General features: G+C 34.3%; 1 long non-coding RNA gene across 1 annotated transcript; it reads left to right on the forward strand.

Moving 5' to 3' along the window:
• The first annotated feature begins 3,858 nt into the window (after positions 1–3,858).
• Positions 3,859–30,573, forward strand: LOC127011745 (uncharacterized). The gene is made up of 3 exons (XR_007765024.1): positions 3,859–3,979; positions 18,907–19,389; positions 29,959–30,573. It is a non-coding gene; the product is annotated as an uncharacterized LOC127011745 (long non-coding RNA).
• The last annotated feature ends 41,516 nt before the right edge of the window (positions 30,574–72,089 follow it).

Consider the following 72,089-nt stretch of genomic DNA (forward strand, 5'->3'; position numbering starts at 1 on the left):
AATAAAATATAAAACTTGTGTCTTCCCCCATTAGTGGTAAGAGACCAAGTAAATAACAAATAACACAAGTTTTACTTGTTAAATAAAAAAGGCCAAACGGGCAAGTTTTCTTTTCTTCACATTTAATATCCATTTCATATACACATATATACATATATATATTATACATATATATTTTTTTATATAAATATTTTATAAATACATTTTTTAAATCATGTTGTTCAAAACAAATTTTAAAGTTCTTAGAGGCTCAGGCAAGTCTAACAAAAGAGGTTAGAGAGATTGAATCTGGTCAATTAACCAGTGACGCAATCCTTAAACTTGATAGCGTAAAAACAAAATTCACCGCAAACCACACCAATTTGTTAAAATGCGGAGTAGTCAATCATGATTACTTTAACGAAAAAATGATCGATAAAATTTGTAAAGTAATTGAACTCTTAAAAATAAATAGCAACATGAAAGCTTTGTCTGGAACCCAACTAGAAGCAAAGAAAACTGAAAAAGACCCATTAAAATTGGCAGAGTTGTTCGACAAAAATGTCGAACAATTAACGGATTATTTGGAGAAAACCCATCAGGAGCTCAGTCAGGCTAACCGGGAAATTTGCAGCCTTAGAGCTAAGAAAATTCAATTTTTATGGAATAGGACAAATAATAAATTAAAGGAGTTCTACAAAAACTAAGAGAATAACTTATCTTTCGACGAAAGCGTCGAAGATTTAGAATTTGACTTCAAAAACACTTTGAAAGAAAGGATGAAAGCTTCCGAAACAAAAACGGAAGGCAATAGTGGGGTTATGGTAAAGGAAATGGCTGATAACCTTCCTGTATTACCAAAAATTAAAGTTTCCACCTTTTCTGGAGAAGGAAAAGAGTGGGACTTATAATTGATCTGAGCACATCTCTAAAGTTTAATTACTTAAAAAGGCGAAGCAAGGAGTATGGTCGCTCACTTGCTAATAGGCTCTGCCGAAAATTATAATGCCGCTTGGGAACTATTAACCAAGCGGTATGAAAACAAGAGACAAATACTCTCGATCAGCTCAATCGGTTGATCTATTTGCCCATGCTAGACAACGATTCAGCAATACAAGTTAAACTGTTTATTGACTCAATAAATGATTCGATTCATTTAATAAAGACAAAAGCAAGTTTAAATGAAGATGTTGATGGGATTTCCGTGAATTTAATAAAGAAGCGTTACAGTTATATGAAACGCACATAAAGAATTACTAGACGACGTAATGGACTTCTTAGAACAACGTTATAGTTCTCTTGCCTCTTCAAATGGTGAGGAAAAGAGGCCTTTTAAAAAATGGTAAACACCTCTGTTAAAGAAGGCTGTCTACTTTGTTAAATTGTTGGCCATTTTATGACAAATTGCTATAAATTTAAGGGAATGAGTCCGGTGGAAAGAGGGGAATTTATAAAAAACAGCGCTTGTGCAATAAATGCTTTAAGCATTCTTCATTTAAAAAGTGTAACTCTGAATATTTATGTTCAGTTTGCAAAAAAACACATCATACAATGCTCCACGTCCCAACAGAAAAAAAGGAGAAAGTAAACACTTGTGTCACATAAGAACAAGCTTTTCTACCCACAGCCCTAATTAAAGTAAAGTCAAAAAATGGTGGCTATGAAAGACTTAGAGCATTAATTGATATTAAATATTAATATTAAATATTAAATTTAATAAGGAAAAACAGTATCACTGAAGTTAGTGGAGTGTCAGACACTTGTATCTCAAAGCATAAAGTGAATTTAAGTTTAAAAATTCGCGATTATAAAAAAGATTATCTTAACATTGAAGCCATAATTCTTCCAAAACTAATGAAAGCCTTGCCAAACCAAACATTAAATGTTGATAAATCTAAGTGAACAAAATATACGTTGGAGGACCCTCACTTTAATAAACCTATTAGGGAAGATCTTATTATAGGAGTGGATTTATATCCCCATATAGCTAATGACGGAGTACGGAATTTGGATGGATTGTATCCGGGTGCAACAAATCAAAAGGCGAAAAATTAATTGGTGCTACTACTGTGGAAGTAGAAAAACATTTCTTAGAGACCACTAAAATAGATAAAAATGGCACATATGTGGCTGAAATTCCATTTAATAATGAAAAAGAATTAGGATACTCCAAAGCGCAAGCCATAGCGCGATTTTTTAATTTGGAAAGAAAATTAAACAAAAATATAAAACTTAAAGAAAATTATATTAAATTTATGCATGAATATATTAACTTGGTCCACATGATAGAGTGAGGAATTAAAAGAATCTAAATTAACAACCGTTACATACGGAACAGCATCAGCACCCTATTTAGCCACGAGAGTGCTTGCTGAAATTGCAAATAGATGCGAAAATCTATCAATTAAGGAAATAATCAAAAATGATTTTTATATGGATGACCTAATGACAGGGGCTAATTCCATAATAGAAGCCAGAGTTCACGCTGAGCATATACTCGTAAACTTTGAATTAGAAAAGTTTGGTCTCAACTTAAGAAAATGGATTTGGAATGTTTCAGAAATTGTGTAAGCTTTGGAAAGCAAAGAAAGATTCGATAAAATGAATCAATTAAAACTTTGGGGCTTCAATGGGAACCAATTAAAAATGAATTTAAATTTAATTTCAATTCTGAACACGGCGCTAATATTAATAAACGAAAAGTTTTATCTACATTAGCAAAAGTTTATGACCCCCTAGGCTGGTTGTCTCCAGTAACCATAGTAGGAAAATTATTTATGCAAAAGCTATGGTTGACAGAGCAAAAATGGGATCAGAACTTGTCAGATCCAGATGCCAACGAATGGAAAGCCTTTAAAGAGAACTTAACATCTCTTGAAGGTATTAGAATCCCCAAGTGGGTTAAATCCCAGGAAGATATGCCAGTACAAATTCATGGATTCTCTGATGCGTCCGAAAAAGCATACGCAGCCGTAGTTTATGCAAAAGTGGGATCCACCTCTACGATTATAGCTAGCGAGAGCAAGGTTAATCCGAAGAAAAATAAAAAGGAATCCCTAAATTAGAGCTATGTTCTGCACATCTTCTATCATAACTAATAGATAGAGTTGGACAGCAATTGGAGCAAAGGCATATGGATGGAGTGATTCAACGATCACACTAGGATGGATTAACAATGGGAATAATGAAGACAAATTTATTCGACGGCGAACTGACGAAATAAGAACATTTAAGAATATTGATCGGAGACACGTTAGATGAGAAGACAATCCAGCAAAAATTGCTGGAATGTGCAATTTGATGGAACGGACCTCAATGGTTGGCCAAATCAGAAAATACTGGCCGAAAGAGGAACAAGTAGATAGTATAATTGTCAGTACCGCCTTATCAGGAAAATCAGGCCAGTTAATACAATCACTAACAAAAAAATAATCCTGTAAGCAAAAATTATAAAGAATTATTGCATATACCTTAAGATTTATTGAGGTAAAGTTTCCCACATATTTGACAGTGAGTGAATTAAAATTGGCAAGAATTTTAATAATAAAACAGCAACAGGAAAGTCCAATTAGTTCAGAAATAAATTGCTTAAGCCACCAACAGGATATAGGAACTAAAAGCAAAATATTAGGATTAAATCCATTTTTAGATAAAGGTGGATTAATCAGAGTTAAAGGTAGATTACAGAACTCCAGCGCAGAATTTTCTGTAAAACATCCCTTAATTTTAGATAAGTGAGATGTATCCTTATTAATCATCAGAAATGCACAAAGGGAAACATTGCACCACGGATTTAATCCCCCGGCAGAACCTCACTTCGGAGGTATTTGGGAAGCTGGAGGGAAATCTGTTAAATATCACCTAAAAAGAATAATTGGGGATAATAATCTGACTTATAAAGAGATGGCAACTCTCTTATGCCAAATTGAAGCGGTATTAAATTCAAGACCATTATATACAACTAATACTGACATTGACGATTGGGAAGTTTTGTCATCAGGTCACTTCCTGATAGGCAGGCACACATTAGGACCTATTGAGATCATTTCTGAGGAAAGAAAAATTGGAAAATTGGAGATAGATGGAAATTAATTCAGAAAATGAAAAGAGAATTTTGGGTTAAATGGAAGAATGATTATATAAACACCCTTTAACAAAGAAATAAATGGAAACTAGGAAAGCGAAACCTTAATAAAGGTCAAATTGTGTTACTAAAAGATGAAAATTGACATCCTGCTAGATGGCGCTTGGGAAAAGTAGAAGAAATATATAGTAAAAGTCAAACTACAAGATTTAAGATCTATTACACAAGTTTGCCCTCTAACTGGAATTGAGGTTGAAGAGAGAAAATCACCTTTCCCGGTCAAGCAGACTTAGGGTACTCGCAGGAGCCCTAGAATCCATAAGCTTGGATTAATGCCGATAATGTTAATGCCAATGTTATTTTGCCAGGTGTCTAGTGCAAGTTCACCTACGCAAGGACAACAAAAGTGGTCATTCAAGAAATTACACGAGACTAATTCCATTTACTTAGATCCAAGGGGAGACGTAGAAGTCATAGCCTCATCTTGGGATCTAATTGTATATTACAACATGATAAGAAAGGGAAAACTGTTGAATGGGAAAATTAAACTGGTGTGTGACAAGCTTCATGGGTTTGAAGATTAATGTAATACTTTTCTTAATAATACTCAACGAGAGATTACAGATTTGGAAGAGCACAATAAACTGTTTATGACTCTGGATAGGAAAATATATAGGCGAGCTCCATTCGAGTTTATGGGCTCTCTCTATATGTTATAGATAACCAGCAAAAAACTGCAGAATTGGTTAAAAAGCAAACCTTTGTAGTAGAATCAACAATAAATATCTTCAAAAGAACTACGGATGATATAAACTCAAATTTTCTAAGTATGAATACGCGAATAGAAAACATAACAGAAGTTTTGAAAGAAAGTTACTATGTCTATAAAGAGTCAATTAATTTATTTATGGTAACAAAACAATTATCATCTTTAATTGAAGATTGTGAAAAGATTCAAGCAGGTGTAATAAGCTTACTCATAAATATAAAGCAGTTAAAAAAGGAAATTTCCAGCATAAAGGATGCATTACTAGTACTATCATGTAAAAGAACAGGAACGGAGTTAAAGGAAATTAACACATTATTAACAGATAAAGGAATTTTTGTGGATAATACAAATATCAAAATTCCCTTTTTTGGCAGACACCCTTCCCATCTTTTTAGAGTAATTCCTATGCCAGTCAAAATTAACAATGAGGTAATTATGGCAAACTTAATTTATAAATATTTAGTAATGTCGGAAGCTACTTTAAATAGGTGTCAAAAATGGAAAGCTAATAACGTAATATGTAAAGGTAATTGGCCTTGGAGTAGCGCTGATGACAATACTTGCGAAATAACTTCCTTTAAGCCAAATAGTTTCTCTAATTGTATTTATAGAAAAACGACTTAGATCTATTCTTACTGGGTTGAGTTGCAAAAGAAAGGTAGTTGGCTATTTAGGGTTCCAGAAATAACTAAAGCTAGACTAATAATTTACCGCAAGAATTAATAGACCTGCCTGAGCAAGGAATTTTAACGATTGTGTCTGGTTGCACTATAAGAACAGGCGACAAAATATTAATAGCTCATCATAGTGTTCAGTCAGAAGCTTATGAGCCAATATCAGTTTCCTATGTAAGTAATATAAGTAAGATCCCAAGTATTGTTTAGAAGCCATTCATCACCGATTATTGACTATAATAAGCTAGACCAAAAAATAAATTAAAAGAAATAAGAGATAATCACTATGAATTAAAAGGACGAAATATTCATCTCATGTCAGATCGTGCGGCATTAATCGTAGGTTTAATAATTTTAGTGGTTTTATTGTTTATTGATATATGATAAGACGAATAAATGTATCAAGATGAACGAAAATGGCGAGTGCGATTGAAAGACGACGAGAAGACCAAAAAGACGAAACGACGAGATCAAGAAAGTTGAGTTGAAGGAAGGAAGCGAAAGACGACGCATCAAGACGGGAGCAAAGACGTTCGCGATTTATAAAACTTATCAAAAATCTCTAGACATTGTAATTTGAAGACGCTGTAACCAATTATCTAAACCTTAATTAAATATTATATTAAACTTTAACCAAAACCCCCATTAGCTAATGTTTTAAAAAAAATCAGTTTGAAATATCAATTCAGCAAATGTGGATTTCTTTCTCTTGGGATTGAACATCTTTACAACTGCTTCAACAACTTCCATGTTAAACAGAAATAAGTTGTTACAATATCCCCGAAGAACTTTGTATCATCCAATATCATTTCTAAATTAAAAATCGCTAATAACGCAAGAAATTAAACCTGATTTGTCTATTGAATTTAAAGAAGACGCCACAATGAATTGGAAAATGACAACATAATAAATCGTTCGATGCTATTATAGGGCAAAACATTCTTAAGCCATTAAATGCTGTTATTGATTTTTATCAGAATATAATTACAATTAATAATAACAAAATTCAATTTCATAATAGTTCACCATTCTCTGATGAGGTAAATCAAATTGAACCAATCAATATAGATGATAGAATACAGAAAATTCTTTTCAATGATTTAAATCAAGAGGAAAACAATGCTCTAACTCAAACTTTAAGTAGATTTAAAACAGCAATATTTTCCTTGGGTCAGTGTCTTAGCAATACAAACATTATCGAGCATCAGATAAAAGCAGTAGTGGATAAACCTGTACATTTTAAGATTTATAGATATCCTCAAATACATGAGCAAGAAATATATAGACAAATTGAAGAAATGCTACAACAAGGAATAATACGTAAAAGCAATACTCCATATAATCCCCCTTTATGGCTTGTACCCAAAAAACTGTTAACCAAAAAAACTGTTATAGTTCTTGATTATCGCAAATTTAATGAAAACACAGTAGATGATAAGTTTCCTATCCCATATATATAAGGTATATTGGATAAGTTAGGAAGAGCGCAATATTTTTCTTGTGTAGATCTCTCGAAAGGTTTTCACCAAATTCTTGTTAAGGAACAAGCTAGCAAAAAGACAGCGTTTTCTATCTATCACGGGCATTACGAGTTTAATCGGAAGCCATTCGGGATCAAAACGCTCCTGCCACGTTTCAACGTCTTATAAACAAAGTCTTAAAAGAAAAAGCAAATAGAATTTGTGTCGTCAATCTTGATGACGTTTTTATTTTTTCCACTAGTTTTTTAGAACATATTGGCCATATTCAAACAATATTTAAAAAACTTTCTGAAGCAAATCTTAAGATTCACATCAACAAATGCAAATTCTTTTCAAAAGAAACACAGTTTTTAGGTCAACTTATTACTGATGTTAGTAATACAGCTTTAGGTGCTGTTTTCCAAAAAGATAGTCATCCAATTTGCTGAATGACCATGAGAAAAACTATTCTTCTATACAAAACGAATTATTAGCTATTGTGTTGGCTGCAGCTTATTTCCGCCCATATCTCTATGGAGTCAAGTTCGACATTTTGTCCTACCACACACCACTTAAGTGGCTGCTAATTAAATATAACGGAAAAGAAAATAATGAAACTTTTATTTTTACTTTTTTGACTTTTTAAGTCAAATAAATAACGACTAAATTTGTGCACTAAATACAGCTGAATTTTGTAGCTCTTTAGAAAACAATGTTGATGATATTAGTACAATACATTAACAGGCTGAAGACTTTGTGGACACAACTATTTTAGGTAATACAGAAACAGTTTTTAATAGATTTAAAACACAAATCATGGTAACAGGAAACTACGGCATTCGAATATAAGAATAGAAATAAGGAAATTTATTTAATTTAAATGATCTCGATAATGGAATGGAAAAAATTTTAAAGATATATTATTATAAAAGGCAAAGTAGGAATATTCAGTGATTATAACGATCATCAATACAATAAATCTCAAAACAAAATCTTAAAAATTTTCGAAGGTCTATTGTTATTTGTAAAATGCTTTCAGACAATAGACATTGAAAACGAAGAAGATGTGTATAAAGAAATTAAACGATTCCATAATGATACTGATCATTCGGGTATATATAAAAATTACCAAAGTTTAAAAAAGAATATTTACTTTCCAAACCATCAACATTATTAAGTATATTAAGAATTGTGACATGGTGTAAATATGAAAGAAAACCAGTAAAAGAAAAATTTAACTATACAGAAACACTAAACGATATAAGAAAAATTGTTCAAATGTAAATGTTATTTTCTAACTTTTATTGACCGATTTTCAAAATTTGCTTTTGCCTTTTTTCTTGAGGATCGCAATAATCAAACTATAATCGAAAAAATGCGCTCGTACAAGTCCCAAAGAGAAAACTTTGAAAAATTAATAACTGATAACGAATTTAATAGTATAAATATAAAAGAATATTTAAGAAATGAGAATAAGTTCATTATGTGAAACCGAAAAGTCACACTGGCAATGCAGATGTTAAATGATTTCATAACACTGCAACCGAAAAGATGAGAATTATATAACTTGAAAACAAAGATCTATCAATGAAAGATACAATTAGTAAAGGTATGGATTATTATAATAACAGCTATCACTCAGCAATACAAAATACGCTAATGCATATTGAATATGGAAATTGTGACAAAAAAATTATACATAATAACATTCTAAAATATATGGAACATTACTGATGTGCTCTAAGACACAAAACTGAACCGAAATTTAGAAAATTGAATTTAAATAATGTACATAGCTCTTACATAAAAAGAAAGAAAAAATATTTGACTCCAAATGTAACATAATTTACTATAATTGAATTCCTAACACTTATATGTATACAAACGAATTGTAAAACTCAGGAGAGTCTTAATTTAAGCGATGGGGAAGTTATGTAGTCGAAGCTCTACCTCTCTGTCTTCGCCTACATTCAACTGTGAGAACCTATAATCTCGATCTAGACTTAAAAGCCCTAAAACTCTCTTGATTATAAAAAAATAAGTGAGATCTAAGTTAGACGTGGAACAAGCAACTACATAAAGTTAAATAAACAATTTTATTCCAACTAAAAAACTAAAAACGTTATTTATATCTAATTAAATGTTAACAGAGTTATGTTAACCAAACTCGCGTGGCACTTCATATAGACAGTTGTGTATATTTACCTTTTAGATATGTGGAATAATATTTTGCCAGAATTTTGTGGTTATATTGTCAAACCTTTGAAACATCTTAAAAATAAGAAAAATGAATAAAATGCACCGCAAGTCAAAAAATGATTAAAAATAGCACTATCGAGGTCTTTGAGAATCGCGGTCCATCGAGGATATTTAAATAGCGGTTGTGGAAACTTGCCTCCTATAAAAACAATTACAGATTTTAATCAATTTTTTTCAAATGCGTATAACCCTTCAGTTTTGACTTGTCAGACGGCAGAAAGCATTTTTTTTTTGCCTAAAACATTGTCCCGCTGTCGACGTTAGCAGATAAGCCAGCTCAGCGATGAAGAGTGCAAAAAAAGCAGTGGTCCAACAAAAAAAGGAGGATCTGCAGAGATTTTCCTCTCTGTCTGTGTCTTATAATCTGCCTACCCTCGGCGCTCGGAAAAACCACATTTGGCCGGTTTTTTTTTAGCGGCTCACCGTTGTGTTCAGTAAAAAACAAAAGAAGAACAAGACCTGGTGCATTTGGTTTGTGTTACGAAAAGACGAGCAGCAGGCTTTTTATATTGTGCGCTGTATACATACATTTGATTTATTCAAAAGTGATATTTTTTTTAAAAATAAAGTCAAATAAGGGCTAAGTTGTTTTATAGGTTTTACAGAACACCCTAAACATTTTGGTTCGATTTCCCGAAGGTGGCATGATTAAATGTTTTATATATATATATGGACGTTTATGCACTTCGAACAGTACAAACAAGTGGCCCAACGACACCAAGCACGTGCTTGTTACGCGCGGGGCCCTTTATTCAATTTGGGCAAAAAATGCGAGTTCGCGAGGAAGATACATATATAAAACAAATGAAGACGGGTCACAAATGAAAATAAAAGACACAACTAAGAATTAAGCAAATGAAATAAAATATTAGTTTTTAATACCGGGATAGATGTTGAAATGCAAATTAAATTATAAAGTTTATTATAGTTATTACATAGAACGCGAAAGGGCTCGTGTAGACAAACATTTTTTGTACATTGTGGCAAATTTTGAGGATAATTATTTCGTGTTACTCTAACAGGAACATTGAAAGTACCACGGTATAAAATATCTGCAGAATCAATGCCACTTCTTATAAGATTTTGTATAAAAATAGTACCAAGCATTGTTCTACGATTTACAAGTGCAGATAAATTAAGCAATTGTAATCTACTCTGGTAGGAAGGTAGCCTTACGTTTTGATCCCAGTTAAACTACTCAGGGCAAATAAGAGAAATTTTTTTTGTACCGACTCAATCGGTCGATGTACACTTGGTATTGTGGACTCCAAACCTATGAACAATATTCCAAAATAGGACGGACAAGGGAGGTCGTAAAATCAAATCAAATTAAATCAAAATCAAATTCTTTTGGCCAACGCTTTTTAAACCCAAGAACACTCGTGGCTTTGTTAACATTTGCATTTAAGGCAGTTCAAATTTAAAAGGTTGTACTCACCAAATGACTACCCTGGGGCACTCCAGATGTCACGTAGATCAATTTTGAAACAGCATTCTTGAATATAACCCTCTGAGTCCTACCATTCAAGTAAAATGAAATCCAAGATAATAGATTTCCAGGAAACCCAAGCTGATCTAATGTAAATAAAAGAAGTGAGTGGTTAACGGAGTCAAAGGCCTTACTAAAATCTGTATATACAATGTCAATCTGCATTTTTTTTTTAAACCCATTTATTACAATAGATGACAATCGATCTGGGTCGATAAATGTTGCAAATGAGAAGTGATAATACGTTCAAATACATTAGGAATTGCCGACAATTTAGAAATACCTCTATGGTTTTGGGCTTCCGCCTTCGCACCTTTTTTATGGAGAGGAATAATAAAAGAGTCCTTCCAGGCTATCCATTTAGAAGTTGTAAGTGATTTGACTTCAGATGCTTTTTTTGCTGCACTAGAAGAGTGATTTCCAGAAGAGGAAAATGTGCTAAAATATTTTCAGATAATGTGACAAATTTCGAGGAAGCCTCCAGAAAATTGGATGAAGATCTACAGTAGGCACTCAACGAAAATATTAAAATTATCCCAACATTAGAAAGCGAACAAATTGAATGGCATTTTATTCCCCCGGCAGGACCTCACTTCGGAGGTATTTGGGAAGCTGGAGTGAAATCTGTTAAATATCACCTAAAAAGAATAATTGGGGATAATAATCTGACTTATGAAGAGATTCAGAGTAGTAAAATTCAAACTACAAGATGGTTCAATTTTAAAACCTATTACAAAAGTTTGCCCTCTAACTGGAATTGAGGCTGAGGAGAGCAAATCACCTTTCCCGGTCAAGCAGACTAAGGATACTCGCAGAAGCCCTAGAATCCATAAGCTTGGATTAATGCCGATAATGTTAATGCTAATGTTATTTTGCCAGGTGTCTAGTGCAAGTTCACCTACGCAAGGACAACAAAAGTGGTCATTCAAGAAATTACACGAGACTAATTCCATTTACTTAGATCCAAGGGGAGACGTAGAAGTCATAGCCTCATCTTGGGATCTAATTGTATATTACAACATGATAAGAAAGGGAAAACTGTTGAATGGGAAAATTAAACTGGTGTGTGACAAGCTTCATGGGTTTGAAGATTAATGTAATACTTTTCTTAATAATACTCAACGAGAGATTACAGATTTGGAAGAGCACAATAAACTGTTTATGACTCTGGATAGGAAAATATATAGGCGAGCTCCATTCGAGTTTATGGGCTCTCTCTATATGTTATAGATAACCAGCAAAAAACTGCAGAATTGGTTAAAAAGCAAACCTTTGTACTAGAATCAACAATAAATATCTTCAAAAGAACTACGGATGATATAAACTCAAATTTTCCAAGTATGAATACGCGAATAGAAAAAATAACAGAAGTTTTGAAAGAAAGTTACTATGTCTATAAAGAGTCAATTAATTTATTTATGGTAACAAAACAATTATCATCTTTAATTGAAGATTGTGAAAAGATTCAAGCAGGTGTAATAAGCTTACTCATAAATATAAAGCAGTTAAAAAAGGAAATTTCCAGCATAAAGGATGCATTACTAGTACTATCATGTAAAAGAACAGGAACGGAGTTAAAGGAAATTTACACATTATTAACAGATAAAGGAATTTTTGTGGATAATACAAATATCAAAATTCCCTTTTTTGGCAGACACCCTTCCCATCTTTTTAGAGTATATCCTATGCCAGTCAAAATTAACAATGAGGTAATTATGGCAAACTTAATTTATAAATATTTAGTAATGTCGGAAGCTACTTTAAATAGGTGTCAAAAATGGAAAGCTAATAACGTAATATGTAAAGGTAATTGGCCGTGGAGTAGCGCTGATGACAATACTTGCGAAATAACTTCCTTTAAACCAAATAGTTCCTCAAATTGTATTTATAAAAAAACGACTCAGATCAATTCTTACTGGGTTGAGTTGCAAAAGAAAGGTAGTTGACTATTTAGGGTTCCAGAAATAACTAAAGCTAGAATACAAAGTAATAATTTACCGCAAGAATTAATAGACCAGCCTGAGCAAAGAATTTTAAGGATTGTGTCTGGTTGCACTATAAGAACAGGCGACAAAATATTAATAGCTCATCATAGTGTTCAGTCAGAAGCTTATGAGCCAATATCAGTTTCCTATGTAAGTAATATAAGTAAGATTCCAAGTATTTTTTAGGATCCATTCATCACCGATTATTGACCATAATAAAAAATTAGCTAAACTAAAAAATGAATTAAAAGAAATAAGAGATAGTCACTATGAATTAAAAGGACGGAATTTTCATCTCATGTCGGATCGTGGTTTAACAATTTTAGTGGTTTTAGTTGTTTATATGATAAGACGAATAAATGTATCAAGACGCACCAAAATATCAGTACATGAGTTCAAATGCTATCAACCCAATTTTAAGTTGAGTAACGCCAATGCAGCGTTCCAAAAATATTTCTAAGCACGCTTATCTGTTTATATTCCCCGACGCATTGGTCCATACTATTGTACTCTGCTGTAGTCTATGTGGGAATTGGGTGTTGTCTGAACACTTGTAATTTAAAAAGTAACACTAACTACAAGTTCCATTTGAAAAGTAACGTATAATTTAATTTGAAAAGTAACGATTGTATTAGCAGCAAAGAGAGAAGTTAAGAAGGATTGCGAAAACGACGAGTGCGATTGAAAGACGGCGAGAAGACCAAAAAGACGAAACGACGAGATCAAGAAAGTTGAGTTGAAGGAAGGAAGCGAAAGACGACGCATCAAGACGGGAGCAAAGACGTTCGCGATTTATAAAACTTATCAAAAATCTCTAGACATTGTAATTTGAAGACGCTGTAACCAATTATCTAAACCTTAATTAAATATTATATTAAACTTTAACCAAAACCCCCATTAGCTAATGTTTTAAAAAAAATCAGTTTGAAATATCAATTCAGCAAATGTGGATTTCTTTCTCTTGGGATTGAACATCTTTACAACTGCTTCAACAACTTCCATGTTAAACAGAAATAAGTTGTTACAATATCCCCGAAGAACTTTGTATCATCCAATATCATTTCTAAATTAAAAATCGCTAATAACGCAAGAAATTATAACTGATTTGTCTATTGAATTTAAAGAAGACGCCACAATGAATTGGAAAATGACAACATAATAAATCGTTCGATGCTATTATAGGGCAAAACATTCTTAAGCCATTAAATGCTGTTATTGATTTTTATCAGAATATAATTACAATTAATAATAACAAAATTCAATTTCATAATAGTTCACCATTCTCTGATGAGGTAAATCAAATTGAACCAATCAATATAGATGATAGAATACAGAAAATTCTTTTCAATGATTTAAATCAAGAGGAAAACAATGCTCTAACTCAAACTTTAAGTAGATTTAAAACAGCAATATTTTCCTTGGGTCAGTGTCTTAGCAATACAAACATTATCGAGCATCAGATAAAAGCAGTAGTGGATAAACCTGTACATTTTAAGATTTATAGATATCCTCAAATACATGAGCAAGAAATATATAGACAAATTGAAGAAATGCTACAACAAGGAATAATACGTAAAAGCAATACTCCATATAATCCCCCTTTATGGCTGACTGACTGTTAACCAAAAAAACTGTTATAGTTCTTGATTATCGCAAATTTAATGAAAACACAGTAGATGATAAGTTTCCTATCCCATATATATAAGGTATATTGGATAAGTTAGGAAGAGCGCAATATTTTTCTTGTGTAGATCTCTCGTAAGGTTTTCACCAAATTCTTGTTAAGGAACAAGCTAGCAAAAAGACAGCGTTTTCTATCTACGAATTTAATCGGAAGCCATTCGGGATCAAAAACGCTCCTGCCACGTTTCAACGTCTTATAAACAAAGTCTTAAAAGAAAAAGCAAATAGAATTTGTGTCGTCAATCTTGATGACGTTTTTATTTTTTCCACTAGTTTTTTAGAACATATTGGCCATATTCAAACAATATTTAAAAAACTTTCTGAAGCAAATCTTAAGATTCACATCAACAAATGCAAATTCTTTTCAAAAGAAACACAGTTTTTAGGTCAACTTATTACTGATGTTAGTAATACAGCTTTAGGTGCTGTTTTCCAACAAGATAGTCATCCAATTTGCTGAATGACCATGAGAAAAACTATTCTTCTATACAAAACGAATTATTAGCTATTGTGTTGGCTGCAGCTTATTTCCGCCCATATCTCTATGGAGTCAAGTTCGACATTTTGTCCTACCACACACCACTTAAGTGGCTGCTAATTAAATATAACGGAAAAGAAAATAATGAAATACTTTATAGATGGCTTGTTAAGCTTAGCGAATTTAATATAAACGTATCATACATCAAAGGAAAGGATAACCAGGTAGCAGACTTTTTAAGTCAAATAAATAACGACTAAATTTGTGCACTAAATACAGCTGAATTTTGTAGCTCTTTAGAAAACAATGTTGATGATATTAGTACACTACATTAACAGGCTGAAGACTTTGTGGACACAACTATTTTAGGTAATACAGAAACAGTTTTTAATAGATTTAAAACACAAATCATGGTAACAGGTAACTACGGCATTCGAATATAAGAATAGAAATAAGGAAATTTATTTAATTTAAATGATCTCGATAATGGAATGGAAAAAATTTTAAAGATATCTTATTATAAAAGGCAAAGTAGGAATATTCAGTGAATATAACGATCATCAATACAATAAATCTCAAAACAAAATCTTAAAAATTTTCGAAGGCTTATAGTTATTTGTAAAATGCTGATGTGTATAAAGAAATTAAACGATTCCATAATGATACTGGTCTTTCGGGTATATATGAAAATTACCAAAGTTTAAAAAAGAATATTTACTTTCCAAACCATCAACATTACATTCACAAGTATATTAAGAATTGTGACATGGTGTAAATATGAAAGAAAACCAGTAAAGGAAAAATTTAACTATAAAGAAACACTAAACGATATAAGAAAAATTGTTCAAATATATATCTATAGAAATTCTAAATGTTATTTTCTAACTTTTATTGACCGATTTTCAAAATTTGCTTCTGCCTTTTTTCTTGAGGATCGCAATAATCAAACTATAATCAAAAAAATGCGCTCGTACAAGTCCCAAAGGGAAAACTTTGATAAATTAATAACTGATAACGAATTTAATAGTATAAATATAAAAGAATATTTAAGAAATGAGAATAAGTTCATTATGTGAAACCGAAAAGTCACACTGGCAATGCAGATGTTAAATGATTTCATAACACTGCAACCGAAAAGATGAGAATTATATAACTTGAAAACAAAGATCTATCAATGAAAGATAAAGTTAGTAAAGGTATGGAATATTATAATAACAGCTATCACTCAGCAATACAAAATACGCTAATGCATATTGAATATGGAAATTGTGACAAAAAAATTATACATAATAACATTCTAAAATATATGGAACATTACTGATGTACTCTAAGACACAAAACTGAACCGAAATTCAGAAAATTGAATTTAAATAATGTACATAGCTCCAACATAAAAAGAAAGAAGAAATATTTGACTCCAAATGTAACATAATTTACTATAATTGAATTCCTAACACTTATATGTATACAAACGAATTGTAAAACTCAGGAGAGTCTTAATTTAAGCGATGGGGAAGTTATGTAGTCGAAGCTCTACCTCTCTGTCTTCGCCTACATTCAACTGTGAGAACCTATAATCTCGATCTAGACTTAAAAGCCCTAAAACTCTCTTGATTATAAAAAAATAAGTGAGATCTAAGTTAGACGTGGAACAAGCAACTACATAAAGTTAAATAAACAATTTTATTCCAACTAAAAAACTAAAAACGTTATTTATATCTAATTAAATGTTAACAGAGTTATGTTAACCAAACTCGCGTGTGTATATTTACCTTTTAGATATGTGGAATAATATTTTGCCAGAATTTTGTGGTTATATTGTCAAACCTTTGAAACATCTTAAAAATAAGAAAAATGAATAAAATGCACCGCAAGTCAAAAAATGATTAAAAATAGCACTATCGAGGTCTTTGAGAATCGCGGTCCATCGAGGATATTTAAATAGCGGTTGTGGAAACTTGCCTCCTATAAAAACAATTACAGATTTTAATCAATTTTTTTCAAATGCGTATAACCCTTCAGTTTTGACTTGTCAGACGGCAGAAAGCATTTTTTTTGCCTAAAACATTGTCCCGCTGTCGACGTTAGCAGATAAGCCAGCTCAGCGAAGAAGAGTGCAAAAAAAGCAGTGGTCCAACAAAAAAAGGAGGATCTGCAGAGATTTTCCTCTCTGTCTGTGTCTTATAATCTGCCTACCCTCGGCGCTCGGAAAAACCACATTTGGCCGGTTTTTTTTTAGCGGCTCACCGTTGTGTTCAGTAAAAAACAAAAGAAGAACAAGACCTGGTGCATTTGGTTTGTGTTACGAAAAGACGAGCAGCAGGCTTTTTATATTGTGCGCTGTATACATACATTTGATTTATTCAAAAGTGATATTTTTTTTAAAAATAAAGTCAAATAAGGGCTAAGTTGTTTTATAGGTTTTACAGAACACCCTAAACATTTTGGTTCGATTTCCCGAAGGTGGCATGATTAAATGTTTTATATATATATATGGACGTTGATGCACTTCGAACAGTACAAACAAGTGGCCCAACGACACCAAGCACGTGCTTGTTACGCGCGGGGCCCTTTATTCAATTTGGGCAAAAAATGCGAGTTCGCGAGGAAGATACATATATAAAACAAATGAAGACGGGTCACAAATGAAAATAAAAGACACAACTAAGAATTAAGCAAATGAGTTAAAATATTAGTTTTTAATACCGGGATAGATGTTGAAATGCAAATTAAATGATAAAGTTTATTATAGTTATTACATAGAACGCGAAAGGGCTCGTGTAGACAAACATTTTTTGTACATCGTGGCAAATTTTGAGGATAATTATTTCGTGTTACTCTAACAGGAACATTGAAAGTACCACGGTATAAAATATCTGCAGAATCAATGCCACTTCTTATAAGATTTTGTATAAAAATAGTACCAAGCATAGTTCTACGATTTACAAGTGTAGGTAAATTAAGCAATTGTAATCTACTCTGGTAGGAAGGTAGCCTTACGTTTTGATCCCAGTTAAACTACTCAGGGCAAATAAGAAAAATTTTTTTTGTACCGACTCAATCGGTCGATGTACACTTGGTATTGTGGACTCCAAACCTATGAACAATATTCCCAAATAGCACGGACAAGGGAGGTCGTAAAATCAAATCAAATTAAATAAAAATCAAATTCTCTTGGCCAACGCTTTTTAAACCCAAGAACACTCGCTTTGTTAACATTTGCATTTAAGGCAGTTCAAATTTAAAAGGTTGTACTCGCCAAATGACTACCCTGGGGCACTCCAGATGTCACGTAGATCAATTTTGAAACAGCATTCTTGAATATAACCCTTTGAGTCCTACCATTCAAGTAAAATGAAATCCAAGATAATAGATTTCTAGAAAACGCAAGCTGATCTAATTTAAATAAAAGAAGTGAGTGGTTAACGGAGTCAAAGGCCTTATTTTTTCTTAAGCCCATTTATTACAATAGATGACAATTCAAGAAGGTTGGTGGTGGTCGATCTGGGTCGATAAATGTTGCAAATGAGGAGTGATAATACGTTCAAATACATTAGGAATTGCCGACAATTAGAAATACCTCTATGGTTTTGGGCTTCCGCCTTCGCACCTTTTTTATGGAGAGGAATAATAAAAGAGTCCTTCCAGGCTATCCATTTAGAAGTTGTAAGTGATTTGACTTCAGATGCTTTTTTTGCTGCACTAAGAAGAGTATTGTCCAGAAGAGGAAAATGTGCTAAAATGTTTTCAGATAATGTGACAAATTTCGAGGAAGCCTCCAGAAAATTGGATGAAGATCTACAGAAGGCACTCAACGAAAATATTAAAATTATCCCAACATTAGAAAGCGAACAAATTGAATGGCATTTTATTCCCCCGGCAGGACCTCACTTCGGAGGTATTTGGGAAGCTGGAGTGAAATCTGTTAAATATCACCTAAAAAGAATAATTGGGGATGATAATCTGACTTATGAAGAGATGGCAACTCCAAAGACCATTACATACAACTAATACTGACATTGACGATTGGGAAGTTTTGACACCAGGTCACTTCCTGATAGGAAGGCCCACATTAGGACCTATTGAGACCATTTCCGAGGAAAGAATTGCAAATTTAGATAGATGGAAATTAATTCATAAAATGAAAAGAGAATTTTGGGTTATAATGGAAGAATGATTATTTAAACACCCTTCAACAAAGAAATAAATGGAAACTAGGAATGCCAAACCTTAATAGAGGTCAAATTGTGTTACTAAAAGATGAAAATTGACATCCCGCTAGATGGCGCTTGGGAAAAGTAGAAGAAATATATAAGGGAAAAGAAGACCGATTCAGAGTAGTAAAAGTCAAACTACAAGATGGTTCAATTTTAAAACCTATTACAAAAGTTTGCCCTCTAACTGGAATTGAGGCTGAAGAGAGCAAATCACCTTTCCCGGTCAAGCAGACTAAGGATACTCGCAGGAGCCCTAGAATCCATAAGCTTGGATTAATGCCGATAATGTTAATGCTAATGTTATTTTGCCAGGTGTCTAGTGCAAGTTCACCTACGCAAAGACAACAAAAGTGGTCATTCAAGAAATTACACGAGACTAATTCCATTTACTTAGATCCAAGGGGAGACGTAGAAGTCATAGCCTCATCTTGGGATCTAATTGTATATTACAACATGATATGAAAGGGAAAACTGTTGAATGGGAAAATTAAACTGGTGTGTGACAAGCTTCATGGGTTTGAAGATTAATGTAATACTTTTCTTAATAATACTCAACGAGAGATTACAGATTTGGAAGAGCACAATAAACTGTTTATGACTCTGGATAGGAAAATATATAGGCGAGCTCCATTCGAGTTTATGGGCTCTCTCTATATGTTATAGATAACCAGCAAAAAACTGCAGAATTGGTTAAAAAGCAAACCTTTGTAGTAGAATCAACAATAAATATCTTCAAAAGAACTACGGATGATATAAACTCAAATTTTCCAAGTATGAATACGCGAATAGAAAACATAACAGAAGTTTTGAAAGAAAGTTACTATGTCTATAAAGAGTCAATTAATTTATTTATGGTAACAAAACAATTATCATCTTTAATTGAAGATTGTGAAAAGATTCAAGCAGGTGTAATAAGCTTACTCATAAATATAAAGCAGTTAAAAAAGGAAATTTCCAGCATAAAGGATGCATTACTAGTACTATCATGTAAAAGAACAGGAACGGAGTTAAAGGAAATTTACACATTATTAACAGATAAAGGAATTTTTGTGGATAATACAAATATCAAAATTCCCTTTTTTGGCAGACACCCTTCCCATCTTTTTAGAGTATATCCTATGCCAGTCAAAATTAACAATGAGATAATTATGGCAAACTTAATTTATAAATATTTAGTAATGTCGGAAGCTACTTTAAATAGGTGTCAAAAATGGAAAGCTAATAACGTAATATGTAAAGGTAATTGGCCTTGGAGTAGCGCTGATGACAATACTTGCGAAATAACTTCCTTTAAGCCCAATAGTTCCTCAAATTGTATTTATAAAGAAAGGTAGTTGGCTATTTAGGGTTCCAGAAATAACTAAAGCTAGAATACAAAGTAATAATTTACCGCAAGAATTAATAGACCTGCCTGAGCAAAGAATTTTAAGGATTGTGTCTGGTTGCACTTTAAGAACAGACGACAAAATATTAATAGCTCATCATAGTGTTCAGTCAGAAGCTTATGAGCCAATATCAGTTTCCTATGTAAGTAATATAAGTAAGATTCCAAGTATTTTTTAGGATCCATTCATCACCGATTATTGACCATAATAAAAAATTAGCTAAACTAAAAAATGAATTAAAAGAAATAAGAGATAGTCACTATGAATTAAAAGGACGGAATTTTCATCTCATGTCGGATCGTGGTTTAACAATTTTAGTGGTTTTAGTTGTTTATATGATAAGACGAATAAATGTATCAAGACGAACCAAAATATCAGTACATGAGTTCAAATGCTATCAACCCAATTTTAAGTTGAGTAACGCCAATGCAGCGTTCCAAAAATATTTCTAAGCACGCTTATCTGTTTATATTCCCCGACGCATTGGTCCATACTATTGTACTCTGCTGTAGTCTATGTGGGAATTGGGTGTTGTCTGAACACTTGTAATTTAAAAAGTAACACTAACTACAAGTTCCATTTGAAAAGTAACGTATAATTTAATTTGAAAAGTAACGATTGTATTAGCAGCAAAGAGAGAAGTTAAGAAGGATTGCGAAAACTACGAGTGCGATTGAAAGACGGCGAGAAGACCAAAAAGACGAAACGACGAGATCAAGAAAGTTGAGTTGAAGGAAGGAAGCGAAAGACGACGCATCAAGACGGGAGCAAAGACGTTCGCGATTTATTAAACTTATCAAAAACCTCTAGACATTGTAATTTGAAGACGCTGTAACCAATTATCTAAACCTTAATTAAATAATTTATTAAACTTTAACCGAAACCCCACATTTTGAGGGCTCTACACGGTCGAGAAAGAACTCGATTTCCGTAATTCGCAAGTGTGTGTTTGTATCGCAAAAGAGAATCGAAATAGCCCAATATTTTTTGTGCAAACTTGGGTGAAAAGAAATTAAAAATATTGCTGTGCCAAAATGCCGACACTTGGTGAAATTATAGCCGGAACTCTTAAATCAAGCAGCAAATCGAGCATTGTTGCACTGCACAAGTTTGTGTTCGAAAGTGAAGGAGACAGAAACAACCGTAAGAGGCTTCACGAATTTAGTGGTTTTTGCATTAGCAAAGAAAGTGAGGAATACAGGCGGAAAAATTGCTTATATTAGCGAAAACATAAGTGACCGTGATTTTGTGAGCATTTGTGGTGTTCTGAAGTGGATGATATTTTCTCACACATTTTTAACAATCTTCAAAGTGAAAGCTTGCTAGAAGCGGCAGGTATCGAAGAAAGTGACGAGTACTCAGCAGATGAAGAAAGCCCTGAAAGAAATAACCTTGCTAACTCTAAAATTTTCAATAGTGCCCAAAGCGTAATGCAAAACGACAACGAAACAAGTGCGCAACAGAATGCGAAAATGTCTTCCAATTCTAGGAAAGAGCGCGAAAATCAGACAAATGGCGTAGTTCGCGGTTTAGAGAAGAGAGAGAGAGAGCAAAAACTCTCCACTTTTGAGTTTTCGCGATGTTGAAGAGTCCGTTCGTGTCTTCGATGGTAGCGATGTTTTACCAGTGGAGACTTGGTTAAGCGAATTCGACGAAACGGCATCTCTAATGTGCTGGAGCGACTTACAAAAATTAGTGTTCGCGAAAAAATCGCTAAAAGGTATAGCCAAACTTTTTGTCAGCAACGAACGCGGCTTAAACTTATGAGAATCGCTTAAAACGGCTTTGCTTGTTGAGTTTCGGTCAAATGTGTGCTCCAAGCAAGTTCACAAGCAATTGGACGAAACCAAACGCCGCAAGGACGAAACCGGGTACGAATACTTCTACCGAATGAAGGACATCGCCTCGCGTGGGAGTGTCTAAATAGAAGCGCTTATGCAGTACGTCATTGACGGGATCGACGAACTATCGGAAAACAAATCAATTTTGTGCGGCGCAAGAAATTTAAGTGAGTTCAAAAATAAACTGAAGTACTACCAAACCGAAAGTGATAAACAAAAATCAAAGTCAGTTGGCTCAATGAAAAACCAAAGCGGTCTAGTAAAAAACTACAAAAAAGAGTGCGTTTGTTACAATTGTGGAGAAAAGGGTCATGTTTCTAACGACTGCAACAACAAAAGGAAAGGCCCAAAGTGCTTCCAATGCAACGAGTTCGGGCATATTTCGAAAAACTGTGAGAAAAAAGAAAAGCCAACTGAAAATAAATCCAATATGAATCGTGTCCAACCGAAGAACGACTTCACTAGCAAAGGTGGCATTCGATGGCAAAAAATGTGTAGCTTTATTCGATGCGGGCAGCAACTTTAACATAATACGCGAAGACTTATACGTCGAGATGAACAAGACAAAACTCGAAAACAGTTCCATTTTTATAATCGGTTTCAGACACGCAGACATTTTATTCGGTCGCAATGGCTTAAGTGTTCGAAAAGTGCATTCCAACAACGAAGATTTCGAAATGAACTTATTCAAAATCGATGGTTTCCGAAACTGATCCAAATATAAACAACGCGGTCAGTGTGGGTGCACAAACGGAAGTTCGTGAGCTAATATCGAACTACGAGCCAAAGAAAGTTAAGACAACTGGCGTAGAAATGCGTATCGTTCTCGCTGACGAAAGCCCAATATATTCGCGACCGCGACAATACCGTTTGCTGAATCGCGCGAGTGACGAGTGGCTGAAAGCCCAGATTATCGAGGAATCTAATTCCGAGTTCACGAGTCCTGTTGTTCTCGTCAAAAAGAGTGATGGTTCTCCTCGACTTTGTGTCGACTACAGACGCATAAATAAGGTAATTATAAAGGACCACTTTCCATTACCTCTCATAGACGAACAATTAGATCAACTCCAGAACGCAAGCATATTCAGCACCATAGATCTGAAAAACGGATTTTTTCACCCGGCAGTCGCTGAGTAGTGTCGCAAATAACGGCCAATATCAGTTCAGGAAGGTCCCGTTCGGAATGTCAAACCCTCCCGGAGTTTTTCAGCGCCATATCAATGCCATTTTTCGACCGCTTATTTAGAGAGGCATCGCCTTGCCTTATATCGACAATATAATCATCCCTACGAGCGACGAAAAAGAGGCATTGCTGAACCTTAAAGAAGTCATCAAAACATGCGAAGAATATGGCCTGGAGTTAAATATAAAAAAATGTGATTTTCTTCAGACGCGCATCAAATTTCTAGGTCACATAATTGAGAACCGTAAATTATATCCGAGCACTGAAAAAATAGACGCAGTTGTGAAGTGTACCAATCCTCAAACACTGAAGCAACTTCAAAGCTTTTTAGGCCTGTCTGGGTACTTTCGAAAGTTTATACCCAATTATGCCAGAATTGCGAAACCACTCACAGACATGACAAGAAAGGATACAAAAATCGAAATAGGAGCCAACGAGCAAGTCGCGATTGATACTCGGAAGAGGAGAGAGAGTCCAGTTCTGAGTATCTATAACCAGGATTATGAAACAGAAGTTCACACAGACGCTTCTCAGGATGGATTTGGCGCAGTCCTGATGCAGAAAACTCCGGAAGATGGCCATCTGCACCCCGTTTACTATATGAGCAGGAAGATGTCACCGGCTCAAAGAGAGTATCCGAGCTATGAACTGGAAGTCCTTGCCGTTGTGGAAGCTGTCTCAAAGTTCCGAGTCTATCTCTTGGGAAGGTTCAAATTTTCACAGACTGCGACGCATTGAACAAAACGATGCAAAAGAAGGACTTGAATAAAAGAATCAGTCGTTGGGTAATGACACTTGCAGAGTACAACTGCACAGTTTATCACCGTCCAGGTGTGCAAATGCGTTAAGTCGCCATCCAGTTATGACCACAACAGAAGACAGCATCACTCTTGCCCTTAAAACAGCCCAAGGTCAAGACGAACATCTAAAAGCCGTAAAACAAATACTCGACAACGGTGCAATATCGCACGATAATTACTTCATCAGGTCTGAATTTATATACAAGCTCGTCAGTGATCGTTGACCCAAAGGACATGCAGCGCCTAATAATAAGCCGTGCTCATGACAGAGGTCATTTCGCAATTAAGAAAGCCAAAGATCTTATTTGCAAGGACTGTTTTATCCCGAACATCAAGTCTAAGATTGAGAAGTACATTAACTGTAGTATTTCTTGTATTCTCACAAATCGCAAACGAGGAAAACAAGAAGGATTTTTGCATCCGTTAAGCAAAGACGAAGCTCCACTGCACACCTTCCACGTAGACTTTCTTGGACCCCTTGATTCTACAAGTAAGGACTATAAACATATTTTAGCCGAATACATAAATACAAGCTGGGTGACTTAGTTGCCATTAAACGAACGCTGGCGTTAAACTAAAACCAAAGTTTTTGGGTCCATACCAGGTGACAAAGGTTAAATCCAACAACTCCTATGACTGGTAAATCTTGAAGTTGTGCCGAGTATATGAAGCCTTGGCCAACCAACAACAAAATATCAACCATTTCTGATGATTCTGATAACTAAGCATTCGAGGCGAATATTTACGCAGGATGGCCGAATTGGGTGTTTGCTGAACACTTGTAATTTAAAAAGTAACACTAACTAAAAGTTCCATTTGAAAAGTAACGTATAATTTAATTTGAAAAGTAACGATGGTATTAGCAGCAAAGAGAGAAGTTAAGAAGGATTGCGAAAACGACGAGTGCCATTGAAAGACGACGAGAAGACCAAAAAGATGAAACGACGAGATTAAGGAACAAGCTAGCAAAAAGACAGCGTTTTCTACCTATCACGGGCATTACGAGTTTAATCGGAAGCCATTCGGGATCAAAAACGCTCCTGCCACGTTTCAACGTCTTATAAACAAAGTCATAAAAGAAAAAGCAAATAGAATTTGTGTCGTCAATCTTGATGACGTTTTTATTTTTTCCACTAGTTTTTTTTAGAACATATTGGCCATATTCAAACAATATTTAAAAAACTTTCTGAAGCAAATCTTAAGATTCACATCAACAAATGCAAATTCTTTTCAAAAGAAACACAGTTTTTAGGTCAACTTATTACTGATGTTAGTAATACAGCTTTAGGTGCTGTTTTCCAACAAGATAGTCATCCAATTTGCTGAATGACCATGAGAAAAACTATTCTTCTATACAAAACGAATTATTAGCTATTGTGTTGGCTGCAGCTTATTTCCGCCCATATCCCTATGGAGTCAAGTTCGACATTTTGTCCTACCACACACCACTTAAGTGGCTGCTAATTAAATATAACGGAAAAGAAAATAATGAAATACTTTATAGATGGCTTGTTCAGCTTAGCGAATTTAATATAAACGTATCATACATCAAAGGAAAGGATAACCAGGTAGCAGACTTTTTAAGTCAAATAAATAACGACTAAATTTGTGCACTAAATACAGCTGAATTTTGTAGCTCTTTAGAAAACAATGTTGATGATATTAGTACACTACATTAACAGGCTGAAGACTTTGTGGACACAACTATTTTAGGTAATACAGAAACAGTTTTTAATAGATTTAAAACACAAATCATGGTAACAAGTAACTACGGCATTCGAATATAAGAATAGAAATAAGGAAATTTATTTAATTTAAATGATCTCGAAAATGGAATGGAAGAAATTTTAAAGATATCTTATTATAAAAGGCAAAGTAGGAATATTCAGTGAATATAACGATCATCAATACAATAAATCTCAAAACAAAATCTTAAAAATTTTCGAAGGCTTATAGTTATTTGTAAAATGATTTCACGCAATATACATTCAAAACGAAGAAGATGTGTATAAAGAAATTAAACAATTCCATAATGATACTGGTCTTTCGGGTATATATGAAAATTACCAAAGTTTAAAAAAGAATATTTACTTTCCAAACCATCAACATTACATTCACAAGTATATTAAGAATTGTGAGGGTGTAAATATGAAAGAAAACCAGTAAAGGAAAAATTTAACTATACAGAAACACTAAACGATATAAGAAAAATTGTTCAAATATATATCTATAGAAATTCTAAATGTTATTTTCCAACTTTTATTGACCGATTTTCAAAATTTTCTTCTGCCTTTTTTCTTGAGGATCGCAATAATCAAACTATAATAAAAAAAATGCGCTCGTACAAGTCCCAAAGAGAAAACTTTGAAAAATTAATAACTGATAACGAATTTAATAGTATAAATATAAAAGAATATTTAAGAAATGAGAATAAGTTCATTATGTGAAACCGAAAAGTCACACTGGCAATGCAGATGTTAAATGATTTCATAACACTGCAACCGAAAAGATGAGAATTATATAACTTGAAAACAAAGATCTATCAATGAAAGATAAAGTTAGTAAAGGTATGGAATATTATAATAACAGCTATCACTCAGCAATACAAAATACGCTAATGCATATTGAATATGGAAATTGTGACAAAAAAATTATACATAATAACATTCTAAAATATATGGAACATTACTGATGTACTCTAAGACACAAAACTGAACCGAAATATAGAAAATTGAATTTAAATAATGTACATAGCTCCAACATAAAAAGAAAGAAGAAATATTTGACTCCAAATGTAACATAATTTACTATAATTGAATTCCTAACACTTATATGTATACAAACGAATTGTAAAACTCAGGAGAGTCTTAATTTAAGCGGTGGGGAAGTTATGTAGTCGAAGCTCTACCTCTCTCTCTTCGCCTACATTCAACTGTGAGAACCTATAATCTCGATCTAGACTTAAAAGCCCTAGAACTCTCTTGATTAAAATAAAAGCTAAAGGAAGTGAGATCTAAGTTAGACGTGGGACAAGCAACTACATAAAGTTAAATAAACAATTTTATTCCAACTAAAAAACTAAAAACGTTATTTATATCTAATTAAATGTTAACAGAGTTATGTTAACAAAACTTGCGTCGCACTTCATATAGACAGTTGTGTATATTTACCTTTTAGATATGTGGAATAATATATTGCCAGAATTTTGTGGTTATATTGTCAAACCTTTGAAACATCTTAAAAATAAAATAAATGAATGAAATGCTCCGCAATTCAAAAAATGATTAAAAATAGCACTATCGAGGTCTTTGAGAATCGCGGTCCATCGAGGATATTTAAATAGCGGTAGTGGAAACTTGCCTCCTATAAGAACAATTACAGATTTTAATCCATTTTTATTAAAATTCGTATAACTCTTCAGTTTTGACTTGTCAGACGGCAGAAAGCATTTTTTTTGCCTAAAACGTTGTGCCGCTGTCGACGTTAGCAGATAAGCCAGCTCAGCGAAGAAAAGTGCAAAAAAAGCGGTGGTGCAACAAAAAAGTTCGCGAGGAAGATACATATATAAAACAAATGAAGACGGGACACAAATGAAAATAAAAGGCACAACTAAGAATTAAGCAAATGAGTTAAAATATTAGTTTTTAATACCGGGATAGATGTTGAAATGCAAATTAAATGATAAAGTTTATTATAGTTATTACATAGAACGCGAAAGGGCTCGTGCAGACAAAAATTTGTTGTACATCGCGGCAAATTTAGAGGACAATAATTTCGTGTTAGTCTAACGGGAACGTTGAATGTTAGGCGGTTTAAAATATCTGCAGAATCAATGTCACTTCTTATAAGATTTTCTATAAAAATAGTACCAAGCATTGTTCTACGATTTACAAGTGCAGATAAATTAAGCAATTGTAATCTACTCTGGTAGGAAGGTAGCCTTACGTTTTGATCCCAGTTCAAACTACGCAGGGCAAATAGGAGAATTTTTTTTTTGTACCGATTCAATCGGTCAAAGTGCACTTGATATTGTAGACTCCAAGCAGACGAATAATATTCCAAAATAGGACGGACAAGGAAGGTCGTATAAGGGTCATCAAATTCTTTTGGCCAACGCTTTTTAAACCCAAGAACTCTCATGGCTTTGTTAACAGTGGACATAATGTGGCAGTTAAATTTAAGTTTGGGGTCCAGAAGTACACCTAAATCGTTAACTAAATATATACGGTCAAGTGGCGTATATTTAAGAAAGTATCTGAAAAACCTAGGAGTACCCCTATAAAAAGTCACAACGCTGCATTTAAGGCAGTTCAAATTTAAAAGGTTGTACTTACCAAATGACTACCCTGAGGCACTCCAGATGTCACGTAGATCAATTTTGAAACAGCATTCTTGAATATAACCCTCTGAGTCCTACCATTCAAGTAACATGAAATCCAAGATAATAGATTTTTAGAAAACCCAAGCTGATCTAATGTAAATAAAAGAAGTGAGTGGTTAACGGAGTCAAAAGCCTTACTAAAATCTGTATATACAATGTCAATCTGCATTTTTTTCTTAAACCCATTTATTACAATAGATGACAATTCAAGAAGGTTGGTGGTGGTCGATCTTGGTCGATAAATGTTGCAAATGAGAAGTGATAATACGTTCAAATACATTAGGAATTGCCGACAATTTAGAAATACCTCTTTGGTTTTGGGCATCCGCCTTCGCACCTTTTTTATGGAGAGGAATAATAAAAGAGTCCTTCCAGGCTATCCATTTAGAAGTTGTAAGTGATTTGACTTCAGATGCTTTTTTAGCTGCACTAAGAAGAGTATTTTCCAGAAGAGGAAAATGTGCGAAAATGTTTTCAGATAATGTGACAAATTTCGAGGAAGCCTCCAGAAAATTGGATGAAGATCTACAGAAGGCACTCAACGAAAATATTAAAATTATCCCAACATTAGAAAGCGAACAAATTGAATGGCATTTTATTCCCCCGGCAGGACCTCACTTCAGAGGTATTTGGGAAGCTGGAGTGAAATCTTTTAAATATCACCTAAAAAGAATAATTGGGGATAATAATCTGACTTATGAAGAGATGGCAACTCTTTTATGCCAATTTGAAGCGGTATTAAATTCAAGACCATTATATACAACTAATACTGACATTGACGATTGGAAAGTTTTGACACCAGGTCACTTCCTGATAGGAAGGCCCACATTAGGACCTATTGAGACCATTTCCGAGGAAAAAATTGCAAATTTAGATAGATGGAAATTAATTCATTAAATGAAAAGAGACTTTTGGATTATAATTGAAGAAGGAAGATTGATTATTTAAACACCCTTCAACAAAGAAATAAATGGAAACTAGGAATGCAAAACCTTATAGAGGCCAAATTGTGTTACTAAAAGATGAAAATTGACATCCCGCTAGATGGCGCTTGGGAAAAGTAGAAGAAATATATAAGGGAAAAGACGACCGAGTCAGAGTAGTAAAAGTCAAACTACAAGATGGTTGAATTTTAAAACCTATTACAAAAGTTTGCCCTCTTACTGGAATTGAGGCTGAAGAGAGCAAATCACCTTTCCCGGTCAAGCAGACTAAGAATACTCGCAGGAGCCCTAGAATCCATAAGCTTGGATTAATGCCGATAATGTTAATGCTAATGTAATTTGGCCAGGTGTCTAGTGCAAGTTCACCTACGCAAGGACAACAAAAGTGGTCATTCAAGAAATTACACGAGACTAATTCCATTTACTTAGATCCAAGGGGAGACGTAGAAGTCATAGCCTCATCTTGGGATCTAATTGTATATTACAACATGATAAGAAAGGGAAAACTGTTGAATGGGAAAATTAAACTGGTGTGTGACAAGCTTCATGGGTTTGAAGATTAATGTAATACTTTTCTTGATAATACTCAACGACAGATTACAGATTTGGAAGAGCACAATAAACTGTTTATGACTCAGGATAGGAAAATATATAGGCGAGCTCCATTCGAGTTTATGGGCTCTCTCTATCACATACTTTTTGGTGTAATGGACGCTGAAAATAGGGATAACTTAGAGGGTAACATGAAGAACCCCTTAGATAACCAGTAAACTGCAGAATTGGTTAAAAAGCAAACCTTTGTAGTAGAATCAACAATAAATATCTTCAAAAGAACTACGGATGATATAAACTCAAATTTTCCAAGTATGAATACGCGAATAGAAAACATAACAGAAGTTTTGAAAGAAAGTTACTATGTCTATAAAGAGTCAATTAATTTATTTATGGTAACAAAACAATTATCATCTTTAATTGAAGATTGTGAAAAGATTCAAGCAGGTGTAATAAGCTTACTCATAAATATAAAGCAGTTAAAAAAGGAAATTTCCAGCATAAAGGATGCATTACTAGTACTATCATGTAAAAGAACAGGAACGGAGTTAAAGGAAATTTACACATTATTAACAGATAAAGGAATTTTTGTGGATAATACAAATATCAAAATTCCCTTTTTTGGCAGACACCCTTCCCATCTTTTTAGAGTATATCCTATGCCAGTCAAAATTAACAATGAGGTAATTATGGCAAACTTAATTTATAAATATTTAGTAATGTCGGAAGCTACTTTAAATAGGTGTCAAAAATGGAAAGCTAATAACGTAATATGTAAAGGTAATTGGCCGTGGAGTAGCGCTGATGACAATACTTGCGAAATAACTTCCTTTAAACCAAATAGTTCCTCAAATTGTATTTATAAAAAAACGACTCAGATCAATTCTTACTGGGTTGAGTTGCAAAAGAAAGGTAGTTGGCTATTTAGGGTTCCAGAAATAACTAAAGCTAGAATACAAAGTAATAATTTACCGCAAGAATTAATAGACCTCCCTGAGCAAGGAATTTTAACGATTGTGTCTGGTTGCACTATAAGAACAGGCGACAAAACATTAATAGCTCATCATAGTGTTCAGTTAGAAGCTTATGAGCCAATATCAGTTTCCTATGTAAGTAATATAAGTAAGATTTCAAGTATTGTTTAGAATCCATAATAAGCTAGACTAAAAAATGAATTAAAAGAAATAAGAGATAATCACTATGAATTAAAAGAACGAAATATTCATCTCATGATCGTGCGGCATTAATCGTAGGTTTAATAATTTTAGTGGTTTTAATGTTTTTTGATATATGATAAGACGAATAAATGTATGAAGATGAACGAAAATATCAGTGCATGAGTTCAAATGCTATCAACCATATTTTAAGTTGAGTAACGCCAATGCAGCGTTCCAAAAATATTTCTAAGTACGCCTTTCTGTTTATATTCTAATGCGCCCTTTTTCCCCAACGCATTGATCCATACTACTGTACTCTGCTGTAATCTATGTGGGAATTGGGTGTTGTCTGAACACTTGTAATTTAAAAAGTAACACTAACTACAAGTTCCATTTGAAAAGTAACGTATAATTTAATTTGAAAAGTAACGATAGTATTAGCAGCAAAGAGAAAAGTTAAGAAGGATTGCGAAAACGACGAGTGCGATTGAAAGACGACGAGAATACCAAAAAGACGAAACGACGAGATCAATAAAAATTGAGTTGAAGGATGGAAGCGAAAGACGACGCATCAAGACGGGAGCAAAGACGTTCGCGATTTATTAAACTTATCAAAAACCTCTAGACATTGTAATTTGAAGACGCTGTAACCAATTATCTAAACCTTAATTAAATATTAAATATACTTTAACCGAAACCCCACATTTTGAGGGCTCTACACGGTCGAGAAAGAACTCGATTTCCGTAATTCGCAAGTGTGTGTTTGTATCGCAAAAGAGAATCGAAATAGCCCAATATTTTTTGTGCAAACTTGGGTGAAAAGAAATTAAAAATATTGCTGTGCCAAAATGCCGACACTTGGTGAAATTATAGCCGGAACTCTTAAATCAAGCAGCAAATCGAGCATTGTTGCACTGCACAAGTTTGTGTTCGAAAGTGAAGGAGACAGAAACAACCGTAAGAGGCTTCACGAATTTAGTGGTTTTTGCATTAGCAAAGAAAGTGAGGAATACAGGCGGAAAAATTGCTTATATTAGCGAAAACATAAGTGACCGTGATTTTGTGAGCATTTGTGGTGTTCTGAAGTGGATGATATTTTCTCACACATTTTTAACAATCTTCAAAGTGAAAGCTTGCTAGAAGCGGCAGGTATCGAAGAAAGTGACGAGTACTCAGCAGATGAAGAAAGCCCTGAAAGAAATAACCTTGCTAACTCTAAAATTTTCAATAGTGCCCAAAGCGTAATGCAAAACGACACGAAACAAGTGCGCAACAGAATGCGAAAATGTCTTCCAATTCTAGGAAAGAGCGCGAAAATCAGACAAATGGCGTAGTTCGCGGTTTAGAGAAGAGAGAGAGAGAGCAAAAACTCTCCACTTTTGAGTTTTCGCGATGTTGAAGAGTCCGTTCGTGTCTTCGATGGTAGCGATGTTTTACCAGTGGAGACTTGGTTGCGCGACTTACAAAAATTAGTGTTCGCGAAAAAATCGCTAAAAGGTATAGCCAAACTTTTTGTCAGCAACGAACGCGGCTTAAACTTATGGGAATCGCTTAAAACGGCTTTGCTTGTTGAGTTTCGGTCAAATGTGTGCTCCAAGCAAGTTCACAAGCAATTGGACGAAACCAAACGCCGCAAGGACTAAACCGGGTACGAATACTTCTACCGAATGAAGGACATCGCCTCGCGTGGGAGTGTCTAAATAGAAGCGCTTATGCAGTACGTCATTGACGGGATCGACGAACTATCGGTAAACAAATCAATTTTGTGCGGCGCAAGAAATTTAAGTGAGTTCAAAAATAAACTGAAGGACTACCAAACCGAAAGTGATAAACAAAAATCAAAGTCAGTTGGCTCAATGAAAAACCAAAGCGGTCTAGTAAAAAACTACAAAAAAGAGTGCGTTTGTTACAATTGTGGAGAAAAGGGTCATGTTTCTAACGACTGCAACAACAAAAGGAAAGGCCCAAAGTGCTTCCAATGCAACGAGTTCGGGCATATTTCGAAAAACTGTGAGAAAAAAGAAAAGCCAACTGAAAATAAATCCAATATGAATCGTGTCCAACCGAAGAACGACGGCAAAGGTGGCATTCGATGGCAAAAAATGTGTAGCTTTATTCGATGCGGGCAGCAACTTTAACATAATACGCGAAGACTTATACGTCGAGATGAACAAGACAAAACTCGAAAACAGTTCCATTTTTATAATCGGTTTCGGACACGCAGACATTTTATTCGGTCGCAATGGCTTAAGTGTTCGAAAAGTGCATTCCAACAACGAAGATTTCGAAATGAACTTTTTCAAAATCGATGTGGTTTCCGAAACTGATCCAAATATAAACAACGCGGTCAGTGTGGGTGCACAAACGGAAGTTCGTGAGCTAATATCGAACTACGAGCCAAAGAAAGTTAAGACAACTGGCGTAGAAATGCGTATCGTTCTCGCTGACGAAAGCCCAATATATTCGCGACCGCGACAATACCGTTTGCTGAATCGCGCGAGTGACGAGTGGCTGAAAGCCCAGATTATCGAGGAATTTAATTCCGAGTTCACGAGTCCTGTTGTTCTCGTCAAAAAGAGTGATGGTTCTCCTCGACTTTGTGTCGACTACAGACGTATAAATAAGGTAATTATAAAGGACCACTTTCCATTACCTCTCATAGACGAACAATTAGATCGACTCCAGAACGCAAGCATATTCAGCACCATATATCTGAAAAACGCATTTTTTCACCTGGCAGTCGCTGAGTAGTGTCGCAAATAACGGCCAATATCAGTTCAGGAAGGTCCCGTTCGGAATGTCAAACCCTCCCGGAGTTTTTCAGCGCCATATCAATGCCATTTTTCGACCGCTTATTTAGAGAGGCATCGCCTTGCCTTATATCGACAATATAATCATCCCTACGAGCGACGAAAAAGAGGCATTGCTGAACCTTAAAGAAGTCATCAAAACATGCGAAGAATATGGCCTGGAGTTAAATATAAAAAAATGTGATTTTCTTCAGACGCGCATCAAATTTCTAGGTCACATAATTGAGAACCGTAAATTATATCCGAGCACTGAAAAAATAGACGCAGTTGTGAAGTGTACCAATCCTCAAACACTGAAGCAACTTCAAAGCTTTTTAGGCCTGCCTGGGTACTTTCGAAAGTTTATACCCAATTATGCCAGAATTGCGAAACCACTCACAGACATGACAAGAAAGGATACAAAAATCGAAATAGGAGCCAACGAGCAAGTCGCGATTGATACTCGGAAGAGGAGAGAGAGTCCAGTTCTGAGTATCTATAACCAGGATTATGAAACAGAAGTTCACACAGACGCTTCTCAGGATGGATTTGGCGCAGTCCTGATGCAGAAAACTCCGGAAGATGGCCATCTGCACCCCGTTTACTATATGAGCAGGAAGATGTCACCGGCTCAAAGAGAGTATCCGAGCTATGAACTGGAAGTCCTTGCCGTTGTGGAAGCTGTCTCAAAGTTCCGAGTCTATCTCTTGGGAAGGTTCAAATTTTCACAGACTGCGACGCATTGAACAAAACGATGCAAAAGAAGGACTTGAATAAAAGAATCAGTCGTTGGGTAATGACACTTGCAGAGTACAACTGCACAGTTTATCACCGTCCAGGTGTGCAAATGCGTTAAGTCGCCATCCAGTTATGACCACAACAGAAGACAGCATCACTCTTGCCCTTAAAACAGCCCAAGGTCAAGACGAACATCTAAAAGCCGTAAAACAAATACTCGACAACGGTGCAATATCGCACGATAATTACTTCATCAGGTCTGAATTTATATACAAGCTCGTCAGTGATCGTTGACCCAAAGGACATGCAGCGCCTAATAATAAGCCGTGCTCATGACAGAGGTCATTTCGCAATTAAGAAAGCCAAAGATCTTATTTGCAAGGACTGTTTTATCCCGAACATCAAGTCTAAGATTGAGAAGTACATTAACTGTAGTATTTCTTGTATTCTCACAAATCGCAAACGAGGAAAACAAGAAGGATTTTTGCATCCGTTAAGCAAAGACGAAGCTCCACTGCACACCTTCCACGTAGACTTTCTTGGACCCCTTGATTCTACAAGTAAGGACTATAAACATATTTTAGCCGAATACATAAATACAAGCTGGGTGACTTAGTTGCCATTAAACGAACGCAATTCGGTGCTGGCGTTAAACTAAAACCAAAGTTTTTGGGTCCATACCAGGTGACAAAGGTTAAATCCAACAACTCCTATGACTGGTAAATCTTGAAGTTGTGCCGAGTATATGAAGCCTTGGCCAACCAACAACAAAATATCAACCATTTCTGATGATTCTGATAACTAAGCATTCGAGGCGAATATTTACGCAGGATGGCCGAATTGGGTGTTTGCTGAACACTTGTAATTTAAAAAGTAACACTAACTAAAAGTTCCATTTGAAAAGTAACGTATAATTTAATTTGAAAAGTAACGATGGTATTAGCAGCAAAGAGAGAAGTTAAGAAGGATTGCGAAAACGACGAGTGCGATTGAAAGACGACGAGAAGACCAAAAAGACGAAACGACGAGATCAAGAAAGTTGAGTTGAAGGAAGGAAGCGAAAGACGACGCATCAAGACGGGAGCAAAGACGTTCGCGATTTATAAAACTTATCAAAAATCTCTAGACATTGTAATTTGAAGACGCTGTAACCAGTTATCTAAACCTTAATTAAATATTATATTAAACTTTAACCAAAACCCCACATCTATATTAGCTAATGTTTTAAAAAAAATCAGTTTGAAATATCAATTCAGCATATGTGGATTTCTTTCTCTTGGGATTGAACATCTTTACAACTGCTTCAACAACTTCCATGTTAAACAGAAATAAGTTGTTACAATATCCCCGAAGAACTTTGTATCATCCAATATCATTTTCATCTCTAAATTAAAAATCGCTAATAACGCAAGAAATTAAACCTGATTTGTCTATTGAATTTAAAGAAGACGCCACAATGAATTGGAAAATGACAACATCATAAATCGTTCGATGCTATTATAGGGCAAAACATTCTTAAGCCATTAAATGCTGTTATTGATTTTTATCAAAATATAATTACAATAATAACAAAATTCAATTTCATAATAGTTCATCATTCTCTGATGAGGTAAATCAAATTGAACCAATCAATATAGATGATAGAATACAAAAAATTTTTTTCAATGATTTAAATCAAGAGGAAAACAATTCTCTAACTCAAACTTTAAGTAGATTTAAAACAGTAATATTTCCCTTAGGTTAGTGTCTTAGCAATACAAACATTACCGAGCATCAGATAAAAACAGTAGTGGCTAAACCTGTACATTTTAAGATTTATAGGTATCCTCAAATACATGAGCAAGAAATGTATAGACAAATTGAAGAAATGCTACAACAAGAAAAAATTCGTAAAAGCAATACTCCATATAATGCCCCTTTATGGCTTGTACCCAAAAAAAACTGTTAACCAAAAAAAACTGTTATAGTTCTTGATTATCGCAATTTTAATGAAAACACAGTAGATGATAATTTTCCTATCCCATATATATAAGGTATATTGGATAAGTTAGGAAGAGCGCAATATTTTTCTTGTGTAGATCTCTCGAAAGGTTTTCACCAAATTCTTGTTAAGGAACAAGCTAGCAAAAAGACAGCGTTTTCTACCCATCACGGGCATTACGAGTTTAATCGGAAGCCATTCGGGATCAAAACGCTCCTGCCACGTTTCAACGTCTTATAAACAAAGTCTTAAAAGAAAAAGCAAATAGAATTTGTGTCGTCAATCTTGATGACGTTTTTATTTTTTCCACTAGTTTTTTTTAGAACATATTGGCCATATTCACACAATATTTAAAAAACTTTCTGAAGCAAATCTTAAGATTCACATCAACAAATGCAAATTCTTTTCAAAAGAAACACAGTTGTTAGGTCACCCCCTAAGGAATGAAGCCTAACCCAGAAAAAGTTAAAAGTATTCTTTACATTAAAATTCGGAGAAATGTTAATAAAATTAGAGTTTTTCTAGAAATCACTGGGTATTATACAAAGTTTATAAAGGATTTCTCTTAAGTAGCTTACCCATTGATTAAATGCCTTAAAAAGGATGCTAAGATTGATGTTAACGAACCCAACATCATGATTGCATTTCAAAAAGAAATTTCAACTTATTACTGATGTTAGCAATACAGCTTTAGGTGCTGTTTTCCAACAAGTCATCCAATTTGCTATGCCACGACATTGAATGACCATGAGAAAAACCATTCTTCTATACAAAAGGAATTATTAGCTATTGTGTGGGCTGCAGCTTATTTCCGCCCATACCTCTATGGAGTCAAGTTCGACATTTTGTCCTACCATCAAACACTTAAGTAGCTGCTAATTAAATATAACGGAAATGAACTTAATGAAATACTTTATAGATGGCTTGTTAAGCTTAGCGAATTTAATATAAGCGAATCATACATCAAAGGAGCTCTTCCAGCGATGCAGTCTTTATCTCTTCAATCGTTGCAAATCTCCGTCCTTTCATAGGTCTCTTTAGTTTTGGGAACAAGAAAAAGTCACATGGGGCAAAATCCGGTGAATATGGTGGCTGAGGCATTATTGTGGTGTTGTTTTTGTCCAAAAAATCTCTCACAAGCAAAGTTGAGTGAGCAGGGGTATTATCGTAATGCAAAAGCAATAAATTGTTTTTCCACAATTCTGGACGTTTCTTTCGTATTGCTTCTCGCAAACGGCGCATAACTTCCAGAAAATACTCTTTATTGACCGTACGACCATATGGTAAGAACTCCTGGTGCACCACGCCATGGTAATCGAAGAATACAGTGATCAAAACTTTGACATTTGATCGAACTTGGCGTGCTTTTTTCGGTCTTGGCTCACCTAGGCTCTTCCATTGTGACGATTGGGCTTTGGTTTCGATATCATAACCATATGGTCATGATTCGTAACCAGTTATGACCCTTTTGAGTAAATCTGGGTCGTCGTTGACGTCATCCAACAGCTCTTGAGCGATGTTCATGCGACGGTTCTTTTGGTCAAAATTCAGCAATTTTGGAACAAACTTCGCTGAAACACGACTCATGCCCAAAACATTTGAAAAAATTTCATAGCACGAGCCAAGTGATATACCGACATCTTCAGCAACTTCTCTGATAGTGATTCGACGATTTTCCAAAATAATTTTCTTCACTGCTTAAACGTTTTCATCAGTTGTTGACGTGCTTGGGCGTCCAGGGCGAGGCTCGTCATTGGCATCTTCCCGGCTATCTTGGAAGAGTTTGTATCACTTGTAAACATTTTTTATACTCAGAACAGTTACACCGTATGCCACTGTCAACATTTCAAGTGTTTCGGAGCACTTAATTTTATGTTTTACACAAAATTTGATGCAAATCCTTTGATCCATATTTTTCGATAGCAAAAAATCGCTGAGTACGCAAAACAACTTGTTACCTTTACGCCTCTCACAACTAAACAAAAAAGGGGATTCAATTGAAACTTGGTACAGATGTTAGCGAAGAGTGTACCAACATAAGAAAACAAAAAAATTGATAATCGAAAATATGTTGCCCGCGAAATTTGAAAAGTCACCTTACCTTTTGAACACACCTCGTATAAGTACACTACATTAAAAGGCTGAAGACTATGTGGACACAACTATTTTAGGTAATATAGAAACAGTTTTTTAAAGATTTTAAACACAAATCATGGTAACAGGTAACTACGGAATTCGAATATAAGAATAGAAATAAGAAAATTTATTTAATTTAAATGATGTCGAAAATGGAATGGAAGAATTTTTGAAGAATCTTATTATAAAAGGCAAAGTAGGAATATTCAGTGAATATAACGATCTTCAATAAAATAAATCTCAAAACAAAATCTTAAAAATTTTCGAAGGCTTATAGTTATTTGTAAAATGCTTTCACGCAATATACATTCAAAACGAAGAAGATGTGTATAAAGAAATTAAACGATTCCATAATGATACTGGTCTTTCGGGTATATATGAAAATTACCAAAGTTTAAAAAAGATTTTTTACTTTCCAAACCATCAACATTACATTCACAAGTATATAAACAATTCTGACATTTGTAATCGGTGTAAATATGAAAGAAAACAAGTAAAAGAAAAATTTAACTACACAGAAACACTATAATATATAAGAAAAGTTGTTCAAATGTATATCTATAGAAATTCTAAATGTTATTTTCTAACTTTTATTGACCGATTTTCAAAATTTGCTTCTGCTTTTTTTCTTGAGGATTGCAATAATCAAACTATAATCGAAAAAATGCGCTCGTACAAGTCCCAAAGAGAAAACTTTGAAAAATTAATAACTGATATAAAAGAATATTTAAGAAATGAGAATATAGAAGTTCATTTTGTGAAACCGAACAGTCACACTGGCAATGCAGATGTTAAATGATTTCATAACACTCTAACCGAAAAGATGAGAATTATATAACTTGAAAACAATGATCAAAGATAAGTTTGTAAAGGTATGGAATATTATAATAACAGCTATTACTCAGCAATACAAAATACGCTAATGCATATTAAATATGGAAATTGTGACAAAAGAATTATACACAATAACATTCTAAAATATTAGGAATATTACTTTACATCTTTAAAAAAAAAAGAAAATTTTAAAGAAACTAGAAATTAAGGTTATACAAAAAAGAGAGAGAGATTTACTCTAAGACATAATAATGAACCGAAATATAGAAAATTGAATTTCTGACTCCAAATGTAACATAATTTACTATTGAATTGAATTCCTAACACTTATATGTATACAAACGAATTATAAAACTCAGGAGAGTCTTAATTTAAGCGATGGGGAAATTATGTAGTCGAAGCTCTCCCCCTTCTTTCTTCGCCTACATTCAACTGTGGGAACCTATAATCTCGATCTAGACTTAAGCCCTAGAACTCTCTTGATTAAAATAAAAGCTAAAGGAAGTGAGATATAAGTTAGACGTGGGACAAGCAACTGCATAAAGTTTAATAAACAATTTTATACCAACTAAAAAATTAAAAACGTTATTTATACCTTATTAAATGTTAACAGAGTTATGTTAACAAAACTTGCGTCGCACTTCATATAGACAGTTGTGTATATTTACCTTTTAGATATGTGGAATAATATTTTGCCAGAATTTTGTGGTTATATTGTCAAACCTTTGAAACATCTTAAAAATAAGATAAATGAATGAAATGCTCCGCAAGTCAAAAAAGGATTAAAAATAGCACTATCGAGGTCTTTGAGAATCGCGGTCCATCGAGGATATTTAAATAGCGGTGGTGGAAACTTGCCTCCTATAAGAACAATTACAGATTTTAATCCATTTTTATTAAAATTCGTATAACTCTTCAGTTTTGACTTGTCAGACGGCAGAAAGCATTTTTTTTGCCTAAAACGTTGTGCCGCTGTCGACGTTAGCAGATAAGCCAGCTCAGCGAAGAAGAGTGCAAAAAAGCGGTGGTGCAATAAAAAAAGGAGGATCTGCAGAGATTTTCCTCTCTGTCTGTGTCTTATAATCTGCCTACCCTCGGCGCTCGGCTTTGGTCGGTTCCTTTTTAGCGGCTCACCGTTATGTTCAGTAAAAAACAAAAGAAGAACAAGACCTGGTGCATTCTGTTTGTGTTACGAAAAGATGAGCAGCAGGCTTTTTATATTGTGCGCTGTAATACATATTTGATTTATTCATAAGTGATATTTTTTTTTTATATATGGACGTTAATGCACTTCGAGCAGTACAAACAAGTGGTCCAACGACACCAAGCACGTGCTTGTTACGCGCGGGGGCTTTTTATCAATTTGGGCAAAAAATGCGAGTTCGCGGGGAAGATACATATATAAAACAAATGAAGACGGGACACAAATGAAAATAAAAGACACAACTAAGAATTAAGCAAATGAGTTAAAATATTAATTTTTAATACCGGGATAGATGTTGAAATGCAAATTAAATTATAAAGTTTATTATTGTTATTACATAGAACGCGAAAGGGCTCGTGTAGACAAAAATTTGTTGTACATCGTGGCAAATTTGGAGGATAATTATTTCGTGTTACTCTAACAGGAACATTGAATGTTAGGCGGTATAAAATATCTGCAGAATCAATGTCACTTCTTATAAGATTTTGTATAAAAATAGTACCAAGCATTGTTCTACGATTTACAAGTGCAGATAAATTAAGCAATTGTAATCTACTTACTACTTAGGAAGGTAGCCTTACGTTTTGATCCCAGTTCAAACTACGCAGGGCAAATAGGAGAATTTTTTTTTTGTACCGATTCAATCGGTCAAAGTGCACTTGATATTGTAGACTCCAAGCAGACGAACAATATTCCAAAATAGGACGGACAAGGGAGGTCGTATAAGGGTCATCAAATTCTTTTGGCCAACGCTTTTTAAACCCAAGAACTCTCATGGCTTTGTTAACAGTGGACATAATGTGGCAGTTAAATTTATGTTTCGGGTCCAGAAGTACACCTAAATCGTTAACTAAATATATACGGTCAAGTGGCGTATTTTTAAGAAAGTATCTGAAAAACCTAGAAGTACCCCTATAAAAAGTCACAACGCTGCATTTAAGGCAGTTCAAATTTAAAAGGTTGTACTCACCAAATGACTACCCTGAGGCACTCCAGATGTCACGTAGATCAATTTTGAAACAGCATTCTTGAATATAACTCTCTGAGTCCTACCATTCAAGTAACATGAAATCCAAGATAATAGATTTTTAGAAAACCCAAGCTGATCTAATTTAAATAAAAGATGTGAGTGGTTAACGGAGTCAAAGGCCTTACGAAAATCTGTATATACAATGTCAGTCTGCATTTTTTTCTTAAACCCATTTATTACAATAGTTGACAATTCAAGTAGGTTGGTGGTGGTCGATCTTGGCTTAATGAAACCATGCTGATACGCTGATATAAGCGAGGAACATAAATGTTGCAAATGAGAAGTGATAATACGTTCAAATACTTTAGGAATTGCCGACAATTTAGAAATACCTCTATTTTTTTGGGCATCCGCCTTCGCACCTTTTTTATGGAGAGGAATAATACAAGAGTCCTTCCAGATAGAAGGAAAAACTGACGATGAAATAGACCAATTGAAAAGTTTAAGAATCGGTTTACAAATGGTTGACGCAAAAACCTTAAGCACAAATCCAGAAAGTCCATCTGGACCGTGAGAACAATTTGGCGTTGTTGTTGCTTAATCTCTTAAGAGAGAGCTTTCGGTGATTAATACAAAATAATACAAAATACAATTTTCCCTATTTAAGGGATTAGGGTAGTTAGAATTTGACCAAGCTGTCGAACTATAAGTAGTTTGGAAAAACTCAACAAATAAATCAGTAATTTCAGAATCCGTCGATGCCACCATTAAGTTTAGACGTACCGATGAAGGCAATGCCGATGACTTCCGTTTGGCATTAACAAAGTTGTAAAACTGTTTCGGATCGTTTGAAAATTCAAATTTACATCGTTTTAGGTACATAAAAAAGCAATAAATATTGAGAACATTAAAATCTGCTCAAGCCACCACATATTTCGAAAAATCTGCTGGTCTATCCGATTTTTTAAACTTTTTATAAGTGTTAGATTTAAGGTTTTTAAGTCTTCGAAGCGCATTGGTAAGCCAAGGAGGCCTGTTTAGGTTTGAAAGAAACCTATCGCATTCATTAAAAAACGTATTTAAGACTATATAGAATAGTTCAGTGGCACTTTCAATGTCTGTACAATTGTACAAGTCTGTCCAATTATAATGTGAAATCATATCGTTAAGTTTATTATAGTCACATTTACAAAAAAATTTTAGTTGGAGAAACTAAAGGAGAGAGAGTATCAGAGCAGGGGAGGCAAATTGCCAGTTCCATAGTTGGATGATATCGGTCTTCAGGTACAACAAGAGCGTCAATTCACATACTTTGATTTCAGACGGGTCTGAAACAAACACAAGATCTAATTGTTTACTTAAGGAATTTTTTATAAACCTTACTTGCTGTAACGATAATTCTAAAAGGCTATCCACAAAATCATGGGCGGATAAAGGCATAGCGACAAATGAGTCAGTAGGAGGAGACCAAGAGATTAAAGTCACCTAAAACAATCAAAAGGTCTCTGTTAGATAGAGGGGATAAAACAGATTTTATTGCAGACAGATGGTGCTCATAAATTACTAGGTCAGAGCCAGGTAGAATATAAGAAAATGTAACAAAAACAGATAAAGATTGCAAAGAAACTTTCACACTTAAAAATTCAATTTCATTCGGGATATGAATGAGAATTCTTTCCGATGTTAGGCTAGAGGTAACGGCAATCAGCACACCGCTCCCCTACGTTAGTGGCGATCGGTCCTATAAGTATTAAAGTTATTAGACAGAACTTCAGAGTCGGATATCTCTGTTTCAGCCAAGTTTCCGTAAAAGCTAAAATATCTTCAGTAAATGCAGAGGAGTGAGCATAAAGCTTGGGTAGCTTGATATTTGGTCCCCTAACATTTTGATACGCCAAAATTAAACTTTTTAGTTTTTTGGCACAGTGGAGGGCCTGTTATTTGTTCTCGGTTTATTTGGAACAAATTCTTTAATTACTAAATCATCATTAAAGCAAAAGCTTTCAGAAAGAAAATCATTAAAAACATCAGGTTTTGTGCCAATAAGATATCGCAAAGTGTTTTACGTAGTTCGAAAAGGCAAATCAACAACTATTCAGAATTGACCAAGTGATTTCACTTGCATGTGACACGCCGTACAACAAATGATTATACGGAACAAGTGAAATCCCAAGTGACTTCGAAAAGTTGTCGTTTGAATTATAGAAAATTGAATTTGAATTGAAACTAGCGGACATCCAATTAAATTGTCTATATGAAGTGCCACTTGTTTAGCGTTATTCACAAGGTGATTCACAAGTGAAACTTTATTTTCGGAACTGAAGGAAATTTTTACAACGAATGGAAAGCAAAGCACCACAAAACACCCTAATATCGTGGTAAATGCTTTTTATAGCAAAACACGCAACTTAAAAATGAAATTACAAGGAATTCTTCTACACGAAAATCTCAAAGAAGTCGCGGTCTATCGATGATATTTTTTCGCGATTTTTGGAGTACCGGCCCCTCTTCTAGAGTATAACCTAAGGTCACACCGGCTTGAATACTAAAAAAAAATGTTTTAACAAATAATAAATTGGACTTCTAAAGAAGAGACACCTATTACCAATCCAGTAATAGGTGCTGTTGTTACAGCATTAGTTATTACGGACAAAGACAATAAGAAGCGACCTAGATCTTGTTCGTTTATTCATATTTGGTCCAACGTCTTAAGAAAAGACGCCGCACCGCCCCAGTCGAAAATTAATTTTCTTCCGAAAATTTTACTTAAGTAAAAAAAATACCGCTGCAAGGGTATACAAACATCGGCTTGCCGAAGGTAACTTTCTTTCTTGTTTTAACATATAACCTACTACGATTTGAAATTACATTTCTTAATTAGTTTTGAATATTTAATTCATTTTTATCAAAATCGGATGACTTATCATAAGCTGTCAAAAGAACGATCGGAAAATTGGTGGGTTTTTGACATATTATCCCATTATATTGTGAATATCATATTTTATATTTTTTAAGAACTTCGAATTCAATTTAATGAAAATCGGACTACTCTAACATATAGATGTCAAAAAAATGGTCGGAAAAAAACAAAATAATTTTTTTTTAATATCACTGAATCAGCAACAATCCTCAAAAATTTCACATGGTGTTACTAAAGTAGTTTATTTTTTAGAACTGCAAGGGTATACAAACTTCAGCTTGCTAAAATTAACTTTCTTTCTTGTCTTATTATTTTTTTCTCTTTTTTTTTACAAGTTGATTTTCTTCCACTTAAAAATCTGGTAAAACAAGTTTTTGCAGGGGTATATCTTGATCAATAAAATGAATTTATTCCGAACATTAATAAAATCATCTTGATCCGGAGTTCCAGCTAACACTTTCCACACAGTATCTAACTCATATATTCCCCCTTTTGATCTAGTTCAAATTAGTTGTGATAAATTTAATTCGATTACTTCTAAGTATAGCTAACTTCCCATTGTGATCTTTTATTAGTATTCCTATTTATTTAATCTGATTCCAAGTGAATTATTTCTTTATAAGAACTTAAGTTAGTTACGTGAAATAAATTTGCGTATACGTTATTGTCCTTGAATGAAAGATACTTGTGATACTTGTATAGTAAATTATTTCTGATTTTGTTAATTTTTTCAGTCTTTATTTATTTTTTTTTCGCCACAGTATTTTTAGTTTGGTTTTGGATTTTATTTGGTGCTTGATTCTCTTTCAGCTTTCTTTTTATTTATTTTTTTTCTTTCACTTTATATTTTGTTTGTTTTTTATTTTGTGTTGATAATAAATTTTTCGGTACAGCTTTAATATATTTTTGGGTTTAAATGGATTATTACATTAATTGATTTCCATTTAATTTTTGAACAACGACCACTGTAACAATGTTAAGCGACGTCGATTGGTGATGCATTTTTTAATTTTTCCATTAAACAATGTTGGGTTATTGCCCGCACGAGAGCTGTTTTTATTTAACATTGAATAATTGTTAGGAACTTTTTTATAACGCGGCCCCATGTTGGGTGCCAATAAATTTTCACCCAGAATTTTTTAAGAAAAAAAATTTTGTCTTCAAATATTTTATGATGTTAAACCTTTATTGAAAATATTATTAACGCAAAACAATTCTTTAGTTTCACAATTACATTACTGATCTTGGCTCGGGTGAAAATAGTACTGCCCTCTCCCATATAAAATGAAATCCCAGGAATTTCGGCATTGAGCTTTTCTTTTTGAACTTTAGAACTTCAATTTATGCTTAGATAAAAGCTTAAGATGATACTGTCGCGCCTTATTGTGATATTCAATTATGCTGACCAATGCAATTTGGAGGACACTTGGAACGCAAGAGGTACAATTGATTGGGCTTCGAATGGAAGCTGATGTTTACTTTAATTTTGATTTGTTTAACTTAGCTGGGGAACCAAGATCGGATCTCAAACCCAAAGGCAAACCCAGAGGCAAATTCAGAGATTGAAATTATTGTTTATAAAACCTAAAATTGGCCTGGTTTCACGGGTTAGATAAACTGCGCAGACCTTTATACCCTTGAAGAGGGTATAATGATTTCAGTCAGAAGTTTGCATCGCAGTAAACCCTATAAAGTCTATATTCTTGATCAGCATAACTAGAAGAGTCGATCTAACCTTGTCCGTCTGTCCGTCCGTCTGTTTCTACGCAAACTTATCTCTCAGTTTTAAAGCTATCGGGCTAAAACTTTGCCAAAAGTCGTTTTTCTTTTGCAGGTAGTAAATAAGTCGGAATTAACTGGATCGGAGAAATAAGTCTTATAGATCGCATAGGAATGAACAGAAAAAACTTTTTTGTTAAATTATACCTTTGATGTTCCTAACATACTCGTATAACCTCTTGCGCTTGGAGATAACATTTTTTAATTGGTTTTGAATTTCGAATAAAATTTTATCAATATCGGACGACTATATCATTAGCTGTCCTAGACACATTCGGAAAATTGGTGGGAAAATAATATGAAAAATATTAAATCTTTGGTGTTTGTAATGTATAACCTATTAAGTTTGGAAATATTTTTTAATAAGTTCTGAATATCACAATGGATATTGCGTTTTATAGCAAAACACGCACCTTAAAATTAAAAAAGATCGTAAGTCACAAAAAATCGCTACTTTTTCGCGATGTTTGCAGTACAGGCCCATCTTCTAGACTATAACCTAAGGTCACACTGGTTTGAATACAAACGAAAAATTGTAAAAATATACACTTCTATTAAAAGCGACCTAGATCTTGTTGGGTTCATTCAGTCGTTTGACCCCTCACAAATAGCGCTCACAACATCGACAAACAGCACCAAGAACATCAGCCGCCCGCGCCAACAACAACAGCAGCCAGCAACAACAACAACAACGCCAGCCAGCGACAACAACATCAGCAGCCAGCGTCGACAACGACACATCTCACATCAGCAGTAGCCACACACACACACCAGGAGAGCAACGATATATTCACCACGACAAGTGTTCGCGTGAGCAGCGCCGAACAGGAGCAATCGAGAGAGGACATGCGATCGAGGAGGAAAACAACGCCCGAAAATTGGCACGCGCCAAGGGAAGAGCGGGAGAAAAGGAGTACCGAAACTCCGAGAAGTGGAAAAAACCCAGAGCAGTGGAAAGCTTTAACAAAACGCGTGGGGCAGAGCTTGACACTCTTGGTTACACAGCGAGCGAGATCGGAAGTGCAAGTAGAGGAAAAAAAATCTAGGTGAACAAAATCTTGTGCGTTCGGAGTGCAGAAAGTTTGCGAAGGAAGAAAACCTCAAGGACGGTCGAGTGATTAGTGCAAGGGACCCAGGATTGCTGAATAATTAAATAAAAATATTTCTCAAATAATAAAAATACTACGCACTGACACGCCCTCTTTCCAAAGGAACTTCGGGAAAAATTTTTTTTTAAAAGGAAAATTTGTTCTTCTGTCACTGGCGGCTGTATTGAGCCAACTTGCGCCCGACTACACTGGGAAAACAAAATAAAGTAGAAACTCGGGCTACAAATAAATCAATAAAAATACCCCAATAATGTATTTCTCGCTTGATTTTAATGCAACTCGTAGGGAAAAAACCAATCAAGCTGGCCACGCATAAATATGAATACTTCCAGACAAAAGCCTAGATTTAGGCCATAAATTCTTTTGTCCCCATAATCGATCCCCTCTCTCTCGGCCTTCTCGTAGCGAATGCTATGAGCCAGGCCCAAATGCGCGTTACCGCTGACCCTTTTCACTCTGCTACAGACACCGAATAAACTATTTCTCTCACTCCGTACCCCCAGTGGCTCTCAATCTACATCTCACGCCAGCCAACCGTTTTTCGTCTTAGACCTTTTTGTCCCATATCTTTACAAAAATTTTCCGTAAAGAGACCCTGGCGGGACTGAGTATATCCAGGTCCAACATCTAAAGAAAAAGATGAATTTTGTTTCTAAAAATATATAAAATAGATTGTTAAAATATTGCTGTGTAAGTCATAATTGGTTTTTGGTGACTTATTTCTTGACCGGAATTTTGGTATTTTTCCTTTTGAATGCAGGAAGACTGCTGACGATAAATTTAATCCAAAATTTTGCCACATTAATTTTTTTACGTTATTTTTTTTATGAAGTTTTTGATTGAATAGATTTATTTAAGCAGCAAATCGATATTTCAAAGCGACACCTACCCGCTGTTTCAATATATGGTAATCTGAACGGCAGACAGACACCCTGCTGTGTCCTCTAGCTCATAATTTACGACCGTTTTTTTACTTAAGCTTTTTATAATACTTGCGAAATAATTTCCTTTAAGCCAAATAGTTTCTCTAATTGTATTTATAGAAAAACGACTTAGATCTATTCTTACTGGGTTGAGTTGCAAAAGAAAGGTAGTTGGCTATTTAGGGTTCCAGAAATAACTAAAGCTAGAATACAAACTAATAATTTACCGCAAGAATTAATAGACCTGCCTGAGCAAGGAATTTTAACGATTGTGTCTGGTTGCACTATAAGAACAGGCGACAAAATATTAATAGCTCATCATAGTGTTCAGTCAGAAGCTTATGAGCCAATATCAGTTTCCTATGTAAGTAATATAAGTAAGATCCCAAGTATTGTTTAGAAGCCATTCATCACCGATTATTGACCATAATAAGCTAGACTAAAAAATGAATTAAAAGAAATAAGAGATAATCACTATGAATTAAAAGGACGAAATATTCATCTCATGTCAGATCGTGCGGCATTAATTGTAGGTTTAATAATTTTAGTGGTTTTATTGTTTATTGATATATGATAAGACGAATAAATGTATCAAGATGAACGAAAACAACGAGTGCGATTGAAAGACGACGAGAAGACCAAAAAGACGAAACGACGAGATCAAGAAAGTTGAGTTGAAGGAAGGAAGCGAAAGACGACGCATCAAGACGGGAGCAAAGACGTTCGCGATTTATAAAACTTATCAAAAATCTCTAGACATTGTAATTTGAAGACGCTGTAACCAATTATCTAAACCTTAATTAAATATTATATTAAACTTTAACCAAAACCCCCATTAGCTAATGTTTTAAAAAAAATCAGTTTGAAATATCAATTCAGCAAATGTGGATTTCTTTCTCTTGGGATTGAACATCTTTACAACTGCTTCAACAACTTCCATGTTAAACAGAAATAAGTTGTTACAATATCCCCGAAGAACTTTGTATCATCCAATATCATTTTCATCTCTAAATTAAAAATCGCTAATAACGCAAGAAATTAAACCTGATTTGTCTATTGAATTTAAAGAAGACGCCACAATGAATTGGAAATTGACAACATTTAATAATAAATTGTTCGATGCTATTATAGGGCAAAACATTCTTAAGCCATGCTGTTATTGATTTTTATCAGAATACAATTACAATTAATAATAACAATATTCAATTTCATAATAGTTCACCATTCTCTGTTGAGGTAAATCAAATTGAACCAATCAATATAGATGATAGAATACAGAAAATTTTGTTCAATGATTTGAATCAAGAGGAAAACAATGAAAAGAAATGCTACAACAAAGAATAATACGTAAAAGCAATACTCCATATAATGCCCCTTTATGGCTTCTACCCAAAAAAAACTGTTAACAGTGGAATAAAAAAATTGCGTATAGTTCTTGATTATCGCAAATTTAATGAAAACACAGTAGATGATAAGTTTCCTATCCCATATATATAAGGTATATTGGATAAGTTAGGAAGAGCGCAATATTTTTCTTGTGTAGATCTCTCGAAAGGTTTTCACCAAATTCTTGTTAAGGAACAAGCTAGCAAAAAGACAGCGTTTTCTACCCATCACGGGCATTACGAGTTTAATCGGATGCCATTCGGGATCAAAAACGCTCCTGCCACGTTTCAACGTCTTATAAACAAAGTTTTAAAAGAAAAAGCAAATAAAATTTGTGTCGTCAATCTTGATGACGTTTTTATTTTTTTTTTTTTTAGTTTTTTTTAGAACATATTGGCCATATTCACACAATATTTAAAAAACTTTCTGAAGCAAATCTTAAGATTCACATAAACAAATGCAAATTCTTTTCAAAAGAAACACAGTTTTTGGGTCAACTCCTAAGGAATAAAGCCTTACCCAGAAATAGATAAAAGTATTCTTTACATTAAAATTCGGAGAAATGTTAATCAAATTAGAGTTTTTCTAGAAATCACTGGGTATTATACAAAGTTTATAAAGGATTTCTCTTAAGTAGCTTACCCATTGATTAAATGCCTTAAAAAGGATGCTAAGATTGATGTTAACGAACCCAACATCATGATTGCATTTCAAAAAGAAATTTCAACTTATTACTGATGTTAGCAATACAGCTTTAGGTGCTGTTTTCCAACAAGTCATCCAATTTGCTATGCCACGACATTGAATGACCATGAGAAAAACCATTCTTCTATACAAAAGGAATTATTAGCTATTGTGTGGGCTGCAGCTTATTTCCGCCCATACCTCTATGGAGTCAAGTTCGACATTTTGTCCTACCATCAAACACTTAAGTAGCTGCTAATTAAATATAACGGAAATGAACTTAATGAAATACTTTATAGATGGCTTGTTAAGCTTAGCGAATTTAATATAAGCGAATCATACATCAAAGGAGCTCTTCCAGCGATGCAGTCTTTATCTCTTCAATCGTTGCAAATCTCCGTCCTTTCATAGGTCTCTTTAGTTTTGGGAACAAGAAAAAGTCACATGGGGCAAAATCCGGTGAATATGGTGGCTGAGGCATTATTGTGGTGTTGTTTTTGTCCAAAAAATCTCTCACAAGCAAAGTTGAGTGAGCAGGGGTATTATCGTAATGCAAAAGCAATAAATTGTTTTTCCACAATTCTGGACGTTTCTTTCGTATTGCTTCTCGCAAACGGCGCATAACTTCCAGAAAATACTCTTTATTGACCGTACGACCATATGGTAAGAACTCCTGGTGCACCACGCCATGGTAATCGAAGAATACAGTGATCAAAACTTTGACATTTGATCGAACTTGGCGTGCTTTTTTCGGTCTTGGCTCACCTAGGCTCTTCCATTGTGACGATTGGGCTTTGGTTTCGATATCATAACCATATGGTCATGATTCGTAACCAGTTATGACCCTTTTGAGTAAATCTGGGTCGTCGTTGACGTCATCCAACAGCTCTTGAGCGATGTTCATGCGACGGTTCTTTTGGTCAAAATTCAGCAATTTAGGAACAAACTTCGCTGAAACACGACTCATGCCCAAAACATTTGAAAAAATTTCATAGCACGAGCCAAGTGATATACCGACATCTTCAGCAACTTCTCTGATAGTGATTCGACGATTTTCCAAAATAATTTTCTTCACTGCTTAAACGTTTTCATCAGTTGTTGACGTGCTTGGGCGTCTAGGGCGAGGCTCGTCATTGGCATCTTCCCGGCTATCTTGGAAGAGTTTGTACCACTTGTAAACATTTTTTATACTCAGAACAGTTACACCATATGCCACTGTCAACATTTCAAGTGTTTCGGAGCACTTAATTTTATGTTTTACACAAAATTTGATGCAAATCCTTTGATCCATATTTTTCGATAGCAAAAAATCGCTGAGTACGCAAAACAACTTGTTACCTTTACGCCTCTCACAACTAAACAAAAAAGGGGATTCAATTGAAACTTGGTACAGATGTTAGCGAAGAGTGTACCAACATAAGAAAACAAAAAAATTGATAATCGAAAATATGTTGCCCGCGAAATTTGAAAAGTCACCTTACCTTTTGAACACACCTCGTATAAGTACACTACATTAAAAGGCTGAAGACTATGTGGACACAACTATTTTAGGTAATATAGAAACAGTTTTTAATAGATTTTAAACACAAATCATGGTAACAGGTAACTACGGAATTCGAATATAAGAATAGAAATAAGAAAATTTATTTAATTTAAATGATGTCGAAAATGGAATGGAAGAATTTTTGAAGAATCATATTATAAAAGGCAAAGTAGGAATATTCAGTGAATATAACGATCTTCAATAAAATAAATCTCAAAACAAAATCTTAAAAATTTTCGAAGGCTTATAGTTATTTGTAAAATGCTTTCACGCAATATACATTCAAAACGAAGAAGATGTGTATAAAGAAATTAAACGATTCCATAATGATACTGGTCTTTCGGGTATATATGAAAATTACCAAAGTTTAAAAAAGATTTTTTACTTTCCAAACCATCAACATTACATTCACAAGTATATAAACAATTCTGACATTTGTAATCGGTGTAAATATGAAAGAAAACAAGTAAAAGAAAAATTTAACTACACAGAAACACTAAACGATACAAGAAAAGTTGTTCAAATGTATATCTATAGAAATTCTAAATGTTATTTTCTAACTTTTATTGACCGATTTTCAAAATTTGCTTCTGCTTTTTTTCTTGAGGATCGCAATAATCAAACTATAATCGAAAAAATGCGCTCGTACAAGTCCCAAAGAGAAAACTTTGAAAAATTAATAACTGATATAAAAGAATATTTAAGAAATGAGAATATAGAAGTTCATTTTGTGAAACCGAACAGTCACACTGGCAATGCAGATGTTGAATGATTTCATAACACTCTAACCGAAAAGATGAGAATTAAATAACTTGAAAAAAATGATCAAAGATAAGTTAGTAAAGGTATGGAATATTATAATAACAGCTATTACTCAGCAATACAAAATACGCTAATGCATATTGAATATGGAAATTGTGACAAAAAAATTATACACAATAACATTCTAAAATATAAGGAATATTACTTTACATCTTTAAAAAAAAAATAGAAAATTTTAAAGAAACTAGAAATGAAGGTTCTACAAAAAAGAGAGAGAGATGTACTCTAACACATAATAAAGAACCGAAATATAGAAAATTGAATTTAAATAATGTACATAGCTCCAACATAAAAAGAAAGAAGAAATATCTGACTCCAAATGTAACATAATTTACTATGTATACAAACGAATTGTAAAAATCAGGAGAGTCTTAATTTAAGCGATAGGGAAATGATGTAGTCGAAGCTCTCCCTCTCTCTCTTCGCCTACATTCAACTGTGGGAACCTATAATCTCGATCTAGACTTAAGCCCTAGAACTCTCTTGATTAAAATAAAAGCTAAAGGAAGTGAGATCTAAGTTAGACGTGGGACAAGCAACTACATAAAGTTAAATAAACAATTTTATTCCAACTAAAGAATTAAAAACGTTATTTATATCTAATTAAATGTTAACAGAGGTATGTTAACAAAACTTGCGTCGCACTTCATATAGACAGTTGTGTATATTTACCTTTTAGATATGTGGAATAATATTTTGTCAAAATTTTGTGGTTATATTGTCAAACCTTTGAAACATCTTAAAAATAAAATAAATGAATAAAATGCTCCGCAAGTCAAAAAATGATTAAAAATACCACTATCGAGGTCTTTGAGAATCGCGGTCCATCGAGGATATTTAAATAGCGGTTGTGGAAACTTGCCTCCTATAAAAACAATTACAGATTTTAATCCATTTTTATTAAAATGCGTGTAACTCTTCAGTTTTGACTTGTCAGACGGCAGAAAGCATTTTTTTTTTTTTTTTTGCCTAAAACGTTGTGCCGCTGTCGACGTTAGCAGATAAGCCAGCTAAGCGAAGAAGAGTGCAAAAAAGCGGTGGTGCAATAAAAAAAGGAGGATCTGCAGAGATTTTCCTCTCTGTCTGTGTCTTATAATCTGCCTACCCTCGGCGCTCGGCTTTCTTTTTTAGCGGCTCACCGTTATGTTCAGCAAAAAACAAAAGAAGAACAAGACCCGGTGCATTCTGTTTGTGTTAGGAAAAGATGAGCAGCAGGCTTTTTATATTGTGCGCTGTAATACATATTTGATTTATTCATAAGTGATATTTTTTTTTTATATATGGACGTTAATGCACTTCGAGCAGTACAAACAAGTGGTCCAACGACACCAAGCACGTGCTTGTTACGCGCGGGGGCTTTTTATCAATTTGGGCAAAAAATGCGAGTTCGCGAGGAAGATACATATATAAAACAAATGAAGACGGGACACAAATGAAAATAAAAGACACAACTAAGAATTAAGCAAATGAGTTAAAATATTAGTTTTTAATACCGGGATAGATGTTGAAATGCAAATTAAATTATAAAGTTTATTATTGTTATTACATAGAACGCGAAAGGGCTCGTGTAGACAAAAATTTGTTGTACATCGTGGCAAATTTGGAGGATAATTATTTCGTGTTACTCTAACAGGAACATTGAATGTTAGGCGGTATAAAATATCTGCAGAATCAATGTCACTTCTTATAAGATTTTGTATAAAAATAGTACCAAGCATTGTTCTACGATTTACAAGTGCAGATAAATTAAGCAATTGTAATCTACTTACTACTTAGGAAGGTAGCCTTACGTTTTGATCCTAGTTCAAACTACGCAGGGCAAATAGGAGAAATTTTTTTTTGTACCGATTCAATCGGTCGATGTGCACTTCATATTGTAGACTCCAAGCCGACGAACAATATTCCAAAATAGGACGGACAAGGGAGGTCGTATAAAGGTCATCAAATTCTTTTGGCCAACGCTTTTTAAACCCAAGAACTCTCATGGCTTTGTTAACAGTGGACATAATGTGGCAGTTAAATTTAAGTTTGGGGTCCAGAAGTACACCTAAATCGTTAACTAAATATATACGGTCAAGTGGCGTATTTTTAGGAAAGTATCTGAAAAACCTAGGAGTACCCCTATAAAAAGTCACAACGCTGCATTTAAGGCAGTTCAAATTTAAAAGGTTATACTCACCAAATGACTACCCTGAGGCACTCCAGATGTCACGTAGATCAATTTTTAAACAGCATTCTTGAATATAACCCTCTGAGTCCTACCATTCAAGTAACATGAAATCCAAGATAATAGATTTTTAGAAAACCCAAGCTGATCTAATTTAAATAAAAGATGTGAGTGGTTAACGGAGTCAAAGGCCTTACTAAAATCTGTATATACAATGTCAGTCTGCATTTTTTTTCTTAAACCCATTTATTACAATAGTTGACAATTCAAGTAGGTTGGTGGTGGTCGATCTTGGCTTAACGAAACCATGTTCAGCCAAGTTTCCGTAAAAGCTAAAATATCTTCAGTAAATGCAGAGGAGTGAGCATAAAGCTTGGGTAGCTTGATATTTGGTCCCCTAACATTTTGATACGCCAAAATTAAACTTTTTAGTTTTTTTGGCACAGAGGGCCTGTTATTTGTTCTCGATTTATTTGGAACAAATTCTTTAATTACTAAATCATCATTGAAGCAAAAGCTTTCAGAAAAAAAATCATTAAAAACATCAGGTTTTGTGCCAATAAGATATCGCAAAGTGTTTTACGTAGTTCGAAAAGGTAAATCAACAAAATACAAGTAAAATAGATATTTTAAACACAGGCCCTTATTTTTTTCGGGAGAGTTGGCCATGGATCAGTAGGACCCTGACAAACGTTTTAGAAAAGCGATGAAAACCGTAAAAAACAAATTAACCAAACAATAAACTAGGCTAACTTACAATAAATGTTAGTTAACAGAATACTTAAATAATAAAATATAATTAAAATTATTTAAGAAGTAAATAAAAATAAATGTATTTGAAAATTCAATATCTTGGTAGGTAAAAACTATTCAGAATTCACCAAGTGATTTCACTTGCATGTGACACGCTGTACAACAAATGATTGTACGGAACAAGTGAAATCCCAAGTGACTTGGAAAATTTGTCGTTTGAATTTTCACTTGTGAAATAGCGGACATCCAATTCAATTGTCTATATGGAGTGCCACTTGTTTAGCGTTATTCACAAGGTGAAACTTTTTTTTTGGAACTGAAGGGTATTTTTACAACGAATAGAAAGCAAAGCGCCACAAAGCACCCTAAAATCGTGGTAAATGCTTTCTATAGCAAAACACGCAACTTAAAAATGAAATTACAAGGAATTCTTCTACACGAAAATCTCAAAGAAGTCGCGGTCCATCGATGATATTTTTTCGCGATTTTTGGAGTACCGGCCCCTTTTCTAGAGTATAACCTAAGGTCACACCGGCTTGAATACTAAAAAAAAATGTTTAAACAAATAATAAATTGGACTTCTAAAGAAAAGACACCTATTACCAATCCAGTAATAGGTGCTGTTGTTACAGCATTAGTTATTACGGACAAAGACCATAAGAAGCGACCTAGATCTTGTTCGTTTATTCATATTTGGTCCAACGTCTTAAGAAAAGACGCCACACCGCCCCAGTTGAAAATTAATTTTCTTCCGGAAATTTTACTTATGTTGGTTATTTCTTACCGCTGCAAGGGTATACAAACATCGGCTTGCCGAAAGTAACTTTCTTTCTTGTTTTAACATATAGTTCTGAATTTTTAATTCATTTTTATCTAAATCGGACGATTATATCATATAGCTGTCAAAAGAACGATCGGAAAACTGGTGGGTTTTTGACATATTATCCCATTATATTGTGAATATCATATTTTATATTTTTTAAAAATTTCGAATTCAATTTAATAAAAATCGGACTACTCTAACATATAGATGTCAAAAAAATGGTCGGAAAAAAACAAAATAATTTTTTTTTAATATCACTGAGGTCAGCAACAATCCTCAAAAATTTCACATGGTGTTACTAAAGTAGTTTATTTTTTAGAACTCCAAGGGTATACAAACTTCGGCTTGCTAAAATTAACTTTCTTTCTTGTCTTATTATTTTTTTCTCTTTATTCTACAAGTTGATTTCTCTCCACTTAAAAATCGGGTAAAACAAGTTTTTGCAGGGGTATATCTTGGTTTGGTTTTGGTTTTTATTTGGTGCTTGATTCTCTTTCAGCTTTCTTTTTATTTATTTTTTTTCTTTCACTTTATATTTTGTTTGTTTTTTATTTTGTGTTGATAATAAATTTTTCGGTACAGCTTAAATATATTTTTGGGTTTAAATGGATTATTACATTAATTGCTTTCCATTTAATTTTTGAACAACGATCACTGTAACAATGTTAGGCGACGTCGATTGGTGATGGATTTTTTAATTTTTCCACTAAAAATGTTGGGTTATTGGCCGCGCGAGAGCTGTTTTTATTTAACATTGAATAATTGTTAGGAACTTTTTTATAACGCGGCCCCATGTTGAGTGCCAATAAATTTTCTTCCGGAATTTTTTAAGAAAAAAAAATTTATCTTCAAATATTTTATGATGTTAAACCTTTATTGAAAATATTATTAACGCAAAACAATTCTTTAGTTTCACAATTACATTACTGATCTTGGCTCGGGTGAAAATAGTACTGCCCTCTCCCATATAAAATGAAATCCCAGGAATTTCGGCATTGAGCTTTTCTTTTTGAACTTTAGAACTTCAATTTATGCTTAGATAAAAGCTTAAGATAATACTGTCGCACCTTATTGTGATATTCAATTATGCTGACCAATGCAATTTGGAGGACACTTGGAACGCAAGAGGTACAATTGATTGGGCTTCGAATGGAAGCTGATGTTTACTTTAATTTTGATTTGTTTAACTTAGCTGGGGAACCAAGATCGGATCTCAAACCCAAAGGCAAACCCAGAGGCAAATTCAGAGATTGAAATTATTGTTTATAAAACCTAAAATTGGCCTGGTTTCACGGGTTAGATAAACTGCGCAGACCTTTATACCCTTGAAGAGGGTATAATGATTTCAGTCAGAAGTTTGCATCGCAGTAAACCCTATAAAGTCTATATTCTTGATCAGCATAACTAGAAGAGTCGATCTAACCTTGTCCGTCTGTCCGTCCGTCTGTTTCTACGCAAACTTATCTCTCAGTTTTAAAGCTATCGGGCTAAAACTTTGCCAAAAGTCGTTTTTCTTTTGCAGGTAGTAAATAAGTCGGAATTAACTGGATCGGAGAAATAAGTCTTATAGATCGCATAGGAATGAACAGAAAAAACTTTTTTGTTAAATTATACCTTTGATGTTCCTAACATACTCGTATAACCTCTTGCGCTTGGAGATAACATTTTTTAATTGGTTTTGAATTTCGAATAAAATTTTATCAATATCGGACGACTATATCATTAGCTGTCCTAGACACATTCGGAAAATTGGTGGGAAAATAATATGAAAAATATTAAATCTTTGGTGTTTGTAATGTATAACCTATTAAGTTTGGAAATATTTTTTAACAAGTTCTGAATATCACAATGGATATTGCGTTTTAGCAAAACACGCAACTTAAAATTAAAAAAGATCGTAAGTCACAAAAAATCGCTACTTTTTCGCGATGTTTGCAGTACAGGCCCATCTTCTAGACTATAACCTAAGGTCACACTGGTTTGAATACAAACGAAAAATTGTAAAAATATACACTTCTATTAAAAGCGACCTAGATCTTGTTGGGTTCATTCAGTCGTTTGACCCCTCACAAATAGCGCTCACAACATCGACAAACAGCACCAAGAACATCGGCCGCCCGCGCCAACAACAACAGCAGCCAGCAACAACAACAACAACGCCAGCCAGCGACAACAACATCAGCAGCCAGCGTCGACAACGACACATCTCACATCAGCAGTAGCCACACACACACACCAGGAGAGCAACGATATATTCACCACGACAAGTGTTCGCGTGAGCAGCGCCGAACAGGAGCAATCGAGAGAGGACATGCGATCGAGGAGGAAAACAACGCCCGAAAATTGGCACGCGCCAAGGGAAGAGCGGGAGAAAAGGAGTACCGAAACTCCGAGAAGTGGAAAAAACCCAGAGCAGTGGAAAGCTTTAACAAAACGCGTGGGGCAGAGCTTGACACTCTTGGTTACACAGCGAGCGAGATCGGAAGTGCAAGTAGAGGAAAAAAAATCTAGGTGGACAAAATCTTGTGCGTTCGGAGTGCAGAAAGTTTGCGAAGGAAGAAAACCTCAAGGACGGTCGAGTGATTAGTGCAAGGGACCCAGGATTGCTGAATAATTAAATAAAAATATTTCTCAAATAATAAAAATACTACGCACTGACACGCCCTCTTTCCAAAGGAACTTCGGGAAAAAATTTTTTTTTAAAAGGAAAATTTGTTCTTCTGTCACTGGCGGCTGTATTGAGCCAACTTGCGCCCGACTACACTGGGAAAACAAAATAAAGTAGAAACTCGGGCTACAAATAAATCAATAAAAATACCCCAATAATGTATTTCTCGCTTGATTTTAATGCAGCTCGTAGGGAAAAAACCAATCAAGCTGGCCACGCATAAATATGAATACTTCCAGACAAAAGCCTAGATTTAGGCCATAAATTCTTTTGTCCCCATAATCGATCCCCTCTCTCTCGGCCTTCTCGTAGCGAATGCTATGAGCCAGGCCCAAATGCGCGTTACCGCTGACCCTTTTCACTCTGCTACAGACACCGAATAAACTATTTCTCTCACTCCGTACCCCCAGTGGCTCTCAATCTACATCTCACGCCAGCCAACCGTTTTTCGTCTTAGACCTTTTTGTCCCATATCTTTACAAATATTTTCCGTAAAGAGACCCTGGCGGGACTGAGTATATCCAGGTCCAACATCTAAAGAAAAAGATGAATTTTGTTTCTAAAAATATATAAAATAGATTGTTAAAATATTGCTGTGTAAGTCATAATTGGTTTTCGGTGACTTATTTCTTGACCGGAATTTTGGTATTTTTCCTTTTGAATGCAGGAAGACTGCTGACGATAAACTTAATCCAAAATTTTGCCACATTAATTTTTTTACGTTATTTTTTTTATAAAGTTTTTGATTGAATAGAGATATTTAAGCAGCAAATCGATATTTCAAAGCGACACCTACCCGCTGTTTCAATATATGGTAATCTGAACGGCAGACAGACACCCTGCTGTGTCCTCTAGCTCATAATTTACGACCGTTTTTTTACTTACGCTTTTTATAATACTTGCGAAATAACTTCCTTTAAGCCAAAAAGTTTCTCTAATTGTATTTATAGAAAAACGACTTAGATCTATTCTTACTGGGTTGAGTTGCAAAAGAAAGGTAGTTGGCTATTTAGGGTTCCAGAAATAACTAAAGCTAGAATACAAACTAATAATTTACCGCAAGAATTAATAGACCTGCCTGAGCAAGGAATTTTAACGATTGTGTCTGGTTGCACTATAAGAACAGGCGACAAAATATTAATAGCTCATCATAGTGTTCAGTCAGAAGCTTATGAGCCAATATCAGTTTCCTATGTAAGTAATATAAGTAAGATCCCAAGTATTGTTTAGAAGCCATTCATCACCGATTATTGACCATAATAAGCTAGACTAAAAAATGAATTAAAAGAAATAAGAGATAATCACTATGAATTAAAAGGACGAAATATTCATCTCATGTCAGATCGTGCGGCATTAATCGTAGGTTTAATAATTTTAGTGGTTTTATTGTTTATTGATATATGATAAGACGAATAAATGTATCAAGATGAACGAAAACGACGAGTGCGATTGAAAGACGACGAGAAGACCAAAAAGACGAAACGACGAGATCAAGAAAGTTGAGTTGAAGGAAGGAAGCGAAAGACGACGCATCAAGACGGGAGCAAAGACGTTCGCGATTTATAAAACTTATCAAAAATCTCTAGACATTGTAATTTGAAGACGCTGTAACCAATTATCTAAACCTTAATTAAATATTATATTAAACTTTAACCAAAACCCCCATTAGCTAATGTTTTAAAAAAAATCAGTTTGAAATATCAATTCAGCAAATGTGGATTTCTTTCTCTTGGGATTGAACATCTTTACAACTGCTTCAACAACTTCCATGTTAAACAGAAATAAGTTGTTACAATATCCCCGAAGAACTTTGTATCATCCAATATCATTTTCATCTCTAAATTAAAAATCGCTAATAACGCAAGAAATTAAACCTGATTTGTCTATTGAATTTAAAGAAGACGCCACAATGAATTGGAAATTGACAACATTTAATAATAAATTGTTCGATGCTATTATAGGGCAAAACATTCTTAAGCCATGCTGTTATTGATTTTTATCAGAATACAATTACAATTAATAATAACAATATTCAATTTCATAATAGTTCACCATTCTCTGTTGAGGTAAATCAAATTGAACCAATCAATATAGATGATAGAATACAGAAAATGGAAACTTGGTACAGATGTTAGCGAAGAGTGTACCAACATAAGAAAACAAAAAAATTGATAATCGAAAATATGTTGCCCGCGAAATTTGAAAAGTCACCTTACCTTTTGAACACACCTCGTATAAGTACACTACATTAAAAGGCTGAAGACTATGTGGACACAACTATTTTAGGTAATATAGAAACAGTTTTTAATAGATTTTAAACACAAATCATGGTAACAGGTAACTACGGAATTCGAATATAAGAATAGAAATAAGGAAATTTATTTAATTTAAATGATGTCGAAAATGGAATGGAAGAATTTTTGAAGAATCATATTATAAAAGGCAAAGTAGGAATATTCAGTGAATATAACGATCTTCAATAAAATAAATCTCAAAACAAAATCTTAAAAATTTTCGAAGGCTTATAGTTATTTGTAAAATGCTTTCACGCAATATACATTCAAAACGAAGAAGATGTGTATAAAGAAATTAAACGATTCCATAATGATACTGGTCTTTCGGGTATATATGAAAATTACCAAAGTTTAAAAAAGATTTTTTACTTTCCAAACCATCAACATTACATTCACAAGTATATAAACAATTCTGACATTTGTAATCGGTGTAAATATGAAAGAAAACAAGTAAAAGAAAAATTTAACTACACAGAAACACTAAACGATATAAGAAAAGTTGTTCAAATGTATATCTATAGAAATTCTAAATGTTATTTTCTAACTTTTATTGACCGATTTTCAAAATTTGCTTCTGCTTTTTTTCTTGAGGATTGCAATAATCAAACTATAATCGAAAATATGCGCTCGTACAAGTCCCAAAGAGAAAACTTTGAAAAATTAATAACTGATATAAAAGAATATTTAGCTCTTTAGAAAACAATGTTGATGATATTAGTACACTACATTAACAGGCTGAAGACTTTGTGGACACAACTATTTTAGGTAATACAGAAACAGTTTTTAATAGATTTAAAACACAAATCATGGTAACAAGTAACTACGGCATTCGAATATAGGAATAGAAATAAGGAAATTTATTTAATTTAAATGATCTCGAAAATGGAATGGAAGAAATTTTAAAGATATCTTATTATAAAAGGCAAAGTAGGAATATTCAGTGAATATAACGATCATCAATACAATAAATCTCAAAACAAAATCTTAAAAATTTTCGAAGGCTTATAGTTATTTGTAAAATGATTTCACGCAATATACATTCAAAACGAAGAAGATGTGTATAAAGAAATTAAACAATTCCATAATGATACTGGTCTTTCGGGTATATATGAAAATTACCAAAGTTTAAAAAAGAATATTTACTTTCCAAACCATCAACATTACATTCACAAGTATATTAAGAATTGTGACGGTGTAAATATGAAAGAAAACCAGTAAAGGAAAAATTTAACTATACAGAAACACTAAACGATATAAGAAAAATTGTTCAAATATATATCTATAGAAATTCTAAATGTTATTTTCCAACTTTTATTGACCGATTTTCAAAATTTTCTTCTGCCTTTTTTCTTGAGGATCGCAATAATCAAACTATAATAAAAAAAATGCGCTCGTACAAGTCCCAAAGAGAAAACTTTGAAAAATTAATAACTGATAACGAATTTAATAGTATAAATATAAAAGAATATTTAAGAAATGAGAATAAGTTCATTATGTGAAACCGAAAAGTCACACTGGCAATGCAGATGTTAAATGATTTCATAACACTGCAACCGAAAAGATGAGAATTATATAACTTGAAAACAAAGATCTATCAATGAAAGATAAAGTTAGTAAAGGTATGGAATATTATAATAACAGCTATCACTCAGCAATACAAAATACGCTAATGCATATTGAATATGGAAATTGTGACAAAAAATTATACATAATAACATTCTAAAATATATGGAACATTACTGATGTACTCTAAGACACAAAACTGAACCGAAATATAGAAAATTGAATTTAAATAATGTACATAGCTCCAACATAAAAAGAAAGAAGAAATATTTGACTCCAAATGTAACATAATTTACTATAATTGAATTCCTAACACTTATATGTATACAAACGAATTGTAAAACTCAGGAGAGTCTTAATTTAAGCGGGGGGGAAGTTATGTAGTCGAAGCTCTACCTCTCTCTCTTCGCCTACATTCAACTGTGAGAACCTATAATCTCGATCTAGACTTAAAAGCCCTAGAACTCTCTTGATTAAAATAAAAGCTAAAGGAAGTGAGATCTAAGTTAGACGTGGGACAAGCAACTACATAAAGTTAAATAAACAATTTTATTCAAACTAAAAAACTAAAAACGTTATTTATATCTAATTAAATGTTAACAGAGTTATGTTAACAAAACTTGCGTCGCACTTCATATAGACAGTTGTGTATATTTACCTTTTAGATATGTGGAATAATATATTGCCAGAATTTTGTGGTTATATTGTCAAACCTTTGAAACATCTTAAAAATAAAATAAATGAATGAAATGCTCCGCAATTCAAAAAATGATTAAAAATAGCACTATCGAGGTCTTTGAGAATCGCGGTCCATCGAGGATATTTAAATAGCGGTGGTGGAAACTTGCCTCCTATAAGAACAATTACAGATTTTAATCCATTTTTATTAAAATTCGTATAACTCTTCAGTTTTGACTTGTCAGACGGCAGAAAGCATTTTTTTTGCCTAAAACGTTGTGCCGCTGTCGACGTTAGCAGATAAGCCAGCTCAGCGAAGAAAAGTGCAAAAAAAGCGGTGGTGCAACAAAAAAGTTCGCGAGGAAGATACATATATAAAACAAATGAAGACGGGACACAAATGAAAATAAAAGGCACAACTAAGAATTAAGCAAATGAGTTAAAATATTAGTTTTTAATACCGGGATAGATGTTGAAATGCAAATTAAATGATAAAGTTTATTATAGTTATTACATAGAACGCGAAAGGGCTCGTGCAGACAAAAATTTGTTGTACATCGCGGCAAATTTAGAGGACAATAATTTCGTGTTAGTCTAACGGGAACGTTGAATGTTAGGCGGTTTAAAATATCTGCAGAATCAATGTCACTTCTTATAAGATTTTCTATAAAAATAGTACCAAGCATTGTTCTACGATTTACAAGTGCAGATAAATTAAGCAATTGTAATCTACTCTGGTAGGAAGGTAGCCTTACGTTTTGATCCCAGTTCAAACTACGCAGGGCAAATAGGAGAAATTTTTTTTTGTACCGATTCAATCGGTCGATGTGCACTTCATATTGTAGACTCCAAGCCGACGAACAATATTCCAAAATAGGACGGACAAGGGAGGTCGTATAAAGGTCATCAAATTCTTTTGGCCAACGCTTTTTAAACCCAAGAACTCTCATGGCTTTGTTAACAGTGGACATAATGTGGCAGTTAAATTTAAGTTTGGGGTCCAGAAGTACACCTAAATCGTTAACTAAATATATACGGTCAAGTGGCGTATATTTAAGAAAGTATCTGAAAAACCTAGGAGTACCCCTATAAAAAGTCACAACGCTGCATTTAAGGCAGTTCAAATTTAAAAGGTTGTACTTACCAAATGACTACCCTGAGGCACTCCAGATGTCACGTAGATCAATTTTGAAACAGCATTCTTGAATATAACCCTCTGAGTCCTACCATTCAAGTAACATGAAATCCAAGATAATAGATTTTTAGAAAACCCAAGCTGATCTAATGTAAATAAAAGAAGTGAGTGGTTAACGGAGTCAAAAGCCTTACTAAAATCTGTATATACAATGTCAATCTGCATTTTTTTCTTAAACCCATTTATTACAATAGATGACAATTCAAGAAGGTTGGTGGTGGTCGATCTTGGTCGATAAATGTTGCAAATGAGAAGTGATAATACGTTCAAATACATTAGGAATTGCCGACAATTTAGAAATACCTCTTTGGTTTTGGGCATCCGCCTTCGCACCTTTTTTATGGAGAGGAATAATAAAAGAGTCCTTCCAGGCTATCCATTTAGAAGTTGTAAGTGATTTGACTTCAGATGCTTTTTTAGCTGCACTAAGAAGAGTATTTTCCAGAAGAGGAAAATGTGCGAAAATGTTTTCAGATAATGTGACAAATTTCGAGGAAGCCTCCAGAAAATTGGATGAAGATCTACAGAAGGCACTCAACGAAAATATTAAAATTATCCCAACATTAGAAAGCGAACAAATTGAATGGCATTTTATTCCCCCGGCAGGACCTCACTTCAGAGGTATTTGGGAAGCTGGAGTGAAATCTTTTAAATATCACCTAAAAAGAATAATTGGGGATAATAATCTGACTTATGAAGAGATGGCAACTCTTTTATGCCAATTTGAAGCGGTATTAAATTCAAGACCATTATATACAACTAATACTGACATTGACGATTGGAAAGTTTTGACACCAGGTCACTTCCTGATAGGAAGGCCCACATTAGGACCTATTGAGACCATTTCCGAGGAAAAAATTGCAAATTTAGATAGATGGAAATTAATTCATTAAATGAAAAGAGACTTTTGGATTATAATTGAAGAAGGAAGATTGATTATTTAAACACCCTTCAACAAAGAAATAAATGGAAACTAGGAATGCAAAACCTTATAGAGGCCAAATTGTGTTACTAAAAGATGAAAATTGACATCCCGCTAGATGGCGCTTGGGAAAAGTAGAAGAAATATATAAGGGAAAAGACGACCGAGTCAGAGTAGTAAAAGTCAAACTACAAGATGGTTCAATTTTAAAACCTATTACAAAAGTTTGCCATCTTACTGGAATTGAGGCTGAAGAGAGCAAATCACCTTTCCCGGTCAAGCAGACTAAGAATACTCGCAGGAGCCCTAGAATCCATAAGCTTGGATTAATGCCGATAATGTTAATGCTAATGTAATTTGGCCAGGTGTCTAGTGCAAGTTCACCTACGCAAGGACAACAAAAGTGGTCATTCAAGAAATTACACGAGACTAATTCCATTTACTTAGATCCAAGGGGAGACGTAGAAGTCATAGCCTCATCTTGGGATCTAATTGTATATTACAACATGATAAGAAAGGGAAAACTGTTGAATGGGAAAATTAAACTGGTGTGTGACAAGCTTCATGGGTTTGAAGATTAATGTAATACTTTTCTTGATAATACTCAACGACAGATTACAGATTTGGAAGAGCACAATAAACTGTTTATGACTCAGGATAGGAAAATATATAGGCGAGCTCCATTCGAGTTTATGGGCTCTCTCTATCACATACTTTTTGGTGTAATGGACGCTGAAAATAGGGATAACTTAGAGGGTAACATGAAGAACCCCTTAGATAACCAGTAAACTGCAGAATTGGTTAAAAAGCAAACCTTTGTAGTAGAATCAACAATAAATATCTTCAAAAGAACTACGGATGATATAAACTCAAATTTTCCAAGTATGAATACGCGAATAGAAAACATAACAGAAGTTTTGAAAGAAAGTTACTATGTCTATAAAGAGTCAATTAATTTATTTATGGTAACAAAACAATTATCATCTTTAATTGAAGATTGTGAAAAGATTCAAGCAGGTGTAATAAGCTTACTCATAAATATAAAGCAGTTAAAAAAGGAAATTTCCAGCATAAAGGATGCATTACTAGTACTATCATGTAAAAGAACAGGAACGGAGTTAAAGGAAATTTACACATTATTAACAGATAAAGGAATTTTTGTGGATAATACAAATATCAAAATTCCCTTTTTTGGCAGACACCCTTCCCATCTTTTTAGAGTATATCCTATGCCAGTCAAAATTAACAATGAGGTAATTATGGCAAACTTAATTTATAAATATTTAGTAATGTCGGAAGCTACTTTAAATAGGTGTCAAAAATGGAAAGCTAATAACGTAATATGTAAAGGTAATTGGCCTTGGAGTAGCGCTGATGACAATACTTGAGAAATAACTTCCTTTAAACCAAATAGTTCCTCAAATTGTATTTATAAAAAAACGACTCAGATCAATTCTTACTGGGTTGAGTTGCAAAAGAAAGGTAGTTGACTATTTAGGGTTCCAGAAATAACTAAAGCTAGAATACAAAGTAATAATTTACCGCAAGAATTAATAGACCAGCCTGAGCAAAGAATTTTAAGGATTGTGTCTGGTTGCACTATAAGAACAGGCGACAAAATATTAATAGCTCATCATAGTGTTCAGTCAGAAGCTTATGAGCCAATATCAGTTTCCTATGTAAGTAATATAAGTAAGATTCCAAGTATTTTTTAGGATCCATTCATCACCGATTATTGACCATAATAAAAAATTAGCTAAACTAAAAAATGAATTAAAAGAAATAAGAGATAGTCACTATGAATTCAAAGGACGGAATTTTCATCTCATGTCGGATCGTGGTTTAACAATTTTAGTGGTTTTAGTTGTTTATATGATAAGACGAATAAATGTATCAAGACGCACCAAAATATCAGTACATGAGTTCAAATGCTATCAACCCAATTTTAAGTTGAGTAACGCCAATGCAGCGTTCCAAAAATATTTCTAAGCACGCTTATCTGTTTATATTCCCCGACGCATTGGTCCATACTATTGTACTCTGCTGTAGTCTATGTGGGAATTGGGTGTTGTCTGAACACTTGTAATTTAAAAAGTAACACTAACTACAAGTTCCATTTGAAAAGTAACGTATAATTTAATTTGAAAAGTAACGATAGTATTAGCAGCAAAGAGAAAAGTTAAGAAGGATTGCGAAAACGACGAGTGCGATTGAAAGACGACGAGAATACCAAAAAGACGAAACGACGAGATCAATAAAAATTGAGTTGAAGGATGGAAGCGAAAGACGACGCATCAAGACGGGAGCAAAGACGTTCGCGATTTATTAAACTTATCAAAAACCTCTAGACATTGTAATTTGAAGACGCTGTAACCAATTATCTAAACCTTAATTAAATATTAAATATACTTTAACCGAAACCCCACATTTTGAGGGCTCTACACGGTCGAGAAAGAACTCGATTTCCGTAATTCGCAAGTGTGTGTTTGTATCGCAAAAGAGAATCGAAATAGCCCAATATTTTTTGTGCAAACTTGGGTGAAAAGAAATTAAAAATATTGCTGTGCCAAAATGCCGACACTTGGTGAAATTATAGCCGGAACTCTTAAATCAAGCAGCAAATCGAGCATTGTTGCACTGCACAAGTTTGTGTTCGAAAGTGAAGGAGACAGAAACAACCGTAAGAGGCTTCACGAATTTAGTGGTTTTTGCATTAGCAAAGAAAGTGAGGAATACAGGCGGAAAAATTGCTTATATTAGCGAAAACATAAGTGACCGTGATTTTGTGAGCATTTGTGGTGTTCTGAAGTGGATGATATTTTCTCACACATTTTTAACAATCTTCAAAGTGAAAGCTTGCTAGAAGCGGCAGGTATCGAAGAAAGTGACGAGTACTCAGCAGATGAAGAAAGCCCTGAAAGAAATAACCTTGCTAACTCTAAAATTTTCAATAGTGCCCAAAGCGTAATGCAAAACGACAACGAAACAAGTGCGCAACAGAATGCGAAAATGTCTTCCAATTCTAGGAAAGAGCGCGAAAATCAGACAAATGGCGTAGTTCGCGGTTTAGAGAAGAGAGAGAGAGAGCAAAAACTCTCCACTTTTGAGTTTTCGCGATGTTGAAGAGTCCGTTCGTGTCTTCGATGGTAGCGATGTTTTACCAGTGGAGACTTGGTTGCGCGACTTACAAAAATTATTGTTCGCGAAAAAATCGCTAAAAGGTATAGCCAAACTTTTTGTCAGCAACGAACGCGGCTTAAACTTATGGGAATCGCTTAAAACGGCTTTGCTTGTTGAGTTTCGGTCAAATGTGTGCTCCAAGCAAGTTCACAAGCAATTGGACGAAACCAAACGCTGCAAGGACTAAACCGGGTACGAATACTTCTACCGAATGAAGGACATCGCCTCGCGTGGGAGTGTCTAAATAGAAGCGCTTATGCAGTACGTCATTGACGGGATCGACGAACTATCGGTAAACAAATCAATTTTGTGCGGCGCAAGAAATTTAAGTGAGTTCAAAAATAAACTGAAGGACTACCAAACCGAAAGTGATAAACAAAAATCAAAGTCAGTTGGCTCAATGAAAAACCAAAGCGGTCTAGTAAAAAACTACAAAAAAGAGTGCGTTTGTTACAATTGTGGAGAAAAGGGTCATGTTTCTAACGACTGCAACAACAAAAGGAAAGGCCCAAAGTGCTTCCAATGCAACGAGTTCGGGCATATTTCGAAAAACTGTGAGAAAAAAGAAAAGCCAACTGAAAATAAATCCAATATGAATCGTGTCCAACCGAAGAACGACTTCACTAGCAAAGGTGGCATTCGATGGCAAAAAATGTGTAGCTTTATTCGATGCGGGCAGCAACTTTAACATAATACGCGAAGACTTATACGTCGAGATGAACAAGACAAAACTCGAAAACAGTTCCATTTTTATAATCGGTTTCGGACACGCAGACATTTTATTCGGTCGCAATGGCTTAAGTGTTCGAAAAGTGCATTCCAACAACGAAGATTTCGAAATGAACTTTTTCAAAATCGATGTGGTTTCCGAAACTGATCCAAATATAAACAACGCGGTCAGTGTGGGTGCACAAACGGAAGTTCGTGAGCTAATATCGAACTACGAGCCAAAGAAAGTTAAGACAACTGGCGTAGAAATGCGTATCGTTCTCGCTGACGAAAGCCCAATATATTCGCGACCGCGACAATACCGTTTGCTGAATCGCGCGAGTGACGAGTGGCTGAAAGCCCAGATTATCGAGGAATCTAATTCCGAGTTCACGAGTCCTGTTGTTCTCGTCAAAAAGAGTGATGGTTCTCCTCGACTTTGTGTCGACTACAGACGTATAAATAAGGTAATTATAAAGGACCACTTTCCATTACCTCTCATAGACGAACAATTAGATCGACTCCAGAACGCAAGCATATTCAGCACCATAGATCTGAAAAACGGATTTTTTCACCTGGCAGTCGCTGAGTAGTGTCGCAAATAACGGCCAATATCAGTTCAGGAAGGTCCCGTTCGGAATGTCAAACCCTCCCGGAGTTTTTCAGCGCCATATCAATGCCATTTTTCGACCGCTTATTTAGAGAGGCATCGCCTTGCCTTATATCGACAATATAATCATCCCTACGAGCGACGAAAAAGAGGCATTGCTGAACCTTAAAGTAGTCATCAAAACATGCGAAGAATATGGCCTGGAGTTAAATATAAAAAAATGTGATTTTCTTCAGACGCGCATCAAATTTCTAGGTCACATAATTGAGAACCGTAAATTATATCCGAGCACTGAAAAAATAGACGCAGTTGTGAAGTGTACCAATCCTCAAACACTGAAGCAACTTCAAAGCTTTTTAGGCCTGTCTGGGTACTTTCGAAAGTTTATACCCAATTATGCCAGAATTGCGAAACCACTCACAGACATGACAAGAAAGGATACAAAAATCGAAATAGGAGCCAACGAGCAAGTCGCGATTGATACTCGGAAGAGGAGAGAGAGTCCAGTTCTGAGTATCTATAACCAGGATTATGAAACAGAAGTTCACACAGACGCTTCTCAGGATGGATTTGGCGCAGTCCTGATGCAGAAAACTCCGGAAGATGGCCATCTGCACCCCGTTTACTATATGAGCAGGAAGATGTCACCGGCTCAAAGAGAGTATCCGAGCTATGAACTGGAAGTCCTTGCCGTTGTGGAAGCTGTCTCAAAGTTCCGAGTCTATCTCTTGGGAAGGTTCAAATTTTCACAGACTGCGACGCATTGAACAAAACGATGCAAAAGAAGGACTTGAATAAAAGAATCAGTCGTTGGGTAATGACACTTGCAGAGTACAACTGCACAGTTTATCACCGTCCAGGTGTGCAAATGCGTTAAGTCGCCATCCAGTTATGACCACAACAGAAGACAGCATCTCTCTTGCCCTTAAAACAGCCCAAGGTCAAGACGAACATCTAAAAGCCGTAAAACAAATACTCGACAACGGTGCAATATCGCACGATAATTACTTCATCAGGTCTGAATTTATATACAAGCTCGTCAGTGATCGTTGACCCAAAGGACATGCAGCGCCTAATAATAAGCCGTGCTCATGACAGAGGTCATTTCGCAATTAAGAAAGCCAAAGATCTTATTTGCAAGGACTGTTTTATCCCGAACATCAAGTCTAAGATTGAGAAGTACATTAACTGTAGTATTTCTTGTATTCTCACAAATCGCAAACGAGGAAAACAAGAAGGATTTTTGCATCCGTTAAGCAAAGACGAAGCTCCACTGCACACCTTCCACGTAGACTTTCTTGGACCCCTTGATTCTACAAGTAAGGACTATAAACATATTTTAGCCGAATACATAAATACAAGCTGGGTGACTTAGTTGCCATTAAACGAA

The sequence above is a fragment of the Drosophila biarmipes genome, unplaced genomic scaffold (genome assembly GCF_025231255.1).
Source record: "Drosophila biarmipes strain raj3 unplaced genomic scaffold, RU_DBia_V1.1 ptg000007l, whole genome shotgun sequence".
In the NCBI taxonomy this organism is placed as follows: domain Eukaryota; kingdom Metazoa; phylum Arthropoda; class Insecta; order Diptera; family Drosophilidae; genus Drosophila; species Drosophila biarmipes.